The sequence below is a fragment of the Camellia sinensis genome, chromosome 4 (genome assembly GCF_055761805.1).
Source record: "Camellia sinensis isolate YWXY chromosome 4, ASM5576180v1, whole genome shotgun sequence".
Lineage (NCBI taxonomy): Eukaryota > Viridiplantae > Streptophyta > Magnoliopsida > Ericales > Theaceae > Camellia > Camellia sinensis.
The window spans coordinates 122084684-122145631 of NC_138964.1; the positions used below are offsets into that span (position 1 = coordinate 122084684).

General features: G+C 36.1%; 2 protein-coding genes across 3 annotated transcripts; both read right to left on the reverse strand.

Annotated features, from left to right (window-relative positions):
- Positions 1-30485: 30485 nt before the first annotated feature.
- Positions 30486-36195, reverse strand: LOC145788958 (protein FAR1-RELATED SEQUENCE 8-like). 2 transcript variants are annotated; one of them, XM_082866101.1, is made up of 2 exons: positions 35988-36195; positions 30486-32902 (listed from the first exon to the last, which is right to left on the reverse strand). In XM_082866101.1, exons 1-2 carry the CDS (start codon positions 36048-36050, stop codon positions 30716-30718), a joined length of 2250 nt encoding a protein of 749 aa, XP_082722227.1. In that variant the 5' UTR covers positions 36051-36195; the 3' UTR covers positions 30486-30715. The 2 variants fall into 2 exon arrangements, with proteins under 2 accessions (XP_082722227.1, XP_082722228.1); XM_082866102.1 differs by having other exon boundaries at positions 30486-32949; positions 35988-36115.
- A 3257-nt stretch (positions 36196-39452) lies between these two features.
- Positions 39453-40624, reverse strand: LOC145824013 (uncharacterized). The gene is made up of 2 exons (XM_082923598.1): positions 40541-40624; positions 39453-39908 (listed from the first exon to the last, which is right to left on the reverse strand). Exons 1-2 carry the CDS (start codon positions 40622-40624, stop codon positions 39453-39455), a joined length of 540 nt encoding a protein of 179 aa, XP_082779724.1.
- Positions 40625-60948: the final 20324 nt, after the last annotated feature.

Sequence of the window (60948 nt, forward strand, 5' to 3'; positions counted from 1 at the left end):
GTGTATCAAATTAAAACACTACATCAACATGTCCCAAGAGCAAAAAAATAATTTTCCCTTTAATAGACCTTGGAAGTGTACGTGTGTGCAAATGGTGTAACCATTTGTGGTGTGTGTAAAGCCTACATAGCAGTACCCTTCTCGTTATTCTTTATAGAAGCAAAAATTTCACGTGGATGTTTTTAACTCAATATTTTATTCTCCTAGTTTTTAGTGTGAGCAAGCTATACGGCTTAAAAGGTTTTTCTAAAAGAAAATAAATGTTTTGAAACTACCCAAAAAAACAAATCGATTTTATTTTTGAAAATTCACCAACACATACAGGTTAAGATTTGTTTGTAACCCAAAAAGAAAAAAGAAAAAAAAAAGAAAAAAGAGATCAAGATTAATCCATTTCATTCATTTTTCATTTTTTAATTTTCGTCAGTAAAAAAGTGTTAATATTCACTAAGACCTTGTTTATTTAAATGAACTGGATAATGAGGGATTTGCAATCAAATGGATAGTTAGTTTTAGAACTATTTGACTAGATATGATGTGTATCTCGTATTTGTTTTATCATATAATTAAATGTTTGAAAATGATTATTCAATAAAATTCAGGTCTTGTTTGGAAATTTTTTTTTTAAAAAATGATAATTATTCAAAAGATCATTTTATCCTAGTTTAAGTAATGACAATGCGAAATCTGATTTTTAAATTTTATTTTATTTTTTGCTTGGGACTTGTAACATCTTTTAAAGTCTACTAAATATTTTTGTTAATCAGCAAAAACAAATATATATATATATATATTAACCCAAATGCAATATTGTTGGTTTTTTGGCTTTCAAAGGTTAGTATTGTAATTTTAAGCATGCCAGCAAGAATCAATCAGTCTTTACAAAAGATTAATTGCCAACCAATTATCAAATGATTGTGTTTTTAGTTCTTTCAGCATATATGAAGAGGACTTTTACTAGTGTCTTGTTTAGGAGAATTTAATAAATAACAACTAAGTCAAGAATAATTTCATAATTTTATTAAGTAAAATGAAAAACTTACAATAATCTGACCCAGCCTCATAGAGGTTTATTGTGAAACCCCGTATTTTTATATAATAATAATAATAATATATATTTTTAATTTTCTTAAATAATTAGTCACAATATTTTGAATTTAATAGTCTGTATATTTTTTATACTGAACATTTATTTAAAATAAAATATTTTTTTGACTTTATATTATCACTCAATATAAATTTCTGAACCTTATGATATTTTTATTATATTTTTCTCTATATTTTTTTTTTTGTGATCAAATTACACTGAAACCTAATATTTTATATACTAAAACCCAAAAAATATATATATATATATATATTTAATCAGACTCTAATGGAAGTCAATTAGACTAATTAAATTAGGTGGGATTTGAGATTAGATATAATTAACTAATTTTGTGTCAATCAAGACATATTAAGAATATGTATTATTTAATTAAATCAATCTTAATCATAAATTAAACTATGGAAGGATAAAAAAAATATGGGTGTATATGAAGTGAGGGTGTGCTGAGAAACCCAAGTATGTGTACAAAGAAATCTGTTTGTGTGTGCATGTGTAAGTGATGTGCTGGAAGCTTGACCAAGGTGCACGTGTGCAATATGTGTCAACAAGAGGGATGTGCTTGTGTGTGTGTGTGTGCATGTAAGTCTTGAGATGGACTTCAAAAAGTGTGCGCACGTGTGCTGTGTTGACAGCAAAGAAGAGAGGTGCATGTGTGTGTATATAACTAAGGAGTTAAAGGTGTTTGGGTTAGCAATTGATGGGTATGTGTTGTGAGAGTCCTAGAGGGAGAGAGAGAGAGAGAGAGAGAGCCGAGAATGAGAGAGAGGGAGTGAAAAATAAGAGAGTATTGAAGCCTATTCAATTTTCTTTGCTAGAAGGAATTTCATGGGAAGCTAAAAAAAAAAAAAAAAAAAAAAAATTAAAGAAAGGAAGATCTTGAAGGCTAATAGGTAAGAAAACCCTCTCAACCTTCTCATTTTTTTTATATAATTGAAATTTTCAGATTGTATACATATGATACATTGTCTAAACTGTTTTGAATCTGTCAGCATGTTTACCCGAATTTTTAGACAATTTTATACTCAAAATTTCGAGATAATTTCTTCTACAAAGTTGTTGATAATGATGTCTAGTTCAACCAGCAATTTTGGTAACAATTTTTGAGCTTTCTATGAATTTATACAAATTGTTTACTAAATCTGAAACTGTGTTGAGAATAACCTGTTTTGAATCTGCCAGCATGTTTACCCGAATTTTTAGACAATTTTATACTCAAAATTTCGAGATGCTTTATTCTACAAAGTTGTAGATAATGAAGTCTAGTTCAACCAAGAATTTTGGTAACAATTTTTGAGCTTTCTAGGAATTTATACAAATTGTTTACTAAATCTGAAACTGTGTTGAGAATAACCTGTTTTGAATCTGCCAGCATGTTTACCTGAATTTTTAGACAATTTTATACTCAAAATTTCGAGATAATTTATTCTAAAAAGTTGTAGATAATGATGTCTAGTTCAACCAAGAATTTTGATAACAATTTTTGAACTTTCTATGAATTTATACAAATTGTTTACTAAATCTGAAACTGTGTTGAGAATAACCTGTTTTGAATCTGCCAGCATGATTACCCAAATTTTTAGACAATTTTATACTCAAAATTTCGAGATGATTTCCTCTAAAAAGTTGTTGATAATGATGTCTAGTTCAACCAAAAATTTTGGTAACAATTTTTGAGCTTTCTATGAATTTATACAAATTTTTAACTAAATCTGAAACTGTGTTGAGAATAATCTGTTTTGAATCTGCTAGCATGTTTACCCGAATTTTTAGATAATTTTATACTCAAAATTTCGAGATGATTTCTTCTAAAACGTTGTTGATAATGATGTCTAGTTTATCCAGAAACTTTTGGTAACAATTTTTGAGCTTTCTATGAATTTATACAAAATTTTAACTAAATCTGAAACTGTGAGACAAACTTTAATATGTATTTGAAAATTTATTTAAAATTCTACACTAAGCCAAATTTGGTAATTTCTAACTAAAAGATGAAATTTGAGAAGTCTATTTCCATGATAAATTTTTAGATTATGGATTTGATCTATAAAATTAAGCATGTAATTAATGTAAGGAAATGTGACAAATCTGTGTCATAAAGATTGCTGGAAATTTTACAGGATTATTTACATCTTATTTTTTTGAAATTCTTTATGAAAAGTGACCTAAACATCCACATTGAGTATTCTGTTCAATTGCACGAATTTTAGGATTGTGTAAATAATTTATTTATAATTTTAATATCTAAGTTATTATGTTCATACCATTGTTTAAATTAATTGTCTGTTAAATTTTGGACATTAAATTATTATTGTGTGACATGTATAATGTTTTATGTTTTAGTTGGTATAACATTATTAGTGATTGAGATTTGAATAATTTGTGTTCAATATATGAAGTTACTGATAAAGGATTAATATTAGTTGTTCAGGGTGAGTCTTAGTTTTAAAGAGTGTACGAAATTAAGGGTTGACAGTCAATACCGGTTGTTCAGGGTGAGCCCTGGTTTTGAGAATTCTCACGTAAATTGTGTTGCGAAACTCTAAGATGGCACGGGACTTATTTGAACCCTTTTCGGTATTCGGTTTTGGAATAAGGGTGGATGTGCAGGTGACACACAGGGAGGTTACTTACCCCTGGCAAACCGTTTCCTTGGGGCAGACCACGGATGCCACTACTTGGGTATATAACTCCGGACGTGGGCATCCCTGGTAGTTAAGGTGGGTAACACTTAAATATTTGACCAAAGGAGGGTTTCAAATTAACCGTTGCCATGCTTAGTGGTTGGTAAGTTAAATCTCCTTGGTGAGATTTCGAGTGTCACCTAATTTATTAAAATTATTGAAATTCTTCTAATGGTTGTAATTTATGTTTACAATTATATTGTTATCTCATGTTTAGAACCTCATTATTTTTCTCTTAAAAAGAATGGTAGGTTGGTTATGTTTTTTACTGTGTTGCAAAACTCATGGCATATATTTTTGTTGCCCTAGCGTTTTATGTCAGGTTTTGGCGAGGAAATAATTGAAGCTGAAATGGAGTTGACGCTAACGTAGTGCCTTGACTGACTTGAAATCATAGCTAAAGTCGAATAACTTTATTATCCTATATATTAGCTATTAAGGACCTTATAATTTCATTGATGTTGTATTTGGATAATGTTAAGTTTTTATTTAATATTATTTGAACCTTTGGTTATGTACGAGAGTTGGAATGCCCTATTAAGATGTCAACTTTTTAGTTTATTAAGTCATTTTGTTTATTTAATTTCCCTTGATGTTTCAAAAAAAAATTTGGGCGTCACATTTACAGCAACAAGCTATTTGAAACTACTCCTATGAATGAAGTGCAGTACAGGAATTTGAAGTACAAAAATATAAAGAACTGTAAAAACTGGAAGGGAAAACAAAGTAAATAAAGCAGGTTTTTTTATCTGAGTCTCGATCGTTTTTCTGGGGCCTTCTCTGCTATTTATACTTTTCAATGATAACCGCCGAAGTGGGCTTCTAACCGTCGAAATGTCCTTCCATGATTGCTGAACATGCTCTCTCACAGTCAGTCCCACTGCACCACATTTGCAGTTAGGCTTCCCTCCTAATTTTGAATTTGAACCTTGTGAGTAACCGTTAGGCCATATCACCTTATATCCCTCGATCATTCCAGTGCTACGCAGACCCATTATTACCAATATGGGCTAGCACGTGTCTGACTATGGTTGGCAAGTTGTGTTAACTCCCCAAATTGTCCTTTTCATGCCACGTGTTGAACTGTGATTGGCTTATACAAATTAAACAGCCAACATTACCCCCCGCACTAATATACCCAATACTTGGTGATATTAGTGGATCAAGGCACTTTACCCATGTCCTAGGACGTGCATGGGCTTTGCATCTTCTTAGAACTGCAACCGATGTCCATCATTGTAATGTTTGTACTGCATTAAATTATCTTCTACACCTTGAACATTTCCCACTATCTAAGCATTCGAAAAGACTGATACAACCCTCATGGCCAAACAAACATTTTCTTACGTTGATCAAGCATACAGGGAGTCTATGGAAAATGATTATAGGCCTCGAAAGAATCTCAATGCATTTATTGATTACACCTATCTGCCTCTATTTATGCAAGTTATGGAAGCTTTTGCAACGTACCAACCTCTAGACCTGAAGTTTGCCAATTACGAACCCTTAGATCAAGCATTTGCAAACATGGATCTTGGAAAATCTTCGTCTGCCCCATCATCTTCTGCATGGGACACAACTACTTCTTCCTCTAACCCACCAACCTCTGCATGGGACACGGCTGCTCTTTCTTCCTCTAGGTCTACTGGCTGGGGAAGCTGGCCAAAACCTGATGAATCCAAGCTAAGAGAGCGAATTAACCATCGATTCATCGAATTCGCTGATCCTCTGTCTTTCCCTCATTTTGCTTAGAGCTCAATGGTTTACCCCTATGTACCCATCGATCGCCAATGCAGTTTGGAAGATAACTTACTTATAGCGTGGTACACATCTTCCATGCCTACGAAGATAGTACAAGCAACTCCTCGTCTAGAGGAAGCACAAGGATACAACCCATCATTCTTAGCCAAGAAGGCAAAACTTTACTCTTCTGACTGGCTTGAATGTGTAAATAACCCCAAGTTCCCTTCTTTCTTTAGGATGGACCCTCATGTGCCTCCTCTTCCTCAAAACCCTCACTGGATGGAAGAACCGAGACTCACTCTCTTTGAGAATCAGTTTCTTCCTTCTCACCAACCTCTAGATCTTTCAACTATATTTGAGCGATATCAAGCTCAACTTCTGCTTGCAGCCTTTTCTCACTTGCCCTTCAATGTTCTTGAAGGTGATATTCCTCTTATGAACTTTCGATGGGCTTGTGACATTATGACTCGGGGTCATGTCTTCAACCCCATTGCTCAAGCAAAACTTCAGATGTTTTTGGATCAACTCCCATTGCTTCTCCATTAGTACCAAACTTCTTTGGCTACCACTAAATCTTTGGACAAAATCTCAGCCCATCGAATTCACACCCAGTATGAAGCAGAGAATCTTATCGACGAATATAATAACTTCAAGAATAAAGATTCTGCATACTGGGATGATCTAGATATGGATGAGATAGAACAAGGATTGAAGGAAATAGAGTACGAAATGAAAGCTGAGCAACTTTTTCATCAAATAAGAACATATCAGTGACAGCAACCCAGCTTGGAGAGGATAGAGGATAGAATAAAAAAGGAACATAAATTCATTGACCACTGTTGGAACAAATTCCATGACCTTGTTATTCTTTCTATTCCTTATTTTTATGAAATTGAATTTGTAGCCAAGAAGACTTTCTAATGTAATTACTTTCATATTAATACAGCCAGGTTTTCCTTTCTTTATTTGCCATGGTCTGCTTTTATATTCCATTTGCATACTTGTAACCATTCTATTCGCCTAAATCAAACAAAATCATAGCTTCGAATTTACCAATTTTGTCCTTCGAAACCTGATTTGAACATTTCTAATGGAATACTAGAAACCTAATTTGAATATCTCCAACATATGGAGTATAATTGACAATCTTTGCCTTAGGTCTTCTCGTTCCAATCATATGGTTAACACAATCAACAGTTTCGAATAACTATTTTTACTTCAAAAAAACAGTCTACGTTTTTTGAAGTATGGAAACTTCTCTTAGAAATTGCACTGTTTTATTCTTAAAGAGTGAGTCCCTTTGGGCTTTTCCACTACTTAACCAAATATTGGTTTTTTACAACTTCGAAGTCTAAAAAAAACAAATTCTAGCTGCAAAGTATTTCAAAGTTTACTTCGAAGGACTTTATTTTCAATAAGAAACTTAAAAGCAAGTCTTTAATACCCTTGAACCAAAGCAAAACCTGAGCATTTTGTACTCTTAGGTATGAAACGTGCTTCGAAATCAACTACCTTCTTTCGAAGCCCTAGCTAGATGTTTGTCATCTGGCTTTGGAGCCAAACCTTGGCTTTGAAACCAAATATTTGATCTCGAAGCCAATCTAAGTGTTTAAGATACATTTCCCTCCCTAAATGACCACTTTTGAGAGAAACTTTTCATATCCGTACCTTCAGTACTTCTTATGAATTTTGTCCATTTAAAATGATTGGGCATCTTTCAAATAGAAAGGTTTAAAAACCTTTTCCTTTCGTGCTTTTAATTCACTTGCTCGCCCAACACACAAACCCCTCATCTCTATTGACCTCTCCTCTTCTTTACCCTCTTTCTCAATTTTGTCCTCTGAAAACTTTTGTCAATGGCTTCTTCATCCTCGAAGATACCAGTCATGGAATGTGTGAGTCCATCCGTAGCTTTAAAGAGGATCATTGCTGAAAAATGTGAGAAATACAAAGCTGGCGAGAAAAGTGCTATTGATGGGCGCATTTTCAGTCCCTGTTGCCATGAGCAACAGGAATATGTGCCTGGGCCTATTTTTAAAAAGGCCCCTACTCAGCTTCCAGCTCTGTACCCACATTTGGAAGACTACTACCTCCTTTATGAAGGCGGTCTTGATTAGGGAAGCTGGAGAATGAATCGACCCCATCGTTACTGGCCCACAGTAAGACCAGAATGGGAGGAATGGTATGATCAGGTCGTCCCTGCTAGGACATTGGATCTCCAAGAACTTTGCCTCTTCGATGCCCTTCAACTATCCAGGTTCACCATTTCGGAAGACCCATTTTTAATACCTGCTGCTCTTTGTTTTTGGAATTCTACTTTCAATTTCTTCCAATTTAGATGTGGTATGATAGCCCCTACTGTCCTTGAAATTTGTCATTTGTTAGGGTTATCCCCTATTAGTACTCCCTTTAGTCCAGACTACCCTAACCTCAATATCCCTTATTCTCTTCCTCCTCTGAACTCATCCTATAGTGACTTTGTCAAGGCTGAGAACAAAAAGGAAGGCCCTGTGACTGATAGGAAATTCTTTTCTTTTTTTACTGTATTGGCTCTGTAAATTTCTCTTCTGTACTTCTTCTCAGAGGATTATGCTTGAGTTTGCCCCTCTTGCCAAAGCCTTTGTTTTGCATAAAAAGATGGCCTTAGCTTCTTATGTTTTGGGCCATGTTTATAGAGCTTGTCCCATTTTTTGTGAAAAACCCATGGATGCCAATCAAGGAGGCCCATTTTGGATACTCCAACTCTGGCATTTTGCACACTTCACTGACTTGCGTTCTAAGTATCTAAAGTTTTTAATACCAAACCCTACCACTTATGGCATGAAGTTAGCTAATGTCTCTCTTTATCCTTCCAACTTTGCCTTCTACTTTTCTTTCTCTCACCAACTCTCAGCTTCCCCTTCTTCTCACACCTTCTTCTGCCCCTTCGAAACCAATATTGGCCCAACCTGGTTGAGGACTTTTTTGAATTATAGGTCATGCTCTAGGCCTCAGCACAAAAATATGTGGGCTTCTATTTTGATCCCGAGGGAGCTATTCATTAGCACTATGAACTCTAGAGCTTATGAGTGTATCTCTGAGCCCTATTGCCCTGCCCAATTTGCTAGGCCATTTGGACTCTCTCAAGAGATCTCTATCCCTCTCTGCAGTCAATCCAACTCAAACCTTGCGAACAGAGAACTGAAAGTTCCCAGATCCACATTAGAAGAGGCAACCTCTAAGTTCATCCAAGACTTAATTGATTTTGAATACCTACCTTTCATTTCCCAAAGCAACACATTGAAAAGGTACCAGAATTGGTGGATGGCCAATATGGAGGTACACTTGGTCATTTCTCCTCAGGATCTATTAGTGGTACTAGATGTGCCTCAAGCGAAGTCCAAAGAGACTGGAGTTATTACTTCCTCCACTACTATAACTACCCCAGCTCTTACCCCTGCTACCACAAAGTCTGCTCCTGCTGTCTCCCCTCTTCTTAGAGTCACTCGAGCTACTTCGAAGAAACGTACACATTACTGCTTCCTTAATTTTCTTCTCCTTTATGATGCTTTTGCTTTTTACTTATAGTTTTTTCTTTGGTGTAGGTGCCCCACAAGGAGACTCTCCTCAAAGAGAGCAAGCTTTAAATCCCCTTAAGAACAAACAGCAACAACAAAGGAAAAGAAAACTCTTGCTTGATCTTGAAGAGGAGGTACCTGAGGCTCACGTGGGAGAAGAGGAAGCAGAGAAAGAGCATAAGACACCATTAAAAAGAAAGAAGAAAATGGCAGTCTCTCCCTCTGATTTCACTGGGGATTCCATTCATGGAGCATCTGCTAAAGTAGTGGAAGTGGAACACTCCAAAGAGATCATTGTATTCCAAAGAGCTGAGAAAAGGAGACAACCGTAAATACTTAGGGATGAAGTTGCTACTGCTGATGCACTCCAAAGAGAAACTACAAGGAGGCAACAAACTGCTGAACATTATACCCTTCGTAGTTCTCCAACCATTGCTACCACTTATGAAACTAGTAATTTCTTTTTGTGTCTCTAGTTTCCTTTCTCAAGTTTTCAATACTAAAACTTAACATTGCTTCGTATTTCTTCTTTTGCAGCAACAACTACTCTACCTTCTCCTTTAATAAGGACTTGTTCAGTTTCATCTAAAGTTGAAAGACTATTAGAAGCACCCTCAAAAAAAGAAAAAGAAGACTGACACTAAAGTGCCTCTAAGTGTAGAGCCCATTCAGGCAATCCTCCCACTTCCAAGTTCTACACTTTTCACACCTTTTTTAGGAAAAGCATTCCTATAGCTTTATCCTTTGGTTTAACTCCATATCTTCCTCTTCTAATCTTTAACTCAGCCCAATCTATTCTCCCTACAATCCTTGTTGCTTCTTCCCCTCCTGAGGAGATCCCAGTTATTACTTCATCTCCAGTGATGGCTGATTCCCACAAAAAAAATACTGGTAGCTCACCAACTCTTTGTCCACCATCACTATCCAGCTCCAGCCCTCCTTCTCTGGACCTATTGGTGGCCAGGACTATGGAAACTGCTAAGGACACTTCATCCTCTTCTCCTATCCCTACACAGCCATCTCTTCCTATCACTAAAGCCCTTTCTGCACCACCAATGTCAATGGAAAAGATAGACATTTTCGAAGATAGATTGGCTAGCCTTTTTGACATGCCTTCTACTATTCCAACAGCCAGTAATGAAACTGAGCCATTGGTTCTGACTGATTCTCTCTTGAAAATTTTTTAGAGCTCTTCAACCATCAGTAGAGCTTCCTCGCCTTCATTAGATTTGGGCATCTGTTTGGAGTTGTTGACATTGTTCTCAAATATCCCATTCGAAGCCTTGCAAAGACCTATTATCAAGAATGATTTCCTCCAGTACTGCAAAGTCATTGAGCAATCCAAGATAGCTATTTCAAGTCACTTATCTCAGGCAGCAGCTACTATTGACTTGTATGTCAACATCTACCATGTTGCCAAAGCTGCAAAGGAGAAATTGCTGAGAGACCAGGAATTTGTTTCCCATATACATGCTGAGGTGTCTGAATTGAAAGAATAACATTCCTCTGTCTCTCAATTTCGAGCCCAATTGTTGGAGAAGAAAGCTCAATTAGAGGAAGAGTTATCAGCAGTTAACCTGGCTTTGGATCGAACTGCCACAAAGCTATAAATCACCAACCAAGGACTGGCTAATCGAAAGTAGGAGATGACTACAACCATTCAATTGTTCCTATCCCTTAAGAGTAGAGAATCAATTGTAAGGGAACAATTGAAACATTGTAATAACTTTTGGGCCAATCTATGGCTGCATGTACTTAACTCTTTATGAAATGAATTCTTTATTTATTATTTGAGTGTTTTCATGCTTCTCTTGTTTAGCATTTTCTATACTTCTTGTGTTTCCCATACAGTTGGATAATAAGGCCTCAAGTACCTGCCATTAATTTTCTTAGGGTGTACATACCCATTCAAATTTTTCAAATGGCATGCTCCCCAAGGCAAGACTCTATAAACTTGATATGGTCCTTTCCAATTAGGTGACTATTTGCCAAACTTATGGATTTTAATTCCTATTGGGAGTATTGTCTTCCATACCAAATCACTTTCATCAAAGCTAATGTGTTTGACTTTCTTATTATAGTTTTTGGCTGCTTTCTTCTTTTGGAAAAGAATGCTATTTAATGCCAAAATTCTAGCTTCATCCACATTTTCTAATTCCAAGAACATGCTCTGATAATACTGCTTAGGAACTAGCTGATCCTGGCATCTCACCCTCAAGGACTTGATGTTAATTTCTGCAGGTAACACTGCATCATGCCCATATAAGGAGTAACTCCTATACTTGATCTTGGAGAAGTCCTATAAGCCCACAATACATCCAACAGCAAGTTATGCCAATCCCTAGAATTGTCTTCCACAACTCTCTGTATTCTTTTTTTCAAAGACTTATTAGATGATTCTGCCTGACCATTTGCTTGTGCATAATAAAGGGTAGAATTAACAAGACTAATTCCAAACTCTACCACGAAAGACTTTACCATCTTTCCATCAAATACAGTCACATTATGTACAGTTATGGTCTGTGGAATGCCAAACCTGTGAATCAGATCTTTAATAAATCCAATAACTTCAGTTTGGTCTACAGCCTTATATGGTTTAGCTTCGACCCACTTAGTGAAGTAGTCTGTGGCCACTAAGATGAAACAATGGTGCTTTGAAGAGGGTGGATGTATTTTCCCTATCATAGCCATAGTTCATCCTTTAAATGGCGAAGGCTTCACAACTGCATGTAAATCAGTTATTGGTACATGTCTTATCATGCCATGTTTTTGCCATGCCTGGCAACCTCTAGCATATTCTATACAATCTTTAAGGATGGTGGGCCAATAGTAGAAATTTCTTTAAAGCAGCCATCTCATCTTCATACTAGGCTGATGAGCACCACAGATGCCTCCATGAACTTCAGCCATGATTGTCAATGCTCATTTGGCCCTAGACATTCCAATAACAACCCATCTGCTTCCATTTTGTAAAGTGCATTACCATACACTATGTATTGCATAGATTGTAATTTGATCTTTCTGCTAGCTTTCGAAGATGGGCCAGTCAGGTACTGCATTATTGGATGCCTCCAATCTTGATCTTGTAAGTCATTCTGATTGACTTCTAACACCACATTCCTTTTAGTCAAATGTGGTATTAATTTTTGATATGTTGCTTGACTTATGTTCATTTGAGTGTCATCCCTTCTCCAAAAATTCGAAGCTTTATGAGCTACATCATTGTCTTTGTCATTTATGAATCTTGGAATATAAGTCACATTTGCTATATGAAACTGAGAAAGCAAATATAATGCAACAACATAGTATGGTAATATGCTTGCACTTTGACATTTGAAAATTCCTTTCACTTGGTTGACCACCAATTAAGAATCCCCAAATATATCAACTGCATGAGCTTGTAATCCAATAAGCATTTCTAGTCCCATTATTAAAGCTTCATATTCAGGTTGATTATTGGAACAAGTAATTTCATCAACTCTGAAACCATGTGTGGTTTCTACCTCCTGTGGTGACTTAATCACCACACCAATTCCAGTTAGACCATTAGCTTTTGATCCATCAAACCACATTTTCCATGGCCCAATATTAACCATACCAAAATCCATTATCTCTTGGCTTTTTATCTGACATGGATGATCTACCAAGAAATTAGCTAAAACTTGTCATTTTACTACCTTTTGGGGGACATATTCTAAATGAAATTCTGATAAGGCTAGTATCCATTTTCCAATTATTCCTCTCAACATAGGTCTAGATAACATAGACTTAACCAAATCTGTGGTTGCAATTTACCAAGACAATTATAGGCAAAATATAGTATTTTAATTTCATTGCAGCAAAATATAATGCAAGACACAACTTTTCTACAGCTGAATATTTACATTCACAAGAATTTAAAAACCTACTAAGGTAATAAACTGCTCGCTCTTTGCCTTCTTCATTGTCCTGGGCTAAGAAAACTCCCAATGAATCTTCTGCTGCAGCAATGTACAACTTCAAGGGCTTATTACTCTTTGGTGGCATCAGCACTGGAGCCTTGGCCAAGTAGGCTTTAATTCCTTCGAAAGCAGTTTGATGCTCTACTGTCCACACAAACTCCTCTTCATCTTTCAACCTTAATAAGGAAGAAAATACTTTAGTTTTCCCTACAGTGTTAGCAATAAATCTTCGAAGAAAATTAACATGTCCAGGGAATTTTTGTACTTCTTTCTTACTTAATAGAGTTGGCTTTAATGATGGCTTTGGCTTTATTCTGATCAATCTGTATTCCCTTCTTGCGTACTACATAGCCCAAGAAGTTTCTAGCTGATACACCAAAAGAACATTTGAGAGGATTAAGCTTCAACTTGAACTTTCTCATTCTTTCAAAAGCTGCTTCCAAGTGAACCAAATGTTCCTCCATAGATTGGAATTTTACTACAATGTCATCAATTTAACACTCTAAATACCCTCCAATGAGATCATGAAAGATAGTGTTCATTGCCCTTTGATATGTAGCCCCAGCATTCTTTAGGCCAAATAACATTTTAACCTATTCGAAGGTGCCAATGTTCCCAAAACATCTGAATACTGTCTTATGGACATCTTCCTCTGCAATGCAGATTTGGTTGTAACCAGAATTCCCATCCATCATAGATAAAATCTTGTGCCCTGCTGAACTATCCACCAATAAGTCTACTATGGGCATGGGGTAATCATTTTTTGGAGTTGCTAAATTCAAGTTTCTAAAATCGATGCATACCCTCATTTTACCATTCTTTTTAACCACAGGCACAATATTGGATAGCCATTCAACATATCTGGATGTTCTAATAAAGCCTGCCTTAAAGAGCCTAAGAATTTCCTCCTTGACCTTCTGAATCACTTCAGGACTCATCTTTCTTGGCTTCTGCTTGTATGGCTTGAAATTAGGCTTCATAGGGAGCCTATGTTCCACTAATGACCTATCCAATCCTAGCAGTTCATTATAAGACCATACAAAACAATCTTTATATCTTTTTAAGACCATCGATAACTGATCCCTGTCAAGAGCACTTAACCAAGCACTGATGTAAGTGGGTTATTGTGTAGAACTTTCCCCTAAATTAACTTCTTCCAAGGGGTATTGTATTTGAGAACTCACTAATGCTTCTCTTTTGATTTCTTCTATCCTCGAAGCAATTTCTTTGCTTTGTTCTGCTCCCATTTTCTCTTATTTAACATCTTTGCCTTCTTCCTTATAGACAAAGTCTGTCTATAAGGCTTCTTCTTCCTGTATTTTCTGGACTTTTGTTTCGATGTCAAATGCACAGTATTTATCAAAGGTCAAAGGTCAAAGGTCTGACCTGTTGTTGTTCCTGCTTACAATCAACTACCACGGCTTCCTTCTCTCGTTCCTGAATTTTTTGGACTATTGATTTTAAGTCCAATGCTGAAAACTTGACTAAAGCCAAGGGTTTGGCTTATGGGGTTTCATCTTCTTGCCTACAACCAGGCATCATTATCATCTTTGACGACGAATTCTTCATCAGCACTCTCATGTACCAAGTGCTTCAGGTGTGCTACTTTCTCATCAACCGTCACTTCAGCTGAACCATCAGGTTTTCTCAATATACTGAGTGGTGTCACTCCTTCAGTATACAACTTGGCCTCTGCAAAGTCAGCACAAGCGATGAAGGGTTGAGGGTTTGCATTGATCTCCTATGTCTCTCCATTGCATAAGGCCATCATTATCTTCTAATGTAGAGAGGAAGGCACACATTTGTTGGTGTGAATCCAATCCCTGCCAAGTAAAACATTATACTTAGCATTACTATCAATAACAAAGAATGTCGTCATGCAATCTCTGGTTCCCACACTCAGGTTGATAGGTAGAATACCCCGAGCCAACTGCTTATCCCCAGCAAAACCAGCAATGGTTGTGCTGGTTAGGATTAATCTGGGGTTCCTTTTCTCTAGTTTCTTCAAAGAGAATTTCGGAAGTAGGTTCACTGCTACCCCATTATGCACCAATACCCTATTCATCTGTATCCCATCAAAAAAATCCTTGATATACAAGGGCTTGACATGTTGTGTCATGGATGTTGTAGGATACTCAAAAGGATATGAGAGATTAATACTCACTTCTTCCTCACTCTCATCCTCAGTTTCCATTGGTGTGGCCACTTCAGATTCATCTTGAACCATACTAACTTGTGAATATTCACTAGAAACTGGAATAGGGTCAATCTCCTGACCTTCTTAGTTTCTATCTTCAGCCTGAAACTCCTGTGGTAGTATATGCACCATATTCACTGACACTAGAGGAAAAAAGCCAAACTGAACTACTTGCTGCACTTGCTTCTTTTCCAGGCTAACTTGTTCAGTTGTCTCAGAAGCATCTTCCATGTTGCATTCTGGCACTTCAGTACTAGTGACTTCCTTCGAATGGTCTGTTCCTGCTGGTTTTTTGACCAAAAATGTCTGTTTAGCCATAAAGGTTTCAAACATCTCCTCATTAACCATTTCTTTCCTTTGGCCCAGGTTAATTTCTCCTTCTGTCTCACTGTCGCTTTCCATCAAGGCCTTTTCAAGACCTGCTAAGTTGGATTTTTCCTTAGCTTTCAGTTCAGAGTGAACTTTAGTTAACTGCTTTTTTCTGAAGCTTCTTCTATTCCGAGGAGTCGTTTTTGGACTATGGTTCAATTTTGGACTTTCTCTTTCCTCTATCTGGCCTTTTGGCTGGGCCAATGAAGAACTCTCCCCACTTTCCTTCAGATCCTTTTGGTACGGAGTGTACCTTCGCTAGATCTTCCTCCTTTGGAACCTAGAAATTACTGGAACCATATCTAGTTCCTTTGTTTTTGGGTGCTTCAGTAACACCCAATTATTTGGAGCCACCAATAGAGGTTTAACCATTCTACCCTAGTCTCCAACAACACTTCTCTGGGCAGGCATTTCCTTAGGCTTGTTCTGCATGACAAACCAATCTGGAAACCCAAGTACCCATGAACTCACTAGCTCAGTTGCTGAACTAGCTTTTTTTGCCTTTGAAACCAGCTTCAAAGCTATCTGTGGAGGCCACTACTTGGCCCTGATCCCCTATCTTAGGCCTAATTCAGGCCTTCTGTCAGGGTGGTTACCTTCCATCTTGTTTGAGGCTAATTTAGGAGGCCAATCTCTGGCTCTGATTCCATAACTTGAGCCTACTTCAGACCTCCTCTCAGGATGATTGCCCTCCATCCTATAGTAGTTGGGTGGTCTAAACTCATGTAGAGGTCTCTTGCCCTTGGAATGCACTCTAGTGGCTGATGGTCCAACTAAGAATGGCTGTTGTCTAGGACCAGTTGGGTATGGCCTCTTGTTGTAGGTACTGGTTGGTTTAAGACGTCTCTGTACATCCTTGTAATATTGTTTCCCATCAATTAGGAGCCCTTTCGACCATTTATTACTTAACTTGTATCTGGGACACATCCTTTGCATGACAGCTGCCTCTAGGGAGTCATCATCCAGTGCCTCCTCACTAAAGTCCTCCCTTTGGTCTGCAAAGCTCTGCCCATTCGCTGGTGAACTTTTGGTATCTTTCTTGACAGTAGTCTGGCTGGCAACATGCATCTGCACATTAACCTCTTCCAATTCCTTCAAGGATAAATTCTGGAAGTCTGGCACAACAACATTGGCTGTAACTTCTCCAATCTCTAGGAATAGATTAGTGTCAATCCCCATAGTTTTCTCTACTTTAGCTGGGAGTTTTAAACTTCCCTTTCGAATCTGTTCTTGGATCCTGTCCCGAAAAATAATACAGTTTTTAGTTGAGTGAAACCAAGAATTGTGCCATTTACAATACATTTTCCCTTTAAATTCTTCTGGAGAAGGAATTTTAACTCTTTTTGGTAACTCTAGGAAATTCGCTGCAAGCAAATGATCAAAAATGTCATCTGCCTTTCTTAAATTGAAAAAGTATTTCCTATGAAGGTCTTTCTTTTTAAACTGCTAGTCTATTGTCTTTATGAATTAATGCCTCACAGATCACAGGCTCTTTCCCTACGATCTCTGCTGCATCAATCTCATAATTAGTATCTCTATAATAAGTCTTGTATGATGCATTACTTCGATCTTGTTGTTCTTCAAGTAATGATTCATATCTAGACACCTTATAGGTTAATTCCACTAAGTCTCGAAACTCAGTTGAGTCAAACTTCTTTCAAAGCCTAAACTCTAAACTATTTTGAGCCAATCTCAAAAATTCAAGCTCTGGTAGAATGACCCTACACTTGTTCTGTGCTCTTTTGAATCTGGCAATAAATTGAACAGCCTTCTCATCAGGCCTTTGAATCAACCTTGCCAAATCTACCATGGAAACTTCTGGCTCCATTTGGAAGTATTGGGCATGAAATGCCTCCTCCATTTGCTGCCAAGTTTGGATAAAGCCAGGTGTAAGGTTAATGTACCATACAAAAACTGCCCCAGTTAGAGAATTTGAAAAAAGTCTTAATTTCATGTAATCATTATTGGAAAATTCACCACATTGGACAGCAAACCTAACAATGTGTTTTACTATTGACTGGTTTCCATTCCCATAAAAAAGAACAAAGTCTGGTATTCTAAACCCCCTTGGGTATTCATCCACCCTATCCACCCATTCTGGGTATGGCTTCCTATACACAGAAGTTTGAACCCCCCGAGCCATAGGTCCACACATTTCTCTAACAATATCAGCAATTTGGTCCCTAGGAACCATATTATGTGCTTGTTGGACTACCATTGGAGAAACAAACACAGGATTTGGTGGAAAACCTTGTGCCTGAGGTCCTCTTGGTCCATAGGGAGGTATATTTGGGACTGGCTGTGTGGCAACCCCGTCATATATAATATTTTATATTTGGTTAATTAAGAAGATTTAGGATTTTAATTAGTCGTTATCCTAATTTAATTTGAGATTTATCAGAATTATGGAATCTAATTCGTATATGATTTTATTGAAAATTTATTTTGGGTTTAGAAATTTAGGGTCTAAATGGCTTAAGGAAGTGGGATTAAGAGGTTGAATCAATTTAATTTTAATTACGGACCCATTTGGAAGTTAATTAAATATTCGATTCAGTTTAGTAAAATTGAGATTCGATTAATTAGGTCCGAATTGGAGTTAATTAAGTTAATTAAATTATGAGGATTGAGAATGGTGATTGTTACAAATTAAATTTATTTATGGGGTGTCCAATTTGAATATGTAATTTTTTGACGAAAATTTGAAGTCTGATTAGAAATTGAAGGCCTAAATAGTTTGAGAAATCGAAATTGATGATTACAATAAGTTTAACTTAATATTTGGAGCCTTTTGGGAGTTTGATCAAAAATCTGATTCAGATTGATAATTTTAAATATAATTAATTGGGCTCTAAAGGAAGTCAAATTAGATAAATTAAATCATGTGGAATTTATGATTAGTAGTAATTAATTTAATTATGTGTTAATCAATATTTATTAAGAATAAGTGTTATTTAATTAAATTAATCTTAACCATAAATTAAATTGTAGAATGATTTAGATTTTGAGAATATATGTGGGTGTGTGTGCTGAGAAGTGTGTGTGTGTGCAGAGAAGTCTAAGAGTGTGTGTATTATTGTTGTGCTGGGAGCTTAAAGTGTGTGCACGTGTGCTTGTGCAATGTTAAGAAGTGAGCATGTGTGTGTAAGTGTTGATAACCTTCAAGTTTTATATGTGTGCATGAGGAAAGAGAATAGGCAAATCTATTTATTATTTGATGAGAGCATTCTTGTGCTTCATATTTGTTTTGACAGAACCGTGTGAGAGAGAAAGAACCGTGAGTGATCAATTCCTTTGATCCTTGCAAGGAATTTTGAAGAAGATTAAGGAAGCTAGAGAAGAAGAAGATTTAAAGGGGAAATCAAATCTAATTGCTGAAATTAAAATTTGAGGTATGAAATTCAAGCTTGATTTATGTAGGATCTTCTTTTTATGCTTGAGATTGAGAAGGGTTTGGAATCACGTTCATGAAATTAGAGAGAAATTGGGTTTGGGCAAGAAATGAGTTACATACATAATTATGGAAAATTATGTTAAGTTTCATCATTTTAATTCAATTTTGGAAATTGCATGCATAAGAAACTCATCAATCAAGAGCTCTAGATGAGGAATCAAAGCTCAAATCTTGTAGATAAATTATCTAGAAGTTGAAATTAAGAAGTAAGTAGATTCAATTCCATGCAATTAAAAAGAAATTAGCAAGATGATGAAGAAATAGAGTTGGGTTCAAATTTATGGAAGTTAAATTGGGAATTAATTATTTTGGGTTTGATTTTGGAATATCTTGCATGAGTTTGAGTCTAATTTCTACATGCATGGGCAAATTCTACAAGTTTTAATACTCTAATTGTACATGCATCATGGATTTATAATAATTGATTTCATATTTTGATGAAATGAGAACTAAGCTTTGGAAAATTATGAGTTTATGAACAAATGAGTTCAATTTTTACATTAAAGGAGTTTGATGTAAATCATCTAAAATTGATCATATTTCTTGATTAATTAAGATTTTGTATGTTTCTAGACAAAGTCATGTATGAACCCAAGTTTTGAGACTATATTTTGAAAGTTAATTCATATTTTAGAATTTGTGAGTTTGGAATTGGGTTTGATATGAAGAACACAAATTGAGTTGAATTTGATAAACTTAAAGTTTGTATGTACATGCATGTAAAAGATTGTCATGAGTTTCCATATTTGAGTACAAACATGCATTTTATAATGAATTGAAGGCTATTTGGCACATGTAAGCATGATAATGTTGAATTTCATGAAGTTGATCATCAATTGTACTATTTAAGTTGAAACTGAAGCCTATATTTCACATGCATGTATATTTCAAAATGATATGGAAATTAATTTGCATGAATTTTGAAGATATGAAGTTAGTATGGGTTGTCAAGAAAAATGTGAAATAATTTGGGAATTGAATTGTGATATTGGACAAATTAGACTCAATTTTCTTATGTCCTCATATTGTATAAAGATTTCCATGATTTTGTATCAAGAACATGAGCTTTAGACCCTTTGAATGCTAAGTTTGAGCTTCAAACGCAATTTTGGAAATTCCAGAATTTGGCATGTTCGCTCGAGCGGGGAAAGCACCGCTTGAGCGTGAAATGTTGGCTTCCAGAACTTTTGCAGACATTGATGTCCGCTCAAGCAGAAAGAGTCACGCCCGAGCATAGAAATGTAGTAACCAGTACTTTTGCAGACCAAGGGGGTCCGCTCGAGCTGCCAAAGCAGCGCTCGAGCAGAGAGCCCTGTTCCTGAAATTATGAAAAATGGTTTTGTGTTTTGTTTTCCGTTCTCTTTCATTTCTAAGCACTCTTAGGAATGCATTGAGCTTTGTAAATGACCTAAAGGGCAAAGAAAGAAACCTAAGAGAAATAAATAAATTAAAGAACGGATTGAATTGTTTGTGACCCAATATGTGTTATGAATTGTGTAGGGTCGAGCATAAGGACGAATCCACCAGTAGAATACTGTGAGTAATATCTTAGTAAAGATATATTCAAGTATGTTTTTTTCCCAAACGTTACTTCTGTACATGCCTTATGGATTTGTATGTTTGAATTAAGAATGAGTATTCTAAATGTCAGTCTTTTGCTTAAGACTAAGTGAATACAAATACGATCATGATCATGAGTATGAAACACACATATATATGTCCGACATGAATGATTGGGCCAAAGGTCGTTTGACATGAATGATTGGGCCAATGGCCGTCTGACATGAATGATTGGACCAAAGGCTGTCTGACATGAATGATTAGGCCGAAGGCCGTTTGACATGAATGATTGAACCAAAAGCCGTTTGACACAAACAAATTGGGCCCGAGGTCGTTTGATAAGAGCGAATTAGGCCTGAGGCCGTTTGATATGTTTGGGCCTGAGGCTGTTTGATGTATTAGATAAAAACGTGAATGGACCTAAGGCCGTTAGATATATCTGTTACGAATTTCATTCATGTAACTTCTTTATTTTGATATTATTCACTAGGCTATCGCTCACTCTCACTTATATGTGTGTAGGTGAGCAAAGAGATGTCCAAACCCAACCTCAGTGAAAGATATGAGAGGAAGTCAAGTTTTGTGGAGTCAGCCCACACGTCTCACGCATGAGACTTTATTTTTGTTCTTGTGTTTAGACATTTGCTTTATCAGTGATTACGTTGGATCATCCATGCATATAAGTTTGTTTTGTTTGGCTGACTGCATGTCTTGAAGTTCCTGGATGTATAAGATATTAACTCTGTTTTTATGTGAGTTATTATGGACTGTTTATGAAATGTTTCGCTTTATCATGTAAGCACAGCTCATTGGACAAAATTTTTAAGTCTGCTTCCGCTTTTAGCCACATATGATTATTTAAAAATCTGTTTTTTGTCTAAGGCCGTAGGTAATCTAATGATTACTGGTCGGTTATGATCTTAACCTATAGGGCGGGTGTAGACACCCCATTTTTGACCGCCCTTAAGACTTGGGCGTTACTGATGGTTTACTTGGCAGTAAAAGGTGTGCAGGGCAAAGGTTCAATTTCTTCAGCAATGAGAGAGTCAAATCCCAACTTCATACCCCTTTTGGACCAAAACAATCTTGATCAAAAGATTTTAGATCTTAAAACCCTCTCTTTCAAAATGTTTTGAAAATAAAGTTCCTACGATATTCCGACGCTCGCATTTCGATAAATGTTGCGCTTTTCGGTAAACCGAGCAAGGACAAGTGGAGATGAATGAAAGTGAGATAAAATCTTTGAAAAATCTTTCAAAACACTTTGTTTAGGGGTTTGGAGTTGAAGAAAAGAGGAAAGGAGAGAAGAAAACTAGTTTGGGAGAAGTTCGGCATGAATCCGGGTAGAAGAGAGTCGAGCAGCCCTCGTTGAATCGGGCTTATTCATCTGCATACTTGAATTTTAGCTATAAGGCCACCACCATTGGAAAGCTTACTTCCGGGGCTTCATTTTGCACTCAAAAATCTCCTAAAGCCAAGTCCGGGTGGAGGAGATATGGTTGGTTGAAGTAGGGGATCAATCTGGTTGGATCGAATCTGCGTGGCTTGACCAAAACAGGCATAATTTTTGCACAAGAGGAATTTTAATGCAAGGTTTGCTCCATTGGAAAACTAACTTCTGGGGCTTCAATCTGGACACCCACCGACCACTTTTTGTCCTTGGAAGCCATCTACCAGCCATCAATTTAGCCGGTCGGCCAGTCAAAATAGTCGGCCGACCAAATAAGTAGCAGGCCGACCATTTATAGTAGCCGACCGACCATTTTTGCTGGCCGATGACCTTTCGGTGTATTCTACAAATTGAATGGATGCCAGCTGTGCCAGCTGGAGGGCACAGACTGGATCCTCCACACACGTGTATAGAGGATCTTTGCTCTTGGTTTGAAGCTTCTAAGAGAAGCTTTAGTCCCTTGGCTCTATAAAGGAAGGCTCTCCTCTCCTTATGCCAGGTTCAAAACTTGGTTAGGGCATATACACATATATCCCTCTTTGTCTCTCTATATCTCCTCCATTTTAGCTTCGAAGTGTAAGATTCTTGGCTCCATTACCCTACACCTCATAACCTAACCTCTCCATCATCCATCCAAGCATCTTGGAGCTTGTTTTCAGAGGCTAAGGGACTGGTTTTTGGGACCAAAGGCTGCTGGAGTTCTTGGCTACAAGGGTAACACACTCATCTCCCTTTTTAAGGCTTATCTTGCTTCATAGCTTAGCCATTATTGCAAGCATTTTTGAGCTTTGTCATAAACTGAAAAAAGTCTTGTTTTGAGGCCCTTTTGATGTTTGTTTAAGATCATTTTACTGTTGGGGGTCGTCTACCCTCTTGCATGCTTGTTTCGGCCTTGTTTTGTGCCATACCTTGAAGCCTTTGTATTTGTCTTTGCTTGGCCTCCTAGCCACTGAAATCCAGTGGATTTTCAGTGATAGGCTTGCTGTTTTGAGGGCCTAAATCAGAGAGGGATGACCCTCTCCCTTGTTGTCTTGTTTGCTGGCATTTTTTGCCTTACAAAGGGGCTTATGTTTAGATCATTTGGAGGCTTGTTTCAAGCCATTTTTGGTGAATTTTGGGACTTGCATAGACTCTTTCCATAGCTGGTTTAGTCCATTTTTGCTTGCCTCTTGCATGTTTAGAGCAATCCCCTTCATAGCTTTTCAAAGGAGCACCTCATTCTTGCATGTATTGGACACATTTCAGTGGGTATTTGATCATATTTTGGCATGCCTTAGATCTGTTTTTGCTTGGTTTAATGGTATCTTGCATGCATCATATGCTTGCCTTGTAATCCCATGTTTTGGCCTAACTTGCATCATGTTGTGAGATGACATTTTAGCATGATTTTGGTTAGGTTCCAAGAGGGTTTTAGCATTGTTTTGCCATGCTTAAAGTCTGGTTTTGGTTGTTTTGATCATGTTTGCCATGATTTGTATAGCCATCTTGCATTCTAGCTTACTAGCCTTGGGTGTATGGGTCACTAGCATGCTTTACTTGGCTTGTTCTCATGATTTGGCATCATTGGAGACCATATTTCAGTCCATGTTCCATGCTTGCATACTTGTATTTTCCATCCCTTTCATGCTTTGAAGAGTTGATGGCTTATGCTCCATGTTTAGGCCCTTGTGCATGCATGCTAGTGTGTGTGTTTTCATGCCTTTGTTGCATCATTTTGGCCGCTGATTTGGGCCTATTTGAGAGCTGCCCATTTCGGTTTAAGACCATCCTCGCATGTTGTTGCATGCGTGTCTTGCATGTTGTTGCATACTTGCTCCATTTTGCCTATTGTTGTGTGTCATGTATGGTTGCATTGATTAGGTTATAAGCCTATTGACATGTTGTTGCATGTTCATCCATCTTGCATACTTGTTAGGCTACATGTTGTTGCATGTTTGTCATTGGCATTGTTGTTTCATGCCTTGCATGTTTACTTGCTTAAGTTGTATGCCTATTGCATTAGCTTGCTTGCATGCTCATGTTGCATTAGCTTGTATGCATGCTTAGGTCACATAGCATTGTGCATGCATCTCATCCCTCTTGATCAAACATGATGGAGGTTGGGGCCCCTTTGTATGTTTTGTGTGCATTTCATTTTACATTGAAATTGCACACTTGGCCTTTTGGGCCGTCATGCATGGAAATGCGTGATTGGTGGCCCGAGGGTCGAGTACCATACTCCCTTGAGTCTTAAACATGATAGGGAGGGTGGTGGTGCAAACATTGCTTTGAAAATGCTTTGCCATGCTCTGTCTGTCCTCTGCTGCTGTCAAACAGGATTCTCCAGGAAGACATGGCCGACCGACCACATTCAGTGCCGGCCGGCCATTCATACTTAGCCAATAGCCTCACAACTGGTCAATGACCATTTTCCAGTGGCCGATGGCCACCCCTCTTGGCTGATGGCCTCTCACAGCATCCATGAGGTGGATTAGAAAGGTTCTGGAAACTTGCATAATTTTCAGAAAAGCAGGGCAGTGCAAACAGAGGCAACATGTGTCATGGCAAGGGATTTCCGGGCGAAGCCAATCGGAGCATGCATGCACCCCTCTTCCCGAGGCCCTTTTACCGCTTTCCATAGCTTAGTTAATTTGTTTAATTAATTAAGGTTTTGTAATATTTAATTAGCTAGGATAGTTAATTATTTATTCAGTTTGTATTATTATTTGGACCCTCCGAGCGAGGGCAATTGTGTAATAAGTGTGCGTGGGTGTGTGTATGTCTTCCAACCTCACGTCTTTCTCCCTTTTATTTATCCGCTTTCAGTGGTTAGATTAGGGCATGTTTAAATTAGCATCCTTATGCTCGCATGTTTTGCATCCATTCATCTGTATTGCATGCACCGGGCTCAGCGCATCATACTAACTGCATAGTATTTCCATTCCAACTTGAATACGTGTATCGAGTTGTCGCATTTCACATGCCATTCTTAGATTAGCCGAGCCTATTCTAGTTGCATTCTGTATGTGTTGCATTAGCCATCTTAACATGAACTAGGATCGTGCATTTGATTACTAACTAGTTTCTGTTTTGGCTTGGAGTACTAGGTAAGCTCTTATACTTTAGCATCTTGCATGCGTGTGAGTGTTGCCATATTAGCATGCTTACCATGAGGCTATTTACTTATGTGATATAACTGCCTGAATGCCTGTGGGTGAAGGTCGGGTTATTGGGATTGGAACAATTCATCGACTACAAGTTTTAAGCCCACTAGATAGTGGCAAAACCATCTTTTCTAAGCCCACTTGAGGGTGGCAAAATCTGCATTTTAGCCTACTTGCGAGTAGCAAACTGTTTTCAAAACAAACATGAGATGTTTTGTTCCAATTCAGGCGACCCAGTTTATGCTTGTATGCTGTGTGCATCACATAGTAAATCTAGGCTAGTAACCGGAATAAGAGCACATATGTTTTCAAAACCCGATATCATGGTTAGGAGAGGCCGATCTTTGATCGGGCGAGCGGGGGTGCTCATAGCTGACCTTCCCCAATCGTACCCAAGTTCTCGAGCCGAGGCAACTTAGGTGATGACGGACACGTGGCCTTAGGCAAACGAGTCAGGGTTTCCTAAATCCCCCAAAATAAAATATTTAGGTGGTGACTCTCTATCTGGCAAAGCAGTCCATGTTTGGCACTTCTTTCTAAAAAAAATTAGTTTTCAAAATGATTTGCCAGATTTGGACTCTTTGGTGATTTATCAGTCTTGCATTGCACTGTGCAAGATCAGATTAAGAACCGTGACAAATTCGAGTCCGAACTGTAGTGAGCCCAAATGAACAAAACGGGGGATTTCCCCCCAGGACATTCGGGGACGTCTACAGTGGGTTCGGGTCCTTACAGGCTGTCCCTGTGGTACTGGTTGCTGTTGAGGGTATGGTTGACCTCTCTAAGCCTGTCCTATGAAAGGACCTGCGAACGATGCTGTAATAGGAGAAACAGGTTTTGTTTCTCTTCCAGCAGTAGGAAACCCTTCCAACCCCCTAGGTGTGAATTCGAACAGGGGATTAGAGAACCCCCTTGTGCCAGGTATGGCTTTGAACATGGAATTTGGAAATATTTTCTCTTGTTGGCCTAGATCCACTAATTTGTATGGCTTCGCTGTTAGGTAATAAGGCATTTTGATTTATCATAGGCTTCGAAAGAGGCTCATACCAAGACTGAGGTATAGGTGATGGTCTTTCATAATTTTGATTACTAGTCTGACCATTAGTATGTCCATTACTTTGCATAGACTGTTTATCTCTAGCCAATCTTTGCTGAGAAACATTTGAATTTTCCTCCATATGCCTTGTGTTAGTTGGTTGATGGGAACGCATTCGATCCATAAAGGATATTGCCCATCTTTCCATTGTGTTCATTAACTGATGTCCCATAGCATCTACTAGGCCTTCCCATGGATTTATTGGTTAAGTAGATGGAACAGTGGATGGTCCAATTTTATGGCCTCGTCCAATAATTTGAACATGTGGTGCATGTTCTGAATTACTGATCTGTTCGACCATAAGTTCTAATGAGATAAGTGCTTCCATAGGATGTGTTATCACATTATCCTCTAGATCAGATACCTGTACCTCTCCTTCCACACCTTCTTCCAGGCGTTCATTTTCTCCTTGTCTCCTACGTCTAGCCATTTCAATTAGTCCCACTGGGTGTGCTAAAAATATATGTTGGCTTTTTTGGCTTTCGAAGGTTAGTATTGTAATTTTAAGCGTTCCAGCAAGGATCAATCAATCCTTACAGAAGATTAATTGCCAACCAATTATTAGACAATTGTGTTTTAGTTCTTTCAGTCTCAATAAAGAGGACTTTTATTAGTGGTTTGTTTAAGAGAATTTAGTAAACAACAACTAAGTGAAGAATAATTTCAAAATTTCATTAAGTAAAATGAAAACTTACAATGATCTGACCTAGCCTCGTAGAGGTTTATAGCAACAAGTTATTTGAAACTACTCTTATGAATGAAGTGCAGTACAGGAATTTAAAGTACAGAAATGTAAAGAACTATAAAAATTGAAAAGGAAAATAAAGTAAATAAAGCTGATTTTTTTTATTTGAGTGTCGATCCTTTTTCTGGGGCCTTCTCTGCTATTTATACTTCTCAATGATAACCGTCGAAGTGGGCTTCTAACCGTCAAAATGTCTTTCCATGATTGCTAAGCATGCTCTCTAACAGTCAGTCCCACTACGCCACATTTGCAGTTAGGCTTCCTTTCTGATTTTGAATTTGAACCTTGTAAGTAACCGTTAGGCCACATCACCTTGTATCATTCGATCATTCCAGTGCTACGCAAACCCATTATTACCAATATGGGCTAATGGTTGACAACTTGTATTAACTCCCCAAATTGTCATTTTCATGTCATGTGTTGAATTATGATTGGCTTATACAAATTATATAACCAACAAATACATAACACTAAAACCACATCAGCAAAAGTGTAAGAGTATCTCTGACACACTAAACATATAGGGTTCGTTTGGTTTGAATTTCCCAAAAATTTTTGAGAAAATTTCTCTACAAATGAGTTTTCAGAAAAACTCAAACCAAACAAATTTTCTCAAAAAAATTTCCCAAAACTTGTAAACCAAACAAGTTTTTCAAACAAATCTCTCTCTCATACACATCAAATCAATCACTTTTTCCAAAACTCTCTCTCAAAATAATTTTCCAAAACATCTTTCAAAAAAAACCAAACCAAACAACTTTTCGTACTTTTTATCTCCCAAACTCATCTCCCAAAATCAAACCAAACAAGCCCATAATGTTTATTAGTCAAAATGCTTAGTATGTTTATTTTAGCACAACTCACATTCACTAACTACATATAGTTAGCCTTCAAGGTTAGACAAAATGTGTTTAATTATTAGGATCATTTCCCTTCATTTTTATTGTTGATGTGACATTTTATAAAGTTAATAGTTTTTAGATGAATAACTAAAATAAAAAATATGGTTAGAGTAGAAACATGAAACAGTTGATAGGTAAAATAAAATTTATATTTTATAATAGGCAATGGCTTGCCTCCAGTCCACCATTTGGACTGGAGGGTCCAATCCGGCCCATTGAGCCTATTTTTAGGTCCCTTTTCGATAATCCAAACCGTTCACATTTTAAGGTTTATTGAATACATTATCGTTGTAAAAAATCACATCGATTGGATAACGGATACTATGTATTCGAATCACTTTTTTATGAATCGTTAATTTTCTAACTGTCAAATTTTTTTTTAGAGAAAAGTGATTCGAATACATAATATCTGTTATTCAATTGATATGATTTTTTACAGGAATAATGTATTCAACAGACCCTAAAATATGAACAGTTCAGATTACCGAAAATGGGCCCAAAAGTGAGCCTAATAAATCGAACTGAACCGGACTATTCCGGATCTAAACTGGAAACAGCCCAGGCTCTTTATAATAATATTTGAATAGATAAAATGCCTATTATTATTGGAGAGGTTCAAACTACTTAAATTTGAGCACAAATAGAGATGCTGTTGGACGTGTCAAATTCATATCAACCACGAACTTGGAACACTTTAAAAGTCTTTTTTTGATTTTTTTTTTTTTTAAATTGTCAATTTTTTTTTATTTTCCGGTCCTTTTTGTGTAATGTAATTTTTTTAACAGATTCTAAAAAAATATATATATATTGAAAAAGCCAAAATAGTATATAAAAAAAAAGTCTACTATTTTTTGCTTATTTTTGTCTTTTTTGAATTTTTTTTAAAAATTTTCTTGATCATCTAGTCAAGTTAAATATAGTAATCTAAGATTTTTTGAAAAATTTTAAAAAAAAAATCACTAAAGACTAAACAATTATAGTGTCTATTTTTAAAAACTTAAAAAATATAAAATATACTTAAGAGTTCTTTTTTTTTTACTATTATAAAAACGAACTTTAATTTTTAACTGTTATATACTACATACAAATTATTAAAAAAAAATATATATATTTATGGACTTTTTAATATGGGAGAATGATATATAGATGGGAGAAGGAAAAAAAATAACCAACACATTGTACCGTTACAGCCTTTCATTTGCACCCTACCACAAATGCCCTTGCACTCCTCATGTATTAGTAATTTTTTTAATTTGCACCCTACCACAGATGCCCTTGCACTCCTCATGTATTAGTAATTTTTTTTAATTTCTCCCACCTACATGTAGTTTCTCATTTAAATATCTCTCCCTTTAAATATCTTAATGGCTAGTCCATCTCCAACTCCCTTAAGTTGGTTCTTTTTTGGAGGAATTAACCTTAACCATAACCTTAACCTTAACACCTACGCTCTCCCCACATCCTCCAACCAACCCATCTCCTTCCCCAGGCTCTGTTGTAGTCCCTTCTTCCTTTTCCGACCACTGTCGTTGGCCCCCCCCCCTGTTTTCCAACCGCTACCACCAACCCCCTCTTCCTTCCTTGACCACCATCGCTACTACCTTTTCAGTTTCAGATTGAATTTCTAATCACAATCGCTGTTCTCGTAGTAATAAAATACAAAGCATACAAAATCAAAGCTATTTCAATGCAAGACTTTGAAATTCATTCCATCTCTTGCCAAAACAAAAGAACCTCAGCAGCAAGATTTGCTCTATTAATATATTTGATATGCATATGTATATAAAGTGTATATATCATGGATTTATAATAAATAACTTTGAATATGCATATGTATATATATAATGTATATATCATGGATTTAGAATAAATAATTAGAAATTTAGTGTTAGTTTGGGATTTCATTTAATTAATGCTTTGTTTCTTGTAAGAATTACTCATATATTTCTCATCAACTTCTCAACTTTCCCCCATTGAATATTTTATGATAAAAAATTGCTAATGAATCTATATCCTAGCCAACGCCCTTGTGACCGAGTGACATGCAATCACACCTTAGGGTACTGCGAGTGAAAGGTCTGCAGTTCGAATTGATAGATCAACAACGGCCTCTTTAAGTCGTGATCTAGCATACTAACATTCTATTTGTGACCCCAAAATAAATCTATATCCTAAGTTGATACTCGTTTTCTTTGCAAAAAATAAATAATAAGTAACATCTTCCAGATTTCATCATGTGTGAACCAAAAATTTTTATAAATTCTAAGTTTTGTCAATTTAAACTCTAAAATTTTAATTTATTTTCAATCTAAACTAATTATTTATTTTTGTTAAAAACAATTGACTGAAAGAAAGATATTTTAGTATGCCATACATGTCAGATGGAGAGTCCTGAAGAGATTGTTTTACTCATATTACTCTAGCTATATTTTCTGTAACAGGTTCTGTACTTGGTTCGTTCTATAGAATTATTGCAAGAAAACCCCCCATGAGGGCTGGAAAGAAATTAAACAAAATAAACAAATAAATAAAACCAAAATTGACGTCATTGCCTTAGGCTGAGCAGTCGCTCTGTTTTCATAAATTTCAATGCCAAGCATCCAACAAGAGGACTTGCATTAAATATTTGTTATTATCAGCATAAATTATTTATTCAAAAAAAAAAACAAAAAAGACTTCCACAAAAATACGGCAAAGGAAGTATTGCTCTATACATGAACATATTGAAGGCATATGAACAAAGATTTTAAACCTGAAACTTATTTAGGGTTACACATGCTTATCTGCCACTAGACGAACCTTATTCAAAGACTCCTTGAATGCTTGCCAAGCAGCCATGTAATGATCTTGAGATCTCATCCCTTCCTCAACAACTTGTACTGCTTTTTTACACAAGTGATCATACCACTGAACCGGATTGGTTATATCGATGCTATTGGATCCAAGATCAAGTACATACAAGCGCTCCATATCCTTTCTCCATCGTGGCAGAATGTACTGTACGGGGATTTCCTCGACACCATTGTAAGTAAGAACACACAATGCATGTCGGCATAGATAACCTTCGAAGTTGAAGCAACTACAAATGCAGCGAACTTCTAATCCCGCTTTCTCATACATAACTTCGAAATTTTTTATTCCTCTTAGATTACCATCTTCCTCCCTTTCTTTGACCATGTACGTGATGATCGGCCCATTGGCATGAATTTGTGTTATGCTTAAACAAGACGCTATCATATCCACTTCCTCTTGGAACTTTAAGAACAATTCTTTTGTATACACTTTTGAGAGCTGTGATTCATATGGGCATCTTGTTTTTAACATGGGGATTGACTCTTTTGACTCAAAATCATCTAGAGATTCCTTCTGATACTTTTTTTGCAGAACTAATTCATACATGTCAAAAAATTCTTTCAAAGAGGTTTCTTTATGGACATACCCATCAAAAAATAGGTTCATCAACACACCTGGTTGAGAAGCAAACATTCCTGCGAAAACTGTCTCTTTCGAGTAAACTGGAGCCCATCGCTCTCGATCTTCATATAAAGTTTGAAGCCAATTGTGATCCTTAATTCCAAAACGCTGGATCATATCCTCCCAAGCTATTTCAAATTCATCCACTTTGACAGAGTTGTGAACAATTCTACCCAATACGGTCCGGAATTCTTCAGATTCCCGTAGTTGCCCCAAATTCTCGAGAATGCTTTGCATGACAAGTGACAAACAAAGACGATGATGAGCCCTAGGAAAAACCTCTGCAATTGCAGTTTGCAATGCCTTACACTGGTCTGTGAGGATGGTTTGAGGAGGACGTCCCAACATGCATGTTAGCCATGTCCTCAATAACCAAACATATGTTTCTAGGGTTTCATCTGCAAGCAGACCACAACCAAGCAAAATTGACTGCCCATGGTGATTTACTCCGACAAAAGACACAAGAGGAACCTCATATTTGCTTGACATGCATGCCGTGTCAAGTGCAACGACATCACCAAAATACCCATATGCAGCCCTAGACCTAGGTTCAATCCAAAACACGTGCCTCAAATGGCCTTCATCGTTGATATCCATCACATAGAAAAAGTTAGGATTTGTTAGCTGCATACGACAAAAATAATTGTGAATAACTTGTGCATCTCCTTTTTTGAGCTTCAATCGCTTGGACTCATCAACATGGTTACTGACTTCTCTTTCACTCGAGCTACCATAACCTGCAATATCTACGACCGGGGTTCTGTACAACTTGATTGTTCGTACTTCGACGTCAATAGATGGCTCCAACTTTCTTTTGGCTCCAGCATCCATCTTCTTGTGTGACTTGGAGTTTTGAGCCCTTTCAGGATCAAATAAATGGTTGTGTTCAAGCTTAACTTCATCGACTCTCCACCTATTGGATTCTACCAACCTCAACCTTATCATTGCTAGACAACCAGTTCTAGTTTCCTTCCTTCGAGTGCTTGCCTCTTTTATAGTTTTGAAACCCTCACAATTACAACAGAGTACCGCGCCACGCTTCTCTTTGCTGTTACGTTTTGTCCATGAAGATTTGACCCTGATGGCAAATCCCAGCTCCTTGGCATAGCAGTTATAATAATTGTAAGCATCATCATATGACTCAAACTCCAACCCCACAACTGGTGGATGATAACCCTTTACACCATTTTGATCAATTGTTGTATCACAGTCTCCTCCATCCTCATGATAATTGCTTTCAATCTCGAGCATTTGATCACTATTGTTTTCATTGTGGTTGCTTTCTATCCTAAGCACTTGATCATTGCTTCCAAATTCAAGCACTTGATCACCGTCTTTCTGAAGGTCATTGCTTTCAATCCCAAGAACTGGCCCCCTGCCAGGGTCATCGCTTTCAACCCTAAATACTTCTTCACTGTCAATTTCATGCTCACTGCCCTCTTCCTCAAGCAGTTGCTCACTGTTTTCAGAACCTTCTTCAATCTGGAATGAGAAACAAACCGCCGACGTTATTTATTCATTTATTATATCTGGAATTGGGGTAGGGGGAAGTAAAAGAAGAAGAAGAACCAACAATACTCACTGTTAGTGATCAACAATATCACCAAATAGAACATGAACAGCAAGAATAAAAATAATCATTAACAACAACTCAACAAGAAAAGTAGCAAACCAAAAAAACAAGATATATGATGGAAAAGACAATGCCAATCAAGTGCGTGTTTTACCAAATGTTTTTCTTTTCTTTTCCTTTTTTCCCATTGAGGAGTGTCTTTGAATCTTTTTAGCCAAGAACTTGACTGGCTGAGCGAGCATCAGTGAACTCCAAGCAAGAAATATTTATCTTGTCATATAATCTAGTACATGAAACTGAAATTGGTTGTAATTTGTCATGACAATCATGTATGATTTAACAAAGCAGAATTACTACTTTCCCATATATACTCCTAGACTAGTGACATGTTGATAGTCATCACTTTCACCAAACGTTCTTGGCATGTTATCAAAATGAAGGAATGTTTTTGGTAGTTAAAAATAACAGTTTGCACTCTAGAACTTCATTAATTCTTGCTTGAACGCTCTTTTATCTAACCCTTTGAAACCGTGAATATATCAACTCTGCCATTCTTGTGAATCTGACTGATCTAGCACACACCCAGATATCTCATCTAAATTCCTATCAGCCATTTTCTCTGCTGATCCAGTCATCCAGCATATCCATTTCTTTGCTGCTTCATCCATTTTCCTTTCAGCATATCTACTCTTCCAGTGATTCTGTTTTCCAATTTTAACTTGTGAGTCTTCATCACTAAGACTGCCAATCAGTTAATTCAAGTAATTTAATCCACATTCACTAGAATGAGTCTCATAAATTCACTAGCTCAGCTGAGTCAAAGCCAACACTTGATACACCAATCCTTAACCTAAGTCACATTTCAAATTTAATTTGAAAAAGCGTGACATCCCAAACATAAGGTTCACATTTTCAGTCTGAATGAACTGAACATTAATTGACTGGATTACAACAGTTTGTGTGGAGCTAAGAAACACGGACACTTCTAAAAAGATGAAGTATCTATGTCGTGTCCGTGTCGGACACCGACACTCTTTGAACACTTTCCCAACACGTGTCCGACACTCTTCAAAACGTGTCCTATTTTTTAATATTTTTTAAAGACCCAGACACTCCTTGAACACTTGGAAGACACACGTGTGTATCTTTTAAACACACGTGTCTATCAATTAAACACATATGAAACTAATTATAAGTTTGAACAAAATTACTTAAGATACAATAATAAAACAAAAATCATATATTTATAAGGATTAGTGTCATATTGTATTTTTTATTATCTTTGAATGATATATTCATATATATAACATATAATAAATATATAAAATTTAATATTTCATGTGTGTCGTGTCCTGTATTTTTTAAAAATTAAGGTGTCGGCATGTCCTTATCGTATCCATGTCATGTCATGTGTCCATATCCATGCTTCTTAGGAGTGAAGACCTCTTGTCCAAATTAGACTTGCACAAGCATTATTGTCTTATAATAATACCAGGTTAACTCCAAGATCGCCAAAATTATATATATCTAAAATTTATTGCCAAAAATAATCATGCAAATTTCAGTAAAATCATCCTACTTGTCAAAAATTATATATCAAGTGCCAAATGCATATAAGTAATAATCAGAAGATAGAAACAAATCCATCCGTAGTACAAATCTTCTGCTACAATTTGTTCCTTATCAATTAATTTCCCACACATCTTGAATAAAGGATATAACATAGTGAACTTTGGTTGTTAACCAGATTGAAGTTACCTGCGGAGTACTGAAACTCCTCACAGTTCATGTGTCGGAGTCCATATAGTAGACAAAATAACAAACCACAATTGTCGTTGGTGAAAACTGTATGATTACAACTTGTGATGAATCATTACACAAAATTTTTGTCTAAAGCCTCCACCACGTTTATGTTAAGTACACACCAAAAAGAGTAATTATTAATAAGCGATGGACACAAAACCAACCACACAATATAGGTAGAACAATTTGAGTGTAATTGTATATTTTATAATGGACCTCAGACCCCACCATCTGACATGTATGGTTCGGATTGTTTTATGTGGTTGGTTTTATGTCCATAGTCTTATTGAGGAGTTTTATTTGACAAAATTTCTTTCTTTTAGCGTATTCTCAAATCTAATATGCTTCCCCTCCCCAAACTTCATAGAATACAATAACAACATTTTATATGTCACACATCATATGTGTTATTAACATCATTGAACTCAAAATTAAAGGTTCAAATTAGGTCTTACATTCAATGCTCTATGTTATAAACTAGCCATAGCATTCTCCAATTTCATTTCCACATATTGGTGCTTGAAACTTACTATAATTAAAAGCATAAGCCAAAAGCATCCCTTCCCCAGCTTTTAGAAGTCAACTTTTTTCAACTTATTTAAGCTATTTCCGCCTAATAAGCTATACGCAGAAGCTGCACCAAACAGGTCTGGCAAAACTCCATACGAAAAAAAAGTTAAAAACAACTTAGATAAGCTCCGCCAAACAACCCTATTATCCTACAACTCTTCATAAGCTGCCTACATATTCTTGAGAATTTGTCCCCTAATTCGAATATACGAGCCCAATTATCCATGATCCTCATTAAGATGCATTATCATACTTTATCAAGCCCAGCTGAGAAACCACAGGAACAGCAAATGAAAATTAAAGATCGAAAATTATGAGTTTTCAACTGGACTTGGTCGATATTAAATCAATCGGATCGGTCAAATTTAGTTTTTTTCAGTACATATGAACTCTCAGTACCAATTTTTTCTCTTTTTATTTTCTTCTTCTAATTCCGGATAGGGAATAAACAGCAGAAACTGAAGTCCTGCAATTCGTCAATTTTCTCAGGAAACAAACAGAGGGTTCTTTGCGTGTGGATTATCAACTCAAATGGTGAAAAAAATGGAATCTTTGAAAAGCTAAAACAGAGAGTAGAGAAATTAGAAGAAGAAAAAGAAGAAGAGAATTGGGAGGACATACGGTGATATCGAGATCTGGGGTAGGAGATAAGGGCTCGTCGGTGGGAGAAAAGCCGCCGGACATGGTTGCGGAGAGGCGTTTTGACGGCGGGGTTGTGTCGCAGTCTAGTTTTTCCCTACCCCCACCCCCACCACCACCAGCTCTTCGCCCTTTTTGTGACTGACGTAAATGACAACGAGGGCGGTGCGATGGGCCTTGCTTGTTAGTGGTGGCTGGAGCTTGGTCCGTTTATTTATTTATTAAAGCCTCGTTTTTTTAAGTAATTTTTAAATTTTTTTATTAAAATATGATTAAAAAAAATTAGTATATTGACGATAATTTTTTAATTTTTTATAAAAAGATATATAAAAAGTAGAGAAAAAATAAAATTTTTGACTTTTTTGTATAAGTTGTTGACTTTTTAATTTTTTTAGTGACTTTTTGACTTTTAATCTAAAAAGTGATATTGTCAAACGAAGCCTAAGTACTTGTTTTGAGATGAGTTATTTTTTAGATTTTTTTATTATTTTAATTTGATTTAAAATATTATATTTGAGATAAATTTTAAATTTCTTTTTATAATTGATGTGATAATTGTTGAGACTGTTGTTAAAGAAAATAGGAAGCCTTATTGAGTGTCCATTGAGCTATAATAGACAACAAAAATATCCCATGCTATGCCCAATTCCTCTTAGACTTGAGTTGAGTCAATTTGTCCCTCCATTGAGCTGTAATAGACAACAAAAATACCCCCTGCTATGCCCAATTCCTCTTAGACTTGAGTTGAGTCAGTTTGTCCCTCCATTGAGCTGTAATAGACAACAAAAATACCCCATGCTATGCCCAATTCCTCTTGTACCTGAGTTGAGCCAATTTGTCCCTCCATTGAGCTGTAATAGACAACAAAAATACCAAGACTCAAGAACTACAATAATAGTAAAACAACTATTATACTGGGTACGGAAAATGAGGCTATTTGGACTCCAATGTAAATCTCCAATGTTTCGATGCATGGCTGCCCACTAGGCCTAGAACACAACACCATGCATTACTTCAAGCGATTTACATTTGCTCATAAAGATAGATAATTATTGTGGTCATAACTATTTAATTTTTTACATGTTTAATTAGCTGCCTAGATTAAGGTTCTTTGCTTACATCTAAAATTGACTTTTGTGTTTACTTGTAATTAGGATTAACATGTCAATGGGTTTAAACAATGATGCTAGATTCTTGCAAAATAAACGATGCAAATGTGGAAAAAAAGCAAGAGTGTACATATCAAAATCAGAGAAAAATCCAAGGAGGTTGTATTTCAAGTGTGCAGATAAGATTTGTGACTACTTTGCGTAGAGAGTGGATCTTATTGGAAATGCATCAAACATCCAAAGGAGAAGTAAAGCTTTTCATATGAAGAATGAAGATGAGAGTGGGTATGATTATGATTTTGAGAGAAACAACGAAGTTTTGAATATCTTGGAACGACTTGAGGCAAACCAACGAGAACGACTTGAAGGTATGAAATTTATGATGTTGACAACCATAGTGATGGTTGGTTTTACCATGCTAGTGTTGCTGCTCAAGTGAATGTAACCAATCCTACTAAATACAACCACTGCTTGTAGAATTTGGTTTTGAAACTTTTATATGTGCATGTAAAATCCGAACAATGTTTAATTAATGAAGTTACTATGCTATGTCAATTGTGTTAATTAATGAAATTGGGTGTTATGTATATTCACAATTATAATAGAATTGTTTTCGCTTGTAATAACCAATAACGATTTAGATGACCCATTTTAAATAAATTGTACCGATTTAATTTTATATATATATATATATATATGCATGCATGCATTCTGCTCAAATATATATAAAGAATTTGTCCATCCCCATCCTACATATATATATATATATATATGCATGCATTCTTCACCATGGATCAAACATACATAAAAAATCAAAAAAATCATACTATAAGAATTCTGCTCTCAAGAATCTTAACATAACAATTATGCTCTCATTCATAGCATAAGAATAAATAATAAAAAAAACAGCATTGTTCCCATTGAAAACATCCAACATCATAAAACTAACACCCATAAGACAAACATACAGCTAACACCCAACATCATAAAGCCAACCAACCCCCATGAAACAAACATACAGCCAACACCCAACATTATAAAGCCAACATATTCTTCTCAGTCATACAACCAACACCTAACATCATAACCATCTCTAACATCAAAAAAGAACATTGTTCCCATTGCAATAAATGAGAAGAACATTGTTCCTAAACATTAAAAAAAAAATACATAAAAAATATGTCCATAAAAAATACCTAAATCCAAACAACATAAAAAAATACACCCAAATCCAAAAATATAATAACATCATTGTTCGGTGCAAGCCTTCCAGGGATGTCCATTTACATGACTGTCAGGAGGACTATGTGAGACTTGCGACAGTTGGACTGCAAAGTGTTCAACACTAGTACCTCGAAGCAACTCTTGAAACGATGTCTGAGTGGGATATACTAAAGGCATTAACTGAGGCGTGTTATTTCCCTGCAATAGTGATACATTTATTAAATATTTATACAATGTATACTACCATTTCAATGTAAAGTGTATAAGCAATTATAACTCACATCATATGTAAGATACATGACATGATGAACACTTGTACGACCCATGGCAAAAGGAGGTTGAGATTGGGATTGAGGTCGAGATTGAGAAATATAGACACCATGACCATGACCTTAAAGTAAACCAACATAAAGAAAATAATATATGAAATGAAAAACAATTAATAATGCATTTTCGTTTTAAAAAAACACACAATATGAAATATTACCTTAACATAATTACTACCCATGGCGAAAGGAAGTCAAGATTGACCTTGGGGAGTATAAACAGCAACACCCTATACAACCAATGCACGAAAAAAACAAATTTCACATGATTAGATTGCTAGAAGAACCAATTGAAGATATGTGGGAATCTTAGTTAATAAAGTAAAACAATGGTTCCATATGAGGTTCAATATGCATGTCAAAGGTTGCATACAATATTAAATATTACATGTATTGAATGATTACCCATGGCGAAAGAAAGTTGAGTTTGACCTTGGGAAGCACAAAAAGAACCACCTTATATGCATCACAAAAGACCTAAAATAATAAATATCACCCTACTAGAATTATTAATACAATAATAACCAATCCAACAAGATTAATACAAGGTTGCACACAATAGTAAATATTACCTGACTAGAATTATTACCCATGGCGACAAGAGGCTCAGATTGACCTTCGGGAGTACAAAAAGTATCACCCCGCAAACGACCAATTTATTTGATTCATTATTTTTCTAACACACATAACACAAAATTGATAACACATATCACATAACACATAACAATCACACATAACAAAATATCATTTAATCATATGCAACTTTTTCGTGTAATTACCTGCTTAGATTACATCATTTTCTTCTTTGCAATAGATTTTTCCATCCCGCCCTTGATCCTTCTTCTTCCCTTGCTAGTTGCTTGTCTCTTCTTTAGTCCCTTAGCTTGGATTGGACAATCTACTTCATCACTTAGTGGGCATGTGTTAGTTGAGGAATTTCTCAATTCAGTAACCTCCACTTGACCACAAGCGTGCACACTTAATTTGTCTTCAACCATTATACTCAATTCTTCACCTTTTGCAAGTGATAAATGATAAGTTTCTTTACTTTCAGTGGCTCCACTTGCTATTGCTCTGAACATATTCGTCAATGACCTATATCGGTCGCTTTGACATAGTTTCACATCAGCCTTGACGTCATACCCACGGCTATCTTTCACACTTTCAGCCCTTGCTTTTTTAGTCCAACGTTTTAGTATGTATTGTGCAAGAAGGTCTATTGCATTGAATATATCTCTAAGTACCTTCAAACAATGTCAACACAATATGCCCTTCACTTCAAACTTCTTGCAACTACAACTCAAAGAACCATCTCTATCCATTGTCACATTCTTATCTTTTTTTCCATCTACCACCGTTCTAATTGTGAATATAGTACTCTCACCATCATTAATAGTGCCTATAATGGACGCTTCAATGGACTGCACGTACTCATTTTGGAATTCCTCAAAAATTGTTTTGGTGTAAATCTCTGCCACTTGCTTTAACATCAAAGTTGGAATTGAAACCCTTGGCAATTTTTGCACAAGTTATACTTGGCTTCTAATTCTTTATATCTCTTCTCATAGAGCGCCCTCTCAAAATGCATAAAAAATTCCATCAAGTTATGATCACAATTGAGATAATCCTTCAAAAATGCATTGAAGGATTCACTAACTTGAGTAGTACTCATTTCAGCTACCCAAGAATTTATAATATATGGCCATCCCTATTTCTCCTTCACACCAAAAGTTTGCTCCAACCAATAATTGTTGCGTGCATCATACCTATCAAGCATTTGTTCTCATTGTATTCTACATTCTTCTTCATCATCAATTTCATGTATAAATTTTGAAAACACACCCTTCACCCCTACATCTTCAAAAAGAGAACTTACATGCTTCGCCGCATTTTGCATCAAATGCCATGTGCAAAGTCGGTGGTTTGTAGTAGGCATGACAATTGGAATGGCCTTAGCCATCGCAGTATCTTGATCTGTGGAAATAATTTTCAGAGCTTTGTTTGACATTGCCTCTAAAAAAATCTAAAACAACCATGTGAATGATTCGACAGTCTCATCATACATCAACGCTGCACCGAATATAACTGTTTCTCGATAATAATTAAATCCAACAAAGGTCCCAAAAGGTCTATGCCCGTTATTTAATTTGTAAGTAGTATCAAAGGTCACTACATCACCAAATTGAGCATAGTCCATTATCATTTGACTATCGGCCCAAAATATATTACTTATCTGCTCTTCACAATCTAATTGGACTATATAATAAAAGGATGGATTTTCCACAGTTTTCTTACGAAAGTACTGCAACACACTACCTCCATATTCCAAATCTTTTTGTCTCTTCGATCTCAAGTAATTTTTTTGGTCCAATTTCGTGAAGCCAAGTGCTGCTCTTTCACCAGATTCCCTACCAAATAGCTCATAAACAGACCTAAGAGGAATTCCAGTTTCTGAAGCCAATTATACTTCAATTGCTTGGGTGGTAGATATTTTTCTTTGCGATGGCAACATATGAATGCACGCTTGGCGCACAAGGTCATGATTATGATGTTCAACCAAATCTCAATTGCTTGGGTGGTAGATATTTTTCTTTAGGATGGCAACATATGAATGCACTATTGACACACAAGGTCATGATTATGATGTTCAACAAAATCAATTGCAACATATTTTCCTAAATTTCTATCTAACTTGATACTCAATCGGAGCACCACAACCGCATCTCACCCTTGTCTCGGAAATTTTACTAGTGGATCTCGCTGGTCAATACCCCGAGTTCCCTCTTTGTAACATACAAAAGTCTGTGAAGTTATTTCCTTAGTTTGTTTGTTCTTGTGTGCATACGACTTCCTAATACTAAAGCCAACCTTCCAGCCATAGTTATTGTAAAAGTCACACGCAGCTTGTTCAGAGTCAAATGACATGCCCAATTTCAGCTTCCAAACATAACTAGCCAACTCATCAACAACATTATTTTCTTCCATTACCTACAATTTAGTACCATACAAATAATAAAAATAAATAAAAATCACATAAACAACAATCGAATAAACATAGAATAGAGGTTTTTGTGTTGAACAAATTGTCAATATTTCTACCAATTTTGGGTGTCATCTCTTCCAGACTCACCTTTAATTTTTTTTTTTTTTTTTACCTTTAATTGTTTTTCAAGGCAGACTACTAAACATACTAATGATTAGTCCTTTTCCATACTACTCACTTCAGCCAAATCATTCCATTAGATGATAAAATGTATATATATATATATATATACTCATTTCAGCAAACCTCAACAAATCATTCTATTCAAATTGCTTCAACAAATCAAGGATTATAAATAAGGAATATATGCAAACACATCCAATCTTCATAAACAAAAAGAAAAGAACATATAAACAAGGAACATAAATACATCCAGATTCTAGTATCAAACCAAACATAAAAAATAAAAATAAAAAATAGATTAAAAAACTCTAGTTGAAATCAATTTCATCCTTCTAACATGAATCAGATGACCTAGCAGCCAAAATTTCACAAATTAACAAACCCATGACTACAAAAATTTTCCAAAAATTATTATTAAAAAAAATAAAAAACCAAAAACCATAATTTCACAAATTAACTGAAATCACTAAATGAAATGGAGAAATAGAGAGAGGATATGGAAACTCTAGTTCAAATCAATTTAAACCATAAATGAAACTATACTAGACCACAAATCCAGCTTACAGAAATTTCAAAACAGATATAAAAATTTCCGGGAGAGGGATATGAAGTAATATCTGGTTATTATTTTCGATATGAAGTAATATCTGAAGTAATACAGCTTATAGTCATTTTCAGAAATTTTTGATACAAAAATTAGAAAGAAAAATCTGGTTATATACATAACATATCAAAGGAAGATGAAATGATATATCAGCAAGAAAATTTGAAATGATGAAATGAACCTCGTCATGGCCGCAATCTCGCCTTGTCGTCTCGTCGTGTCCCTTCGCCATCCTCTGTCCTTCGCCGTCGCCGTCTCCTCCCTCTGCCATCCTTCATCCTTTACTGTCACCATCGCATCCCTCCATCATCTATCTCAGTTTGTTTCTCTATGCCTCTCTCTCTCTCTCTCTCTCTCTCTCTCTCTCTCTCTCTCTCTTCGTCTAGCGTCTTTCTCTCTTGTCTCTGTCTACCTATTGATGTTGCTAAGGCTAAACAAAACATATCCGAGGAAGATGAAAGTGGAAGAAGCGGGAAAATCAAATTTTTGGGGAAAAAAAAAATCACTAAACAAAACGACGCCGTTTTGGCCAAAACGACATCGTTTTAGCGAATGCGGCAGGGAGGGCCGTAGGAAAGGGTGACTGAGGATCCTTACTCGTTATGCATTGGTGTGCTTATATAGGCAATCAACTTGTACATGATTGGTTGGTTAATGTCAATTACTGCAGCAACTTTTATAACTTTCTACATTCTGCTAACTTAACTACTAGTGAAAACCCGTGCTATGCACAGGACGTAAAAAAGCTAATAAAATATATTTATATGAAATAATATAAATAGTTAGATTTTTTTATGTAAATTATAAAAATATATATATTGAAATTTACAATTTAAATTTTATAATTTTATCACAATTTATGTATCAATTTTTAATTTGTCACAATTTCGATAATGTAACTTTCAACCCCCTTGTTAAAGTTGTAAATTTGGGCGAGTTGAACCCAAGCAACTTGAGTCAAGCTCGTAAATTTTTAAAAATTGTGCAACATCATTTTTAATTTGGTAAGAAACTATGTAAAATTCAAAAATTCAAATAAATTTAAATGGACTTAGACAGAGACACTAAATAACCTGGGCAATTGAAACAAAATTGTATATATAAATATATAAAATTATTTGCTAATTAATTTGTTTAATAATAAATAAGATTAATTAAAATTTTAATATTAATAAACAAAAGCAAATACACCTTTTAGAAAGGGATCATCAAATAAATTGATATTAAAAAAAATTATATTTTATAATGGCATAAAATAATTTAATTATGATTTTTTTAAAAATATTTTTAATTTAAAAATTACAATAAAAAATTTAAATATAATAAAATTAAATTTCTACAAAATAAAAGTATCTATAAAAAATAAAAAAATAAAAAAAGGTAAGAAGAAAATTTAGAATGGTATTCTCATTTGATCTGAAAAAGATATTTCATATACCATAACTTTTATTACAAAAATAACATCTGTTTCTATTTGTTTTAGCAAAACTCACTTTTTAGCAATTTGAGTCAAAAAAGTTTCATTTTTATTTTAGTTTATTTAATTGACAATTGAGATTAAAAAAAAACAAAAACAAACTAGGATCTACCATTTTTCACAAGTGCTAAAATAGTTTAGATGAATAATAAGAAAAATGTTTGAAACCCACAAAAAAACACTCACAATTGTATGCATAATAATGCGTTATTATATGTATCAACTTTTGATTTACTATACACTCAATGACATGGGACTCAACCTTTTTGTCACATCATTGTGGGTGAAAGTGTGGGTCTGTAACATTGCTGGAATAATAAATTATCACATGTAACTACCATTTTCATTTTTTATTATATATCAAAAAAAGTTTCACCAATAGAAAAAAAATGTTTATTTCTATTTGATTTTAGCAAAAGTCACTTCTTAATTATTTAAGCCAAAGGAATTATTTTTATTTTTATTTGTTTAATTGACCATTGAGATTAAAATAAAACTAATAGAATGTTTGATAATTGTTAAAAAAAGTCATTTATTTTCTTAATATTTTTTTATTTTGTTAAAAAAAATTATTGTTTAAGTCCTCATAGTTTAGAAGGACATAATTTTTTTTTATAAAATTTAAAACCAAAAATAACAAAAATAAAAGTATAAACTTTTAATAGTGATTAATAATTTGAATATGTGTATCTAATGACATATTATGTTTAAATTTAAAATTTTATTTTATAATGTAATAAAAGATTCATAAATTAAGGAATGAATATTGATATTATTTTGGGAACATAATTTAAGGAAGAATCTAAATTTAAAATTTCATTTTAAGAATATAAAATTAATTTATACATCAATCATAACACATATTAACAAAAATTAAACAAAATAAAAAATTTATAAAAAAAAGAGAGAGAGAAAGAAAAAGAAAAATAATTGCAACTTTAAATTTTAATAGGATGATAACGTTTTTCAATTATAGTAGTATATAGATCATAAATGTTTCCCACCTCTAAACCAAGAGCTCTAGTGTGGGAGTGGATCCCACATGATGGGATGTTTTTTTTTTTTTTTTTTTTTTCTCAGCTCATTAGAGCTAGTTTAGTGCTCAAATTTAAAGCTACCAATCACTGCTCTAAAACTAAAAAAATCATGGAATAGATCATTATAATTTTAAATTGTTATTGTGCCAATTTTAAATTTAAATTAATAGATTGTTTTTCATATTTAGTGACCCTCAAATTTGAATTTTGAAATGGATTATATTAGTATACTTTTTTATTTTATTTATAGATTTGATATATTTTCCATTTGAAAGTCATAAATTAAGGGATATTAATTTTTATTTATTTATTTATCTATGCTTGAATAAGAGCTAGCCAATAGAAGATTTTTAAAATTTTTAAAAATCAAAAAATTATGAAATTTAGATTGAAAACTTGGAGCTCCCACAAAACTTGTGGGTTAGAAATATAACGCCCTCAAAATAAATCCATAAATCATACATTCAAGACATCTATAAATATAAGAGAAATAAACATATTTTCATTCATCAGAGTATATAATCCAAAAGTATTACATGTTGACAACAAAACTAAATGCCCTACGGGCTTACAAGTTTCCAAGCCAACACTTGGTTACAAAAATGAGAGTACTAACTCAAAACACAAGATAAGCCCTTGGCTTGAATTACATGTAATACACAAAATAATTACAAAAGTAAGCCTTCAGCTTCTAAAACCTCCCAAGCTAAGTCCTTGGAGGCGGCATATCACCTGTACCTAAAAATGATGTCCCATATAGGGTGAGCCAACGCCCAGTAGAGATATGCTAAACATAATATGAGCAATGACTAAAACATGAGTATTCGATAAATGTTTAACTCATATAAATCAACTAATTACACATTTCAGTTCTATGACACATATGTCCATGCTTCATTCCATTTTCCTTTACTTAACAATTTCGATTTATAAACATGGCTCAGAACCTGGCCAAACAATTCCCATGAGACTACGGCTCATGTCAAAAACTTTTCCAATATCAACAATTTAAATGAGATTATAACTCGTAACAAAACACTTCCATACTTCACAATAGATACACATATTTGCTGTATCAATGTCATATTCAAACACTTTCATACTTCATAAATGATACACAGATTCGCTGTATCAATGGAGTCCATCCCCTATCTCCTCCCAAATAACATCCGGTTTAGGAGTCCATCCCCTATCTTCCCCTAAACCGTGGAGTACATCCCCTATCTCCTCCCATACAAAACAATGTATATAAACAATTATCATATACACGATCAATCAATACACATATTCGATGTATTATTCCAACCGCCATATTCAATGACATATTCAACGTGATTAGTTTCAGTTTTCCCTAATCAACATACAGTGTCTACAACAATCAAGATTATCCTCCACCGATAACCCAAAGCAATTATTTCTAAACAGATAATAAATGCATCAACAGATAAATTATCAATATTCTCAAAAGTGAGCGATTAATCAATCCAACTCCACCATTCTTTCTCATAACTTCCCAATTTCACTATTTCACAATAAAAGTCATTAATTACACTAATGACCCAATAAAATCCAACTATGGTATTTTTCCCTTTTCTCAAAATTGACCCAAAGGTTCAATTATTATCATTAAACATCCACAATCTCAATTTAGGGCCCAAATACACATGTATTGGCCAAAAGAACCAAAGCCCCTCTTTTCATATTTGAAACCCTAACACCCACAATTACCCAACTTCAATATTTCATCAAAATGACAACAAGTTTATGTCAAAAACCATAAATATGAGTAGTAATCTCTACCTCAAATTCAGAGCCCAAAAGGGAAGGTGAAGAAAATCGAAAGTGCTCCAAATCCCAAGATTTTTGGATTGATAGGTAGCCCAAGCCAAGCTCTACACTTTTTACAAAAGGACAAGGCTAGAAACACACTAGAACTAGATCAAACCTTAGAGAGGATGTGAAATGTAGTGAGAGAAGCTCTCAAAATAGGTTTTTGAAAAGCAAGAGAGAGAGTGAGAGTTAAAAAAGTGATCTAAAATGACCTAGCTGCCAACTGATATACGTATGACCCGCTCGAGCGGAGAATAGGACGCTCGAGCGTCAAACACAAAAGCTGGACCCGCTCGAGCGCAAGAATACTCGCTCGAGCGCCAAGACACAACTGCAAAACTCCACCCGCTCGAGCGTAGATTACACTCTTCCAGTATTTTTACAAACATCGAACACCCGCTCGAGCTCAACCCGCTCGAGCATAAGAAGTTCTACTCGAGCGTAAAAAACAAACCTGCAGTACTTTTGCAGACGCACAAGATGCTGAAAGTGTGGAAACTCCGCTCGAGCGCAAAAAGACCAGCTCGAGCGGATCACTAAAAATCTGGGCAACAAGAGTTGGGACAAAAGCTCAACCAACCTGTTCGAAACACGCCCAAGACAATTCTAAACTCAAATACAAAGAGATAAAGGACGAAAATGAAATACAGACAACAACAACTATCAACGGAACCGAGTCCGGAATACAGTAATCATGAGGGGAAAACCGGGATCGCTATAAGAAATCACATTTTCCTTATATAATCTATAGATTAGGCTTCAATGGTCAGATTTCTAATATTTGTTAGCCATTAAACTAGAGTTCTTTGGTTTCATCTATATTCACTTGATAATTTGAGAGTAGACACATGTCAAGCTTTTACACAAATACTTGACACATTTTGTGAGCATTATTAATGAAATGCACAGTGTAATTTTTTTTTTCTCTTTTTTTCCCAGTTACAACTTATTTTGTTTTTAAATAAGAATTTATATTTGTTTTAAATATTTTTTAATATACAAATTATTTTACAATGTAATTTTTTTTTATCATTTTTCCCAGCAATTGCAACCGTGTAACCTCTTATTTTTTAATAAGAATTTATATTTGTTTTAGATTTTTTTTAGTATACAAATTATTTTTTTTAGATTTTAATCAAATGCACAATGTAATTTTTTTCACTTTTTTTTTTCCACAATTGCAACATGTTGTTTTTTAATAAAAATTATATTTATTTTAGATATTTTTTTGATATACAAATTATTTTTTACAGTGCAATTTTTTTCACAATTGAAACCTATTATTTTTTAATAAGAAGAAATTATTTTTTTTAGATTTTAATGAAATGCACATTATATTTTTTCTTCTCTTTTTTTTTCACAATTGTAACCTGTTATTTTTTAATAAGAATTTATATTTGTTTTAGATATTTTTTTAGTATACAAATTATTTTTTTTTTTATTTTAATGTAATGCATAGTGTAATTTTTTTCTCTCTTTTTTTTTTTTTTTACAATTGCAACCTAGTGTTTTTTAATAAAAATTTATATTAATTTTAGATATTTTTTTAATATACAAATTATTTTTTACAGTGTAATTTTTTTTCTCTTTTTTTTTTTTTTTGGTTTGCAATTGCAACCTATTATTTTTTAATAAGAATTTATATTTGTTTTAGATATTTTTTTAATATACAAATTATTCTTTTAGATTTTTTATAAAAATAATTTAATAATCTCATCATTAACCATAATGTATGGGAGAAGTTGAAAATGTATGGGAGAAGTCAAAAGGCTTGTGGATTTGGAGAATTCAATAAATGCTAAGGTTTTTTTTTTTAAATCAAAAAATTAGAAAATTAAAATTGGAATATTTGAACTCCCGGCTTGTGAGTTAGAAACCCCCTTTTCGTTATATAATATATATATATATATATAGATAGATAGATAAAGGTACGATTATCCATACTTTTACAATACTCCCAATTGGATAACCATATATTAAGAATATGCCTCGTTAAAACCTTACCAAGGAAAAACCTAGTCGAAAAAACACCTTTGGTGAAGGAAAAAGAGTGCAATATTTTTTGTATGTGATTTATTTTGATTGCCTCATTAAAATCTTACTACGGAAAATCCAGTGGGAAAAAACCTTAGACGAAGGAAAAAGAGTACAATCTTCAAATCTTTTTAAATATATAACTCCCATTCAAAACTGCATAATAGATCTTTATATTGACGCATGCCAATATTATGCACCAGCTTCTTAAATGTTATAGTTGGTAGTGCTTTAGTAAATAGATCAGCCAGATTATCACTTCAGCTCATCTTTGATATAGCCTCATTTGATCTGTGTGATACAAGCAGCATTATCGTCATATAATATGGTTAGACTATCTTTAGTTGAAGGCAATCCGCATCTATCTTGAATATGATGGATCGTGGATCTAAGCCAAATACATTCTTGGCTTCATGAATTGCACGGATATCTAAGTGATTTGAAGAAATAGCAATCAACGTTTGTTTTATTGATCGCCAATGTCACGTCCTAAAATTCAAGACCGTAAAAAAAAATGTACAAAATAAAACTCAAACAGTATAGATAGCCAAAATATTTTAATATACACATATAAGCAGTGTTAATAGCATAGAGAATTCATTTTTGTTCCGCTATAGGATTACAAAACACTATCAAACCAAAAGTCAAAAAGAAAAGAAAAAAAAAAAAAAAAGAACTACTAGTCTAAGTCTTCAAGTAAACCACGGCTCCAACAATTAATCTTGATTGCCTCCGGGATAACCTTCACCATCGTAAACTGCTTCCTCACCTGGCATGACACGCCATGAGCTTGGAATGCCCAGTAAAAACACACACACCCACATACCTTCTATCAACCAATCAATCATACACAAAACAAATCGGATAACATAATATATAATACTACAATAAGGTTCTGTGAATTAGTAGTTAAGCTAGACATCTAGAATCCCCTAAAGAGATCCTTCTACCCAACCACAAGGATTGAACACCGGACTATTCAGAACTCCCCCTTTTGCTGCTTTGCAAACCTTACCACCTATGCCCAACTTCCGGTTATTTACCGGTCAGCGACACTGATGGACCTCAAAAAGGACGGCCAAACAAGTCGGCTCGCTTACACCCAAATCGTGCCTAGGGCTCGCTTACACTCCGCCCATACCATACCAAAGGGCTCGCTTCCTAATATGACATGGAAGTATTTTTACCAAAGCATTCTTTTTAACCCTACAGTTCTGAACAATGCTCGAAATTGTGTCTTATTGTGTTATTTGTCTCTAAGTATTTCAAAGCGTGCCCAATGTTGTTTGCTTGCCTTACTATACTTATGTATAATTATCATGGGTTATACTTCCTTTCTTATGTTTGCTTTATGCTCTTTCATATTACCGAATGTGACTAACTCGCTTATCAAAACATCTAATAAATGGGAAATGAAAAGGGATTGGCAATTGGTGACGTTCACACTAGTGTTTCGAAATAATTTATACATATGAATGACATGAATTGTGATGGAATTAATACCAAATGAGTTAAGTCTTGCGCAAGTAGTGTAAGCGAACCCCTAGGCTGACACAGATGTATTCAGACTCTGTGCGGTAGTTTCAGGGTGTAAGAGAGCCCTAGGCATGATTTGGGTGTAAGCAAGCCCACTTGTTTGGTCATCCCTTCTGAGGTCTATCAGTGTCACTAACCGGTAAATAACTGGGAGGTAGGCATAGGTGATAAGGTTTGCAAAGCAGCAAACGGGGGAGTTCTAAATAGTCCAGTGTTCAATCCTTGTGGTTTGGTAAAAGATCTCTTTGGAGGATTCTACATGTCTAGCTTAACTACTAATTCACAAAACCTTATTGTAGTATTGTTTGTTATGTTACTTGATTTGTTCTATGTATGGTTGATTAATTGATAGAAGATATGGGGGTGTGTGTGTTTTTACTAGGCATTCTAAGCTCATGGCGTGTCATGCTAGGTAAGGAAGCAGTTTACGATAGTAAAGGTTATTTCGAAGGCAATCAAGATGAAGTATTGAAGCCGTGGTTCACTTGAAGACTTAGACCAGTAGTTTTTTTTTTTTTTCTTTTGACTTTTGGTTTGACAGTGTTTTGTAATTCTATAGCAGAACACAAATGAATTATCTATGCTATTAATTCTACTTATATCTGTATATTAAAATATTTTGGTTATCTATCCTATTTGAGTTGCATTTTGTACATTTTTTTTACAGTCTCAAATTTTGGGGTGTGACAAGTTGGTATCAGAGCCATAGGTTCAACCCTAAACCCACGCGTGTTAACTTGTGATTTTAGATATCCTTGCCTCCTACACTATTATATTCTGTTAACATTATACTATATCATCTAAAAAGTGGACTAAATTTTTTTTTTTTGTTTACCTACCGTAGGATGGATTCCACGTCAGAAAGCATTGATGACTGGGGAGTTTTTTGTTTCCAGAATAGACGGGAAGTAACTGTTAGTCTACAAAGACTTAACCGACAATGTCAATTAGGAGCGGAGCACGTGATAAAGAAAGCTATTCGGAAGACGGAGAAGGACTTTTTATACTACACCACGCAAGGAAAACGGGCATTGGTACACCGGCGCCTTCAGCGCAAATACTGGGAACTTAGGTTCACTCTACAGATGAAGCAGAATGATCAGACTTTTTCCGAGTTTAGGCAAGAGGTATTGGCTGAGGATCCGCATCATCCTGAGTCAGAGGTTCCATTTGTCTCAGTACTTCCCGAAGTTTTCCTTGCATTCCCTATAGAGGTGTCATTAGAGTACTCCCTTGCACCTTCTCAATAGTTTCCGGTCTCCCCAGCATATGCTCATTTACCACACGAGGACCCTAATGAGGATCCCAAAAAAGACCCAGAGGAATCATTTGACTTGGGACTGTAGTAGTCGTTGAATGAACCTTTTTGTGTACTTTTGTAAATACTGTTTTATGTGGTTGTAGCATTTTTTGTTTTGGTGTATACACACTAACCTAATTAATGTAACCTTTTTGTAAGAAGTTGTTTATATATAGGATATCTAGTTGGTTATTCTAGTATATTTTATTTTATTTTGCTTGCGTTAATTTCATTGTCCTATTAGAAAATTATACCTTAGATCACATTAAATTAGCCTACTTATTGAATACCCTTCATAACAACTTTAAGCTTATATTACCCACATACTTGGTAGATGGAGGACAATATGGAAGCAAACGATCAAGTAAGAAGTGGACACAGACTTCCAGCTGTAGACCGCCCGAACTCCGCTCCGCACGTGAAGGCCTGAATTGTAGTTCTAGCTACTATAGTTCGGACTCCTGTCACGGTTCTGAATCTAATCTCACAAAGTGCAATGTAAGACTGATAAATCACCAAAGAGTCCAAATCCGGCAATTGGTTTTGAAAAATCAATTTTGAATCAAAAAGCGCCAAACATGGACTGCTTTGCCAGATTTCAGAGTCGCCACCTAAATATTTTGTTTTGGGAAATTTAGAAAACCCTGACTCGTGCCAAAGACCACGTATTCGTCATCACCAAAGTTGCCTCGGCTCGGGAACTTGGGTATGAGAGGGGAAGGTCCTGAAATGAGCACTCCCGCTCCTTCGATCAAAGATCAGCCTCTACTAAACATGATCTATTGTTTTTGAAAACACATGTGTTCTTGTTTGATTATTAGCTAAATTACAATGTGATGCGCACAACATACAAGTATAGACTCAATCACGCGGATTGGAACAAAACAACTCTTTTTTTTTTTTAAAGTGGTTTGAAAGTGCTACTCGCAAATAGGCTAAATCGCAGATTTGCCACCCTCAAGTGGGCTTAGAAAAACATGATTTTGCCACTTCAAGTGGGCTTAAAACTCACACTCATCGAGTTGTTCCAATTCAGGCAATCAAACCTTCACCCATAGGCATTCAAACAGTTATAACAGTTAAGCACATAGTCTCGTGGCAAACATGCTAAACATGGCAACACTTATACACATGCAAGGATGCTAAAGCGTAAAAGCTTACCTAGTACTCTGAGCCAAAACAAAAGCTATGTTAGAAATCAATGCATGACCCTAGCTGTGTCAAGAATGCCTAATGCAACACATGCAAAATGCAACTAAGATAGGCTCAGCAATTCTAAGATGTCATGTGAATGCAACTAGATAACATGTATTCAAATTGGTATTTAAATACAATGTAGTTTGTATGATGCGCCGAGCCCGGTACATGCAAGACAGATGAATGAATGCACGTATGCAAGCATAAGATATGCTAACCGAAAATGACCCTAAACTAACCATCAAAAGCTGATAAGTAAAAAGGAGAAAGAAATGGGGCTGGAAGACATGCATCACACACACGCACACTTATTACAACATTGTGCCCTCTCGACGGAGGGTCTGAATAATAAGCTAACTAGCTAATCTAAGCTAATTAAACTAATTATTACAAACCAAAACTAATTAACTAATCCTAGTTAACTAATTAGTTATTACAACACAAATTGATTAGCTAATCACGTCAACTAATTAAGTACAAAACCAAAGCATTAGCTAACTAAGCAAAGCAGCTAACTAAAGCAGTAAAAAAAAGGTCCTTAGGGCGAGGGGTGCGTGCATGCTCGGTCGTCTCGTTCGGAAATCCATTACTATGCCCCAACTTGCCCCTGTTTGCATTTGATTTGAGAACACTGCACAAACCTCCAGATAGCTTCTACTCCAACATGGGAACCTCCAGGAAGGCTGCCGACCAGAAAATGGTGGTGTAGACCACCTGTAGACCACTTAAACATGCTGCAAACCAGAAAAAGTGGTCAGCCAGCTACTTTTTCTGGTCTGCCGACCGGAAAATTCTGCCAAGCTCCAGTTTGCTGCAACAGAGAACAAGAAGGGGCACGGCAGTGTATTTGCAAGGTATGTGTGCACAACCACCCTCCCTATCATTTCTCAAGCTCAAGGGAGTACAGTACTCGACTCTTGGGCCACCAACCGAGCATCACAATGCACGATGGCCGAGAAGCCAAGTTTGCACAATTCAATGTCAATGAATGCACAAATAACACATAAGGGCCTTAACCTCTATCATGCATGATCAAGAGGGTCGGTGACCGAGAAATGAGGCATGTTTCATCACTTCAAGCATGAAACGTCCCTCGTTTCTCGTGTTTGGATTGACGTCCAATCCAAACACAATGCAATGCATACAACATGATCAGCCTATCAATGCTAATGGCATGTACAAGATTCCAACATGTGAATAATGCATGCATGGCATGTTTAAAGGCTAATGCATCAAAGCTAGTGAAACATATTACACATGAGGCATGCACTACAATGCTCAATGGACTTAAACTGAATATGGACAGACCTAAGAGGCTCCAAAACAGTGGCCAAAATGCTCCGAAATGCTAGCATTAAAAGCAAGAAGATGCATGCTCATGCATTTGCCCATGAATAAGGCATGAAACACAACTCTCAAATGCAATCAAAGAGTGACATGCATGAGGATATGGCAATGCTATATGCTCTAAAATCAAGTGTTAAATGATGCCAAATCACATAAACACACAAGTACAGCATACGAAAGGCCCTAAGGCACAAGGCTACTAAGAGGAACTACACAAGAAGCATGCAATACATGGCACAAATGATTGAACCAACCATAGACAAAGCTCAATTAGGTCAAAACAAAGACCAAAACATGCTGGGATGGGAGCTCAAAAGCCTAGACAAGCATGCATACTCATTGGCCCATAAGCAAGGCACAAAGGCATAACTCTTAAAAATATTCAAAGAGTGAGAGAATTGAGAACATGGCAATGCTATATGCTCTGAAATAGCATGTTAAATGATGCCATGGCAAGCAAGCATCTCAAACAAGGCATGCTAGAGGCATCAAAACACAAGGCTAGTCAAGCCCATTGCACTATAGTTATACAATACTGTCACGACCCAAACCCGCCCATATGGGTTTAGCACCGTAACCGGCCAGTAATCGGAGATTACCGAAGGCCTGCTTAACAGAAAAACAGAAATACAGAGTACAGGGGCTGGCGGAAGCCAAAACAGTAATTAAAAGATGTCCAATGAGCTGTGACAGTCTGTATGCAAAAAAACTTTTCATAACATTTTCACATGGGATACAAAAGAAGTACATACATACATTATTTACAGACATTCAGGTTAGGGACCGAGTCCCCATCATAACAGTACAGTACAATTATTATTCAGTTTATACATAACAGAGACAGATAGGGTGAATCTGAGACACCCCAAAAGCAGCCCTAGCTTGAACAGATCTGGAACCTCGAAGTGAGGCACAAAGGTTGGCTTGACAAAACAAGGACTCAGCCTGACGCTTTAGCAACGGTCTGATGCCTGAACACCTACATATATATATATATGAGTAGTGAGCTAAAGCCTAGTAAATAACGAATGCGTAAAGATATTAAGAATGAGTGTCCTTTCATGTATGTAAAACAGTCATTTAAATAGTATATCAGTTACTCAATCATAACAGTCATAAGCGGTACATCCAATAGCAAACAGTACAGTAGGTCTTAACAGACCGAACAGTCAGTTGATGGCCATCATAACAGTAAATAGTAGTGGTTCCAACATGGGAACCGACAGAGATCTCTGTAACAGTAGCAGTAACAGTAAATGCCATGGATGCCAAGAATACAGTTCGCAATTAGGACAAACATTCATTCAGTAAACAGTGATATTTCATAAAGCAGTTCAGTCATTTGTTCAGAAAGTAATTTCAATTGAACATATCTTTACAACATTGTTACTCACAGAGTTCTGGGCTACTGATAGGCTAGTGAGCGTCCTCAGATGCCAACCCTACACAGTTACAGGATGAACACACACTAAGCTACACAGTTGGGAAGATAATAACTTAATCCCTAATTTGCCTCGGTGCGGTTCTACATCAATATCCTCATTAAGATGCCTTAAACTAGGCCTAAGAATACCTAGAATGGAATGAGGATACAAAGATGCACTTTAAAAACATTTTCAGAATTTTCAAAAAACAGAGGTCCCGTTCGAGCGTGGATTTCCCCGCTCGAGCGGACATGCAAACAAAAGGCTACGCTCGAGCGTAAACTTTCCCGCTCGAGCGGACTGCAAAAGTACTGGATGTGCGAAAATCACGCTTGATGGGCGCTCGACACCCGCTCAAGCGTGTGACACAAGTCCTCGCTCAAGCGTGCAAAACCCCGCTCGAGCGGACTGCAAACACAACAAAAGTGTTGGAAACGCGAATTTCCCGCTCAAGCGCCACTTACCCCGCTCGAGCGGGAGTCTAAAATCTGGAATTTTCAGATTTGAACCTCAAGTTCAAAATCAAGTTTCAATATACCAAATTCGATCCTTTTGGGCTAATTTTCTGGAAAACACTTCAAAATTCATAATATAACATGATTCAAAGGTCAATTGTAAAAATCAAGGCCCAAAGGTGAGTCAATTAAATCCATTTTCAAACCAAACTTCAAGAACATAAATTAAGTGTAATATGTATGGATTTAAACAACTTCAAGGCTTCAAATACTTGCTGCAAAGAGCCAATTCCTTCAAAATCAAGATGAATACATGGACTATACTCAAGATATGAACATACAAGAAGCAATTTCATGATAACAACCTCCAAACTCACAAATGTGCACATGCATGCATGATACAAGCTTCAATTCAATAATCTTAACTAATTCTTGACTCAATTCACTAAACTTCCATGAACCATGCAAAATATGACTTAATTTAACAATTAAGAGGATAAATTCCATACCTAGGTTCCACAATTACAAGAATAATAGCTCAATTATGCAATCAACCTTCAAATCTTCCAATTCTCTAAGCAATTCTCTAGATAAAGCCAAATTTCTACCTCTCTCTCTCTAGTCGGTTTGCTCTAGGAAGGTTGAACAAGAATGATGTATCAAAGGCTCTAAACAATGTTTGTAGGTAGTGGCCCACTAATGGCAAAAAGGTAAATAAGCCAATTTATGTAATTTAACATTATTTAATCTAATTTAATCATACCAAATCAAATTTCGATTAAACATACCATTAAATAACATAATTTCCAATTAGTACAAATCATCAATCAATTTCAAATTCGGTTGCCGATAAGGCCTTCAATTTGCAGTTTAAACATAAAAAATGAATAGATCATTTAACAGTCAAACAAATAGATTTGCATTTAAGCTAATAAACACAATCAATCAGTTCAGGATTTCAATCAATTCAATTACTAATCATGATCAGTCTCAGTTTAGCAGTAATCAGTAATGTTATCAGTGAACAGTAGTGAGGGTTGTCACAAATACATGAACCATATGGCCAAGACAACCCAAAATAGTCCTAGAGCATGTCAAATTAAGGCCAAAAACATGTTGTAGTAGAGCCAACACATGTTAGGATTAGAGGCATGAAGCATGGAGCATGCAAGGCTAAATTGCAAGATTACACTACAAGTGTAGAAAGAAAATGAGGGATGCTCTAACCAACCAAAAACGGAGTTGTATCATATGGTAGCCCAAATGCTTAGGCATGCGTGCATACAAGTTAGCTCATATTTAAGGCATAAAGCACAACCTTCCAAAAGCATTGAAAAAGTGAAAGATATGAGGGCATGGAAGTGAAACATGCTCTGAAATCACATATCAAATGATGATAAATCATGTGAATAGTCCAAGCAATGCATGCTAGTGACCTGGAAACTCAAAACTAGTGAGCAAGATTGCACTATGGCTATACAAAGAAAGACATGCATGACCAAAACAACTTAAAATAGAGCTTAAGCATGGAAAAACATGAAGAAAATCTTGCTGGAGTGGAGGCAAAAACATGCTAGAATGATGGTCCAAAGCATGATGTATGTTAAGGCTAGTGAGTGGAATTGCACTACAAGTGCAAGGAGCAAACCACAAGTGGCCAAACCAACCAAAAACAGAGTTAAGGCATGTTAAATAATGACCAAAAACATGCTGAAATGGAACCAATACATGCTAGAAAGGTGAGCTAAAACCTTAAGCATACAAGGCTAGTTTGCAAGGATTACACTACAAGTGTATAAAGCAGGCAAGGGTGGCCTAAACTAAGCCAAAACAGAGGTATGCCATACTGAAATAAGGCCAAAAATACGCTGAGTTGAGGCCAAAACAAGTTTAACAAACATGCTACTTTGATGAGCCACCAACACAAGCATACAAGAAGAGGATGGGGGACAACCCCATCCTATTTGGGGCCTCAAAACACCCTTTCCACCACTGAAATTTCTCTGGAATTTAATGGTGAAGAGGCCAAATAAAGGTGATCACAAAGGCCTAAAGTGATGGCACAAAACAAGGCAAAACAAGGCACACAAGAGGGTAGAACACCCTCAACACCAAAGAGGCCTTAAACAAATATTTCAAACACTTGAAAATGAAGTTTTTTTCAGTTGAAAGTTAAGCCTAAAATATCATGCAAATAGGGCCAAAGACTCAATCAAAAACAAAGTTTTAAGGGGTTAGTTTCTTACCCTTGAAGAACAAGGACAAAACATCAACTCCAGCAACTTTTTTAGACCAAAAGCAATCCAAAAACACCAAAACCAGCTTCAAGGTGCCTCAGCTCCAAAGCAAAGGTGTTTCACTAGGTGTTTGTGTGCAAAAGTGTGAAGAAACTACACTTTTAAGCACAAATATAGAGAGAAAGGAAGAAGTATAGAGATAGATGATATGTATAGCCCTCAGCCAATTTTTCTAAACCTGGAGAAGGAGAGAGAGCCTCCCTCTTATAGAAAACCAAGCTTCAAGCTTGTTGAACAAGCTAAGGGCTTCAAGCAATCCCTCCATACACGTGTATGGAGGATGTTCTCTGTGCTCACCAGCTGTCACAGTTGGCACCAAAATATTTACAAAAAAAAGCAGAAAAGCTGCCGACCAGTTAAGGTGGTCGGCCGACCACCTCAACTGGTCGACCGACCAGAAAAAGTGGTCTGCAAGGACAAAAAGTGGTCGGTAAGGGGGGAAAGGCGGTCTGCACAGAGAAGGGAAGGTGGTGGCATGGCTGCGAACCACTTTAGGTGGTCCACAGACCATCCACCCTAGCTGGCCGACCAGAAAACTGGCTGGCAGGGAAGAAAAGTGGTCTATAGGGGGAGAAACTGGTCTACACCCCTGTGCCACCCTCCAGGCAAGGGAAAACAAGGTTTGGTTCAAAACCAAACCAAAAAGGAAGCAAGACAAGAGTCCGCAAGGCGAGGCACTCAGCCGGAAGCCTCGAAAACTAGTCTACGGGCACAAAAAGGTGGTCTACGAGAGGGAAAGGTGGTCTACGGCCACAAAAAGTGGTCTACAAACCTCTGTTTCCTTCTAGGCAAAGGCAACAAGGCATGGTCCAAAAACGAGGTCAAGAGGAGAAAGTTAAGAGGTTCCGAGACAAGGCGCACAACCGAAGGCTCTGGAAATCGAAAACTAGCCTACAAGAGGGAAAAGTAGTCTATGACTACGAAAAGTGGCCTACAGGCCTCTCTCTCCCTTCAGGTAAGGTGAACAAGGCATGGTCCACAAGCCAAGCCAAAACACAAAGAGTTCAGAAGCTCGGAGGCAAGGCCCTCAGCCGAAAACTTCGGAAACTCGAAACAAGCACAAACATGCGCAATCATCAAGCGCTCAATCGATGACGTTTACACCAGCTTGCTATCAAGTCGTTAATTGCAATGGACTTGTACCTGTACCTGTTAAGGAGTTACTAAGACCAGTCGGAAACCAGATTCTTGAAGAATTAGGCAGGCTTAGAAGAACGCAACCAAATGAGCGGGTATGTTTGTTATCTGAGTTCAAAAAGCAAAGACCACTAGTGTTCACAGATAAACCTGACTCAAGAATCACTGAGAGCTAGATCCGTCAAGTAGAAAAGATTTTGGAAACCATAGGTATTACTGTACATACAGACAAGATCGCCTTAGCAAGTTACCAGCTAGAAGGAGAAACGGATCATTAGTGGTCCTTGATGAAAGATTCTCGAGACACGACAAACATGACTAGGGCTCAGTTCAAAGAGCTATTTCTAAGAAAATATTTCCTAAATACAATTAGGCAAGAGTGAATTTAGCAATTTCAAACTTTAGAACAGGGTGAGATGACGGTGACTCAGTATGTGGCCAAGTTTGAAGAGCTGGCACGATACGTGATCTAATACGTCACAGATGAGAGAGAGAAAGCACGATTATTCGAGTGGGGTTTAGACTCTATCATCAGAGGCAAAGTGTTACCCTTGTGCCTTTCTGCATTTGCTGATGTGGTGGATACAACATTAGATGTAAAAAAGGAGTGGGCAGACTCAAAAAGGACCTAGATGACGAAGACGAAGAAAAGGGGTCTGTAGACGCGCCCGAACGTCCCGGGAAAATCTCGTTTTGTTCATTGGGCTTACTACAGTTCGGACTCAATGTCACGGTTCTTAATCTGATCTCACAAAGTGCAATGCGAGATTGATAGATCACCAAAGAGTCCAAATCCGACAAATCGTTTTTGAAAACTGATTTTTGTAAAGAAATGCCAAACATGGACTGCTTTGCCAGATATAGAGTCGCCACCTAAATGTTTTATTTTGGAAAATTTAAGAAACCCTGACTCGCGCCTAAGGCCACGTGTCCGTCATCACCAAAGTTGCATCGGCTTGGGAACTTGGGTACGAGAGGGGAAGGTCATGCAATGAGCACCCCCGCTCGCCGGATCAAAGATCGGCCTTTAGTAACATGATATCTTATTTTTGAAAACACATGCGTTCTTATTCTGGTTTATTAGCCTAGAATTACTATGTGATGCGCACAACATACAAGTATAGACTGGATCGCCTAAGTTGGAACAAAACATCTCATGTTTGTTTTTGAAAGCGGTTTGCTACTCGCAAGTAGGCTAAAATGCGGATTTTTCCACCTTTAAGTGGGCTTGGAAAATATGGTGATTCGCCACTCTCAAGTGGGCTAAAAACTCGTAATCAATGAATTGTTCCAATTCAAGTAATCCAACCTCCACCCATAGGCATTCAGGCAGTTATATCACATAAGCAGTTAGCCTCATGGTAAGCATGCTGTCATGGCAGTCACTCACACACATGTAAAGATGCTAAAGCATAAACACTTACCAAGTACTCCGAGCCAAAA

Excerpts from the sequence above, each read along its gene's own strand:
- LOC145788958 (XM_082866101.1), bottom strand. The coding sequence starts at position 36,050 with ATGTCCGGCGGCTTTTCTCCCACCGACGAGCCCTTATCTCCTACCCCA. Across the intron at positions 32,903-35,987 it reads CCCCAGATCTCGATATCACC|ATTGAAGAAGGTTCTGAAAA; the intron begins GTATGTCCTCCC and ends TTCTCATTCCAG.
- LOC145824013 (XM_082923598.1), bottom strand. The coding sequence starts at position 40,624 with ATGGCTAAGGCCATTCCAATTGTCATGCCTACTACAAACCACCGACTT. Across the intron at positions 39,909-40,540 it reads TGCAAAATGCGGCGAAGCAT|GTACTTAGAGATATATTCAA; the intron begins GTAAGTTCTCTT and ends CATTGTTTGAAG.